The sequence below is a fragment of the Meles meles genome, chromosome X (assembly GCF_922984935.1).
Source record: "Meles meles chromosome X, mMelMel3.1 paternal haplotype, whole genome shotgun sequence".
Taxonomy (NCBI): domain Eukaryota; kingdom Metazoa; phylum Chordata; class Mammalia; order Carnivora; family Mustelidae; genus Meles; species Meles meles.
The window spans coordinates 103504698-103576786 of NC_060087.1; the positions used below are offsets into that span (position 1 = coordinate 103504698).

The 72089-nt window shown below is 37.5% G+C and overlaps 1 non-coding gene and 1 pseudogene across 1 annotated transcript; one reads left to right on the top strand and one right to left on the bottom strand.

The window, feature by feature from the left end:
* Nucleotides 1-13500: 13500 nt before the first annotated feature.
* LOC123935750 lies at nt 13501-13618 on the bottom strand (annotated as a pseudogene).
* A 14309-nt stretch (nt 13619-27927) lies between these two features.
* LOC123935691 lies at nt 27928-28033 on the top strand. Its single transcript, XR_006816971.1, has one exon. It is a non-coding gene; the product is annotated as a U6 spliceosomal RNA (small nuclear RNA).
* The last annotated feature ends 44056 nt before the right edge of the window (nt 28034-72089 follow it).

The following is a 72089-nucleotide window of genomic DNA, read 5'->3' on the forward strand; positions in this document are numbered from 1 at the left end:
AGCTCATGAGAACAACACAGAATCTTTTTTTTTTTAACTAACATTGTAGAGTGACAACAATCTCTCCTAAGCGTTCGCTCTTGAAACTCTGCTCCAGCTATTCTATGTTTAGTTACTGCCTCTAATTGAAAGACTTGCTCATTGTGTCTCACTGCTCTTTACGCTGGAAATACCAATCTCACTGCTTGAGGCGCTGTCCTGATTAGTGGGATACACGCAATTGCTATAGTCCAATTTTCTAATCTAATGTGATTCCCCTCATGGACGCAACCATAATCATTGTGGTGCTTTATGGTCAGTCAGATTTCAAAGTGTCCTGCTATAATGCTGACTCTCTGTGAGCCATCCTCTTCAAAGTTTGGAGACGCACTTGAATATGTACAAAATGTTCCTTTGTGCTAAGCATCCTTTGCGAGGAAGGGTTAGAGGAATGTGGGGGAATGTGAATATCATCCAGTCAAGGGTAGTTATGTGACTTATGTGGTTATGTGAGTGTTACGAGACTATCACCGATTCAATTTGTACTTGGGCAATGTATTTGTTTATTTATTTATTTATTTTCAAAGATTTTATTTATTTATTTGGCAGATAGAGATCACAAGTAGGGAGAGAGGCAGGCAGAGAGAGAGAGAGAAGGAAGCAGGCTCCCTGCCAAGCAGAGAGCCCGATGCGGGGCTCGATCCCAGGACCCTGGGATCATGACCTGAGCGAAAGGCAGAGGATTTAACCCACTGAGCCACCCAGGCGCCGCTGGGCAATGTATTTAAATGCATAATGGTATTTATAATAATTTTGTTAATCACTTACCATAGGCTAGACATCATGTTAGCATCTTACCTATAATATCGTATGTAATATTTTTCAGCCACCGTGTGAGTTAAGTGCAATTATTATGTCCACTGACAGTTGGAGAAACTGATACTCATAGACGTTTAATACGTTGTCCAATGCCACACAGCTAATAAGTGGCAGAACAAATATTTCCGTTTTAATCTGAAAAAACTTGTCTTAGTTTAGTTTCTCCTGAAAGGAAAGCCTTTGACAAAGATGTGGGTCAAGGTAGTATTTTGGGATCTGATCCCAGAAAGCATTTTTCCGTTACTAATGTCAGTAGCCCGAGCTCAGTCTTACTGGGACCTCCTGAAAATTATACAAAACACTCCTCAGAAGAATCTCTCCCTTCCAGGGCTAAGAGGTACTAGAGAAGTTCTTGGGTTAGAAAGCAGAACGTCTTCAAACTATGCAGGGTCAAGTTGGAGGAGCTGCCCAAAAGAATTTGTCAGCTCTCCTGGAACTGTTCATCACAAATACCATGGAAATCGAAGGTTTTCAAAGAGGCTATGACATGGGGCACCAGAGGCATTATGTTATAGATTCTAAATCTGGTACTCTAAACCATGATTCTATGTGGGTCAAACTGTTTCTCAGGAAAAATTTTCACTGTATGTGTTTTCTGATACTTTCCCAGTACATGCATGAGTGGTTTCTTTTGTTTTGTTTTGTTTTGTTTTTTTAAATATTTTATTTATTTATTTGACAAACAAAGATCACAAGTAGGTAGAGAGGCAGGCGGAGAGAGAGGAGGAACAGGCTCCCTGCCAAGCAGAGAGCCCGATGCGGGGCTCCATCCCAGAACCCTGAGATCATGACCTGAGCCGAAGGCAGAGGCTTTAACCCACTGAGCCACCCAGGCGCCCCTGCATGAGTGGTTTCTTTACCAGTATTGATTATGCTCTTATTATGTTCCAGATACCTTGTGGTATTATGACAATTTACATATAGGGAAGGAAAAGTCTTTTTTTCTTGGAAATGTTCATTCCTGTGATGATTTGGCAATCAGGGGGCCCTGATTTAATTAACTGTTACAGGACAGTGGAATGAAAATGATTATTCAGGCTTTGTTTGTGTGTGTCATGTATTTATGTGTGTACATCTCTCTCTCTCTTTTTTTTTTTTCAAGTTGCGGATGTGAAATCAGTTATGTTCTGAGGTAGAATGTGCTGGGATGCATGTTAAGATACTAATAACTAACTTGGCAGTAGAGAGGGGAAGTAGAGAGTGCCTGGCTCACTTAGTCACTTAGGCTTCTGCCTTCTGCTCAGGTCCTGATCCCAGGGTCATGGGGTTGATCCCCTCGTCAGGCTCCTTTCGCCCTCTCCCTCTGTCCCTGCACCCACTAGTGTGCGCACTCTCTCTCAAAGAAATAAACAAAATCTTTCTGTAAAAAAAAGGTGGAGCTAGAGGATTAGGTGTTAGGAAACCTGCCCGCATGCCAGCACCTCTTTTTCTGGCAGCTGATGCAGCACACACTTGGCTTCACTTCCACTAACCTTGAACTTCTGTTGACATACCAGTGAGAGCCAGACCTCTAAATAGCCTCCATTATCGCCATGAAACCCAATGTTTGATTTCTAGACAATTAACAGACCTTTGAAGTGTTTATTTTCATGGTTCATGTGTGTGTGTTTGCGTGTGCACACGTGCGTGCACATTTTTTGTGTCTCCATTTTAAAGGGTAAAAGACGGGCCTGAGCCAGATGTGCTTAAAATTCTCAAACTGTCATTCACACACATTTTATTATTCCACGTGCAATAAGGGTAAAAATATAAACTGTGTATCCTTGACTGTTGCTTTTTCAAAGCCTCAGCAAGACGTTTTATTTTTATTCATAATCAGTGTAATTGGTTGTGTGAGTTGAAGATCAGGTTTTCTGATTCGAAGAGCGGAAGAACATTCCCTCTTCCAAAGTTATCTATTCTACGAAATTATTATGGTACATCAGAATTCAATGTTGGCCATATTTTCTTTTCTCATCATTTTTCTTTCAAATTGTGGCACTTAAGTCCCTGACCTGACTTAACATGTCAGTGCCATTAAGAGACGCAACGTGGTAAAATGCCAGGAGGCAGGGAATGCAGTTCAGACTACTTGGGTTTCTTATACTAATAGTGCCACTTATTGCATAATTTTTGGTAATTTACGTATTGTGTCTGAGAAGTGTCCATTTTTCTATCCTTGAGATGTAAATTGACCATGCTTCCTACTTAGTTAATGTGAGAAAAATTGAAATGGTTTATTGAAGAGCCCCACAGAGGGAGTCTTTACTGAGTGCTCAATAAAAGCCAGTATTTTCTTTCATTTATTCTATGTGAAGAAGGCTGATGGAAGTGTGCCCTTCACTGATGGGGAGTAACAATCCCAGAAATAAGAGCTTGCTGTATTACTGAGGGCCCAACCTACCTCTTGGCTATTGGCAGTGGCCTGTGGGGCAAGGGGGAGAGGCCTTTACCAATGACTTTGGACCTTTTGCCTTTTTGTGCCTGTCCTCTTTTTCTTTGTGACCTCTGTACCTCAGTTTATATATCATCGAAATGTGGAACCAGTCACTTTTGACTTAGGTTCATAGAATATAGCAAGGATAGCAAGGATGGCAAGGATGTGGTGGCCAGCTGAAGCTAGGAAGACCTGTACACGCAGAAGGCATGGCGGATGCATGGATCTCTCTGCAGGGAGAACAGCCCGGTGGGGGGTTATTGCATTCCCTTCCCTCATCCTCTGCATTTCCTCCCTAGGCTGGAGATTTGTGTTCCTTTAAGGAAAGGTCAGACAAAAAAGCTTGAAAATTTAGGTCAGCCTGTACCAATTAACTCTCAAGAACCAGACACCCCACTCCTCATTATGCTGAGCAGTCGTCAGCATTCTCTCAGGTAAGGGCATACGAATACACATGACAGGATTCTCTGATTCAGTGCATGCTTGCAACAGAAAGCTAAGGGGAGCAGGAGAAAAGAAATCCCCCCAAACAGAATTAATTTTAGTCATGAAATGTGAGGAGTCTACATAAACAAAAGAAGTAACATTATTTAAAGTGGAGACTGGGATAATATGATGGCCTAAACTATTGAATTTTATTTACTATATTTAAGCAGATTGATAGGGAGGATAGTATTTACTGATTGGAAAGTCAGAGAGGGAGCAGGCTTCCTGACCGGGATTTTCTATTGAATTTTCTACATTATTTAGGATATGATAGAGTTGATAAAACAAATAGCGGGGGCAGGGGCACCTGGGTGGCTCAGTGGGTTAAGCCTCTGCCTTTAGCTGGGGTCATGATCTCAGGGTCCTGGGATGGAGCCCTGCTTTAGGCTCTCTGCTCAGTGGGGAGCCTGCTTCTCCCTCCCTCTCTGCCTGCCACTCTGCCTACTTGTGCTCTCTCTCTCTGTCAAATAAATAAATAAAATCTTAAAAAGAAGAAAAAAGAATACTGGATTAGAAATTGGGATTCAGGGGCATCTGGGTGCCTCAGTCATTAAGGGTCTGCCTTTGGCTCAGGTCATAATTCCAGGGGCGGGGTGGGGGGGGCATCCTTGCTCAGCAGGGAGCCTGCTTCTCCCTCTCCTTCTGTCTGATGCTCCCCCTACTTGGGCTCACTCTCTCTGTCAAATAAATAAACAAAATCTTTAAGAAAAAAGAATTTGAGATTCAGATTACCTTGTTGATAATCTCGGATTTGTTTATAACTAGATATATAAACTTGAGCAAATATTTTAATCTTGATTTGCAAAATAAAGGGATTTATCTGTCTTAGATGGCCTCTAAAGTCCCTTTTTTCCTATAGCATTTTGTGATTCCATTTTCATCTAAGTATCTATGGGTTTAAGTTAGGTTCTTTATGTATTTGTGATATATTACTGAGAATAACAGAGTTAGAAAGTACCCTGGAGTTCAACTTCGATAAATATATCATGTTTCATTTACTTTAAAAAATATTCAAAAAGAGACTTGTAAGATTATGATATCTTTAAATTAGGATAAATATCATTTTAAATACAAAAGTAGAAAGAGGGATACATGTTTCAGAATTCTTGGGTGAGTGAGTACTATAATATTTTTTCTTTTCCTTTTTGTTTAAATTTAATTTTATTTTTTCAGTGTTCCAAGATTCATTATTTATGCATCACTCCCAGTGCTCCATGCAATCCGTGCCCTCCTTAATACCCACCACCAGGCTCACCCATCCCCCTCCCCCCTCCCTTCAAAACCCTGTTTGTTTCTCACAGTCCACAGTCTCTCATGCTTCGTCTCCCCCTCTGAATATAAAATTGAATGTGAATATAAAATTTGGTTTATATATATATAAAATATAAAATTTGGAATCCTGGAAGCAATCGAGCAATGGAGAAATGTGAATTAAATTCGGTTATATTTTATCTCATTGCTACATAAAATGGTATAGAAAACGTTGTCTTGTGAAAGAAACTTTTCTAACCCTAAAATTACAATTCTACAAGGAACTGACTCCTTGGATTCTTCCAGATAGAGCCATTGGTAATACTCCTTAATGGAAAACTTCTTCAAAATTAGTTTGTAAAGAATACATAGATAAGGAATTTTCCCCATTTTAGTTTTCTCATCTGCAAATTGGGAATAATTATCGAATAATAGAACGATTTGAGGATCAATGTACATGTAATACTATTGTTTAAGATGTAGGCATATATCAATTTATATGAATTAAAAGTTTAGAAATGCATCCAGAGCTTCAGATAATATCCTCAGCTCTCCCCCTTTCTTTTTCCTTTTGAATTGGCTTCATTCCCTGGGAAAGGTCCCTCTCGCAAATCTAGGCTCACAATGATACCAGAAAAGATTACCTCATCCCCAAGGACCTAGTCAATACCCTGAACATTTTGATGTTGGACAAACTTCTATTACGTGCCAAACTCTGCATAAATTACTGTAGCTCAATTAAGGGAATGCTTTCATTAGGCAAGCATGAGTCAAGGGGTCTACCCACGGACTAAGGGCTACAAGAAATCTCTTCAGACTACATGTATTTAGAATGATAGTGGGGGTAATGTGGGGTGAGGTGAGGTGGAGATTATCCTTCATAAATGGTTGTGATGTCTGAGGAAATAAAAACGATACATCTCAATTTCGCTAAAGTCATAGGCCAACCCTTGCTTGGTCAGTATGGAATGATCATCAGGAAATTTTACTGAGCTGCAGCATTCAATGTATTAAGAAGGGGTAGATTATCGTATTCATTTTTTCATAGAAGTCCCCTTGCCATTTGGATGTGAGTGTTCATACTTCAATGACCTGAAAAGTTATTATTTCCTTCATTTATATCCACTAGGTATGTTAATTCTCAATGATTTATAAATTCATCTTGGCTTAGAAATCTTCTCTTTAGGAGATTGTGTATATTCTCTCCCATCCATTATGTATTTTTCTTTCCTTAATCTCAGAGGGCAATTTTATTTCATCCATGTCAGCTTGGGTGGCAGGAAGTCTCAATTCAGCATTGCCATACTCATATCAAACATATCTTTACTCAAAAGTTGCTGTGAGGACCAAATGAAATAATGTGAGGTATTTGTGTAGTGTTTACTTTGGCAAGAATGGGTACTTAATAAATAATCGGCACTCCATAAGTAAATAAACATATAGTTCATATAACAGTTAAAAAAAAAAACACAAAATAGTGAGAAGACAGATACTGATGGAGCCCCTTGTTTTCTTTACCAGACCTTTTTCTTGTTGGGAATGACTTATTTTTTAATGGTCCTAATATCTTCCCAGTCAATCAGACTTAAAGCTTTCATTATAATTAATTTTTCCTGTATCTGGTTTCTAATATTATCACCAGTGGACCAATCCCTTTTGTTGCCTCCCTGGAATATCTTATTTATCCTTATGTTTTTGCTATCCCTTTACCAGTAATCCGGTTCTGACCCTCCTTCCTCATTCCCATAGCAGCTTAACCTCTGGGGTGCCTGGGAGTAGGTTAAGCATCTGACTCTTGATTTCAGCTGAGGTCATGATCTCAGGGTTGTGAGAATGAGCCTCCTGTTGGCTCCACACTCTGCTTGGAGACTGCTTAAGATTTTCTTTCACTCCCTCGATTTGCCTCTTACCCCCTTACAAAAACTAAAGAAATAAAATACCAATTTACCCCTGAATGGCGATCTCCTCCTCCTGTCTGCACTATAGTCTGCTGATGGATTGTTCATGTGATCATCTTCCTTCATGGCTTAGAAATAGACAATGTCTCGGGGCGCCTGGGTGGCTCAGTGGATTAAGCCGCTGCCTTCGGCTCAGGTCATGATCTCAGGGTCCAGAGATCGAGCCCCGCATCGGGCTCTCTGCTCCGCAGGGAGCCTGCTTCCTCCTCTCTCTCTGCCTGCCTCTCTGCCTACTTGTGATCTCTCTCTCTGTCAAATAAATAAAATAAAATCTTTAAAAAAAAAAAAAGAAAGAAATAGACAATGTCTCCTTACCTTGTAAAGTCTATATTTCTGATCCTTATACCTTCAGATCACTTCAGGCAGGTTTGAATCAAGGTTTCCAGTCTCATGAGAATCTGCCCTAAGAAATCGCATGATTCACCAAAAGTGAGCTATTCACATTTTCCCATAAATTCCTTCTTATTTCCTGACTTAATACGTTGGGTCTTCTTTCCACTTGGAATGTTCTTATCTCCTTTCATAATGTATCTAAATTCTTTTTCTTATCTCCGATGCCTGGGTGGCTCAGTCAGTTAAGCCTCTCCCTTCAGCTCAGGTCATGATCTCAGGGTCCTGGGATTGAGCACCGCATCCAGCTCCCTGAGACTGCATATCCCTCTCCTTTGGCCCCCCCATCCCCCTGCTGTGCCCCCCCCATTGTCAAATAAATACAAATAAAAATAATCTCCCAAAATAATAAATTCCTCTTACTTGTCAAGATCCACATTAAATGTCACTTTCTATGTAGCCATTCTTAATTTTCACAACACAGAACAGTCTTTCCAGTCTCTCATTTCAATGACATTTCCTTATTTTACGTGGTATTTTCTTCCTGATTGTGCCATAAATATATGAAGGATCTCACTTATCCTCTCAATTCCTTAAGGTCAGTATCTGTGTCTGTTGAAGTTTTTCAATCCTCCAACACAGAACTCATAGTAGATAATAATTTGATGTTAATTATATGAATGAATTAAATTTTATCTCATGTAGGGGCACCTGGGTGGCTCAGTCTTGGGCTCAGGTCATGATCCCAGGATCCTGGGATGGAGCCCCGCATTGAGCTCTCTGCTCAGCAGGGAGCCTGCTTCCCTTCCTCTCTGTCTGCCTGCCTCTCTGCCTACTTGTTATCTCTGTCAAATAAAAATTAAAAAAAAAAAAAACCCTTTAAAAAATTTTATCTCACGTATGCCCTTATACCCTGATTTCTGTTATTCTAATATTAAATATTCATTAACATAGTATGGGAAAGCATATTGTTAGGATGTGGAATGTAGTTAATATCTTTCCCCCTTTTTTTTCAAAATTTTTCAATAAGCTTAAGGCAAAGACAAGGATGCACATAGTTCTTGATTTAACTCTCAGATGAATACTTGACAATCCAGAAATTTTGCTTTTGATTAAAAAAATCCACATGTCTTAAATAAAATACATTTGATGATAACGTTGACTTGACATGTGTTTATGTAGAAGAAAACCATGTTTATATTCCTCCCCCAAGGGTCATTCCACCCTTGCGTGGAAGTAGGCCACATTGGTACCTTGAGGCAGAGCAAAATATACTGAAAGTCTTTGAATTTATGAAAACTATTAGACAAAATTCTGACGTGAAATCAGAATTTTGTGATATAAGCAGTTGATGTGATCCTGTTGACAGGATATATGGATTTCTTTTGCAAATTGGTTTTCTTTGTCAAAAGCAAAAGTAACAACCATGACTTCTGTAGATCAACCAACTTACATTAAAACTGTGTAGGCCGATATCAAATATAATTTATCTGTATATGAAATGACAAGTTTTTTTTCCTGTGAGATCATTCTTATTCCCATACAGTGTGAGCACTAATCAGGAGAATGCACTGTGTTAGTTATATTTTCTGAATTACATCGTGCATTGAGCTAGTTCTATTTACCAAACTGTTTTGATGCTGCTGTGCAATGAAGAGATAGGTGTGATTTGATCCCACTCCTACAATCTACTGACGCAAGTGTCATCACAGGAAGTGTAATGGGATGGAGGCGAGGGAGGTGGATTTTTACATTGTCCTTATAGTATGCAAATGTTCTGATCTATGTATCAGTTGTAGGTTTGATTTTACCTTGTTTTATACAGGTATGAAGCCTGATGATCAAATACTTGTTTATGTTATGATTTTATCATTATAGATCTCCCAGATGTAAATTTTTCTATATCCCTAGGCGTTACCTTTTTCATAACTAGAAGTTTATACCTTTCGACTCCTTCAGCCATTTTACCCATCCCACGTATGACAACCACCAATCTGTTCTCTGTGAGCTTGTTTCTTATGGTTCTTATTGTTAACTATAGGTATGTGAGGTCATATGGTATCTTTCTTTTGCTATCTGGCTTCTTTTACTTGGTCAATGCCCTCAACTTCTATCCATTTTGACACAAATCATAGGATTTCATTCCTTTTTATGGTTGAGTGATTATACCATTATACATACTGCATACTCTATTCTCTTTATTCATTAATTTGTCCTTAGATACTTCGTTTGTTTTCATCTGTTATTATAATGTTGCAATGATCATGGTGGTGCAGATTGTAGAGGAAGATTGATAAAAGAATATGGTAAGTGCGGGGCGCCTGGGTGGCTCAGTGGGTTAAAGCCTCTGACTTCAAGACAGGTCATGATCACAGGGTCCTGGGATCGAACTCCACATCGGGCTTTCTACTCGGCAGGGATCCTGCTTCCCCCCTCTCTCTCTGCCTACCTTTCTGCCTACTTGTGATCTCTGTCTGTCAAATAAATAAATAAAATCTTTAAAAAAAATAAAAATAAAGAATCTTTATAATGTCTTATTTTAAAAGCCATGTAAAAGTATTATATCAAAAGGGCGCCTGGGTGGCTCAGTGGGTTAAAGCCTCTGCCTTCGTCTCAGGTCATGATCCCAGGGTCCTGGGATCGAGCCCTGCATTGGGCTCTCTGCTCTGCAGGGAGCCTGCTTCCTCCTCTCTCTCTCTGCCTGCTTCTCTGCCTAGTTGTGATTTCTCTCTGTCAAATAAATAAAATATTTTAAAAAAAGTATTATATCAGAATTAAGAGTCAAACTAAATAACCACTCCACCTCCAAGAATATCCATATCATTCATCTAACTTACAAAATGTATTATTTTAAATTCTTTAATTTTATCAAGGAACCTGTGTGTCTCAGTCGGTTAAATATCTGCTTTAGGTTTAGGTCATGATCCTAGAGTCCTGGGATCAAGCCCTGCATCAGGCTCCCACTTTTCTGTGTCCTTATGCTGCTCCCTCTGCTTGTGCCCTCTCTGTCAAATAAATTAATAATATCTTTTTTAAAATATTAATTTTATCAGGGTGTATGTTTGCATGTATATTTTCCTGTATTTCTGTATGTATATACATATGAAGAAATGATATCACAAGTTATGTGCTCTTTTTACCCTGATTGGTTTTTTTTTACCCTGATTTTTTTACTTAAAAATATGTAGTTTTTTTTTATTTTGGCCAACAGATTATTGATTTAGTATTCTTATTCCTCATTAGGAACATCTGATGCTAGATATGGAAATCTTTAGTCTTTTGTACAATGTTTAATTTTATTTTATTCAATATTCCTGTATTTTTGTGTGTGTATGCATGTAATTTTTAGATACTGCTTATGTTTTTATTTTTATCAATCACATGGTCATATCATCATTATTATCCTCTTTATCACTAATATTTATTGAATACATTTTACATGCCAGCTACTACCTAACGATTCTGGTGCATCCTCATTTAGTGTCTTCACGATAAACATAAATGTAGAAATGACTATCTTTTTTTTAAATATTTTTTTTATTTGACAGAGAGAAACCACAACTAGGCAGAGAGGCAGGCAGAGAGAGAGGAAGAACCAGGCTCCCTGCGGAGCAGAGAGCCCAATGCAGGGCTTGATCCCAGGACCCTGGGATCATGACCTGAGCCGAAGGCAGGGGCTTTAACCCACTGAGCCACCCAGGCACCCCTAGAAATGACTATCTTGTATACCTGTTGTAAAAGTAGAGGTACTTTCTAGTTTCTAGGTTCAGCCACTATTTATATGGCTTGTCGTGTTGCAAGAAGTAATGATTGTGGTCTTACTTCAGGACAAGTTGTTTTCAAAGTAAAAATATTAAATATGGGTAGAAAAGCCACTTTGAAATGAAGAAAGGTATATTCCATAATGATTATAAAGATCTTATGAAGTGGGCACCTGGGTGGGTGCCATTGATTAATTGTTCAACTCTGGGTTTCAGTTTTGGTCATCATCTCATGGTCTTGGGTTCCAGCTCTGTGTTGGGCTCTGTGCTCATCATGCAGTCTGCTTGAAATTCTCTCTCCCTCTCCCTCTATCTCTTCTATTCATGCTCTATTTCCCCCCAAAAAAAACTGGAAACCTTCATGATAATATAATATTTAGATATGAAATATATTAAATACAGGAACCACCATATACTTGCAAAGAGTGTCTTAGGTTTGAATCCTGGTTTTACTGTAAATTAGCTGTATGACCTTAAAGAAGTTACTTAACATCTGTATTGATGAATTTCCCCAGATGTAAAATGGGGAAGTCGAAATACCTACCTCGTGTTATTTTTATAAGTATTAAGTGAATTTAATCATGTAATGCCGTTTGAAAGTTACCTGAAATATCACAAGGTCTCAAAGCTGATTACAGTTTTATGCTGATGGAAATATGAGGTGAAATAAAAGTAGAAACACTTATCCCAATCAATCACAGCCTATGAGACAACAAGTAGATAATAAATAAGTGTGTGTATGTTCTGAATAACACAATAATTTTGATATTACACATGTATTCAGTTTCATATTTCACAAATCTAGTTTTATTTATTTATTTATTTAATTTTAATGTTAGTGCCTGAGGTATGCAGAATGGACTCCTAAAGATGTCCATACTCCATTTCTTGGAAAATTTATAGTGTGGTATATGGTAAAAGTGACTTCAGATGCAATTAAATTATGGACCTTGAAATAGGAAAATTTTCCTGGATTTTCTTGGTATGTGCAATCGGAGCACATGAGACCTTAAAGGAGGACTGTATTCTTTGGGTAGAATAAGAAAGATGTGGTAATAGAGCCAGAGAAATGTAGCAGAATTTAGGATAATTTTAAGTATGATATTGACTTGACAGTGCCTTTGCTGATTTTGAGACAGTTGTTTCCATAGGGCAAGGCTGACTGACGGTCAGCAGGACCTCAGGTCAAATGAGGACCTCAGTTTTACAAATGCCTACAACTGAAATGTTGGAGTCAACAATCCAAATGACGTTTAAAGCTAATTTTTTTCTGGTTCCTCCCAGTAGGAGCCAAACTGAATGCTTTGATTTGACACTGTGTGACCCTAAATGGAGAAGTAACTGAGTTATATTTTATTAGATCCTGACCCATGGAGACTGAGAGATAATAGATTGATGTTTTAAGGTGCTAAGCTTGTGAGATGTTTTTACACATCAAAAGAAAACTCATATGGTCCCTTGATGTTTTTATCAAAATTGAATAGATCACAAAGTAAATCTCAATGAACTCTCCAGAGTAAAAACATCCTAAATCAGCTTCTGTACCACAAATCAGTAAAACTAGAGATAATCTTAAATTAAGATAGAGAATACCCAATTCCTTGAAAGTGTTCATAATGATATACAAAACTCTGTCCGTAACGTTGTTCAAAGAGAGAAGCTAAACTTTGTTTAAGAATATTGAAGAAGGAGAGGCGCCTGGGTGGCTCATTGGGTTAAAGCCTCTGCCTTCTGCTCAGGTCATGATCCCAAGGTTCTGGGATCGAGCCCCGCGTCGGTCTCTCTGCTCGGCAGGGAGCCAGCTTCCTCCTCTCTCTCTGCCTGCTTCTCTGCCTACTTGTGATTTCTCTCTCTGTCAAATAAATAAATAAAATCTTTTAAAAAAAAAAGAATATTGAAGGAGATTTTTGGGTAATAAGAATGTTGCTTGCTAATAAATTTGGGATTGGAGTAATCCTTAATAAAATGCATATTAAAATCCCTAATCATCTTCATGAGGGATCAAAGAATGAATCAGTATCCTGACTCAAAGAAATTGGAAAAGCAATAAAAGAGGAATTAGATGTCAATAAAAGTGTATAAATAAATTTGAAGGGGATAAATGAACAGAAATGAAGAATTTGATTTTCAATAATTAGCAATATAAATATTAAATCTAAAATTTTGATAATAAATGAGGAAGGCTAAAAGTAAAGAAATATACATTAAGAATAAAAGAAGAGGAAATAACCAAAGGTAAGAGTTTTAATATTGTGTGGCACCTGGGTGGCTCAATAGGTTGAGTATCTGCCTTTGCCTCAAGTCATGATCCCGGGGTCTTGGGATCGAGTCCCACATTGTGCCCCTTGCTTAGCCAGGAGCCTGCTTCTCCTTCTGCCTGCTCTACCTGCCACTGAACCTGCTAGTGCTCTCTCTCTCTGAGAAATAAATAAATAAAATCTTTTAAAAAAAAGTTTTAAAATCATATATTTTCTGTTTTTTTCACATAAAATTTCAATTAGCAATAATCGCACCTCGGATAAACCTCATTGGCTACGATACTGCCACTGCGCAAAGCTTCACATAAAATTTCAAACCAGCATGAATATATGCAAATATTAAGTTCCAAATTGGTTCAATAAGAGATAAAAACTTATGAAAAACATTACCCATGGGCAGAAAATGTAGTGACAATTTTCAATTTGAATACAGGTGTGAACATCCGACATAGGTTCCTTATAAACAGAATTTAAGAGTATATAAATTAATTAAAGAACTTCAAGAAGTATACTATATATATATATATTATACAGTGTCATGATATTTGCAATTGTAATAACAGTTATAAAGAGTTATAAAGTTATAAAGAGAAAAATAAAGAATATAGTCATTTGGACAGATGTGAAAAATCATCAAATTCATTATCTGTTATATATGAGAATAACAAAATACTTATAGATTCCTCATTAAAGTAGAAACTAGCATCTTTTTTTTTAAAGATTTTATTTATTTATTTGACAGAGAGAGATCACAAGTAGGCAGAGAGGCAGGCAGAGAGAGAGAGAGAGGGAAGCAGACTCCCTGCTGAGCAGAGAGCCCGATTTGGAACCTGATCCCAGGACCCTGAGATCATGACCTGAGCCGAAGGCAGCGGCTTAACCCACTGAGCCACCCAGGTGCCCTAGCATCTTTTTTTGATTGAAGTATATTTAAAGTTTTTTTTTTTTAATTTTATTTATTTATTTGACAGAGATCACAGGTAGGCAGAGAGGCAGGCAGAGAGAGAGGAAGGGAAGCAGGCTCCCTGCTGAGCAGAGAGCCCCATGTGGGGCTCCATCCCAGGACCCTGAGATCATGACCTGAGCTGAAGGCAGAGGGTTTAACCCACTGAGCCACCCAGGCGCCCCTGATTGAAGTGTATTTAATATAAAGTATTCTAGTAGTTTCATTACCCATTGCTCATCTCATTGAGTGTACTCTTAATCCCCTTTATCTATTCTTTTTTTTCTGACTTTATTTGTTTTTTAAATTGCACATGTGAGTGATATCATATGGTATTTATCTTTATTTGTCTGACTTATTTCACATAGCATCATACCCTTCAGGTGTATCCATTTTCTTGTAAATGGATTTTTCTTTTTCTTGTAAATGTAAATTTTCTTGTAAAGAATCTCATTCCCTTTTAAGGCTGAGTAATATTCCATTCTGTGTGTGTGTGTGTGTGTGTGTGTGTGTGTGTGTGTGTGTGAGTGTATCACTTCTTTTTCCCTTCATTTGTAAATGTACACTTGAGTTACTTTCACATCACTGGCTTTTTAAATACTGAAATAAACATAGGAGTGTGTATGACTTTTCAAAGTCGTGTTATCTTCTTTGGATAGATTCTCAGTAGTGGCATTACTGGAGCACATCATAATTCAATTACTATTTTTTGAAGGAATCTCCATCCTGTTCTTTCTTTTTCTTTTTATTTTACTTCTGTTTAACTTCCAGTTAGTTTACATATAGTTTAATACTAGTTTCACATGTATAGTATAGTGATTTAACACTTCCCATATTACACTCTGTGCTGATCATTCCAATTGCACTCCTTACTACCCTTAAACTATTTTATCCTTCCCCACACTGACCTCCCCTATGGTAACCATCAAGTTGTTCTCCATAGTTATAGTCTGTTTCTTGGTTTGCTTCCCTGTCTCTTTTTTTTTCTCTTTGTTCTTTTGTTTGTTTCTTAAAATCCACAAAAGAGTGAAATCGTATCATACTGTCTTTCTTTGACTGACATATTTCGCTTAGCATAATACTCTAGTTCTATCCATGTCATTGCAAATGGCAAGATGTCATTCTTTTTGATGGCTTTGTAATATTCCATTGTATATATATACACCATATCGTTTTTATCCATTCATCAGTTGGTAAACATCTGGTTAACCATTGTAGATAATGCTGTTATAAATATCAGGGTGCCTATATATCATTTTGGATTTTTTTTTAAACTTTTATTTATGTAAGAGAGAGAAAGCATGGTGAGCAGGCAGAGGGAGAAGAGAGAGAGAATCTTAAGCAGATGTCATGCTGAGAGTGGAGCTTGATGTGATAATCCATCCCATGACCCTGAGATCAGGACCTGAGAAGAGACCTGGAGTCAGCTCTAGAAGGCACTGTGCCACTCAGGCATTCCCCTTCTAATCAGTAATTTTGTGTGTTTTGGGTAAATAACTAGTATTGCAATTGCTGGATCATAGAGTAGTTTTATTTTTTTCTTTTTTCAAATTTTTGTTTAACTTCTAGTTAGTTAACATAAAATGTAATATTGGTTTCAGGAGCAGAATTTAATGATTGATCACATATATAACATTTTAATGTTTATTTTAATTTTAATAAAGGCATTTTAATAAGGGCCCTCCTTATTCCCACCACCCACTTATTCCATCCCCCACCCACCTACCTCCATCTACTCTGTTTGTTCTCTATTGGTCACAGTCTCTTATGATTTCTTTCTCTCTCTTGTTTTTTGTTTTGCCTTCCCATATGTTCATCTGTTCTGTTTCTTAGATTACACGTAAGAATGAAATCATATGTTATTTGTCTTTCTTTGGCTGAATTATTTCACTTAGCATGATATACTCTAGGTCCACCCATGTCATTGCATACCTCAAGATTTCTTTCATTTTGAGGGCTGAGTGTTTTTACACTGAATGTATATGCTACATCTTCTTTATTCATCATTCGGTGAACATTTGGGCTCCTTTCGTAGTTTAGCTATTGTTGGTAATGCTTCTATAAACATTGAGGTACATGTACCCCTTTGAATCTGTATTTTTTATCATTCTGGTTAATAGCTAGTAGTGCAGGTGTTTGGTCATAGGGTAGCTCTATTTTTAGCTTTTTGAGGAGCCTCCATACTCTTTTCCAGAGTGGCTGCATCAATTTGCATTCCCACCAACAGTACAAAAGTGTTCACCTTTCTCCACAACCTCACCAACACTTGATTGATATTCCTAGTATTTTTTGATATTAGCTATTCTGATACATGTGAGGTGATATCTCAGAATGATTTTTATTTTTATTTTACTGATTATGAGTAATGTTCAGCATCTTTCATGTTTCTGTTAGCCACATTTATGTCTTCTTTGGAAAAATGTCTACCCATGTCTTCTCCCCGTTTTTAATTGGATTATTTGGTTTTTGCATGTTCAGTTTTATGAAGTGTTTATATATTTTGGATAATGAACTCTTCATCAGATATGTCACTAGCAAATACCTTCCCCCATTCTGAAGGTTGCCTTTTAGGTTTTTTGGTTCTTTCCTTTGCTGTGCAGAAGGTTTTTTTATCTTGATAACGTCCCAGTAGTTAATTTAATTTAATTAATTTATTTATTTTTAAAGATTTTATTTATTTGACAGAGAGAGATCACAAGTAGGCAGAGAGGCAGGCTGAGAGAGAGAGAGGAGGAAGCAGGCTCCCTCTGAGCAGAGAGCCCGATGCGGGGCTCGATCCCATTACCCTGGGATGAAGACCTGAACCGAAGGCAGAGGCTTTAACCCACTGAGCCACCCAGGTGCCCCTATTAACTTCTAGTAGAATCATAAATGGGATGGTTTTCTTAATTTCTCCTTCTGTTACTTTATTATTTGCGTATAGAAATTCAACCTATTTTTGTACATTAATTTTGTATCCTGTAACTTTACTAAATTTGTCTATCAGTTCTAGCAATTTTTTGAAGGAGTCCTTTGGGTTTGCTAAATTATCATGTCATCTGCAAATAGTGAAAGTTTTACTTCTTTCTTGCTGATTTGGATGCATTTGATTTATTTTTGTTGTCTCATTGGTGAGGCTAGGACATCCAGTGCTATGTTAAATAAAAGTGGTGAGAGTAGACATCACTGTCTTGCTTGTGACCAGTTTTTCCCCATTAAGTATTATATTAGCTGTGGGTTTTCATATTTGGCCTCTATTGTGTTGCGGTATGTTCCTTCTATCCCACCTTTGCTCTGGAGTTTTATAATTAATGGATGTTGTATTGTGTCAAATGCGTTTCCTGCAGCTGTTGAGAGGATCATATGATTCTTATGTTTTCTTTTGCTTATTTTTATATTTTATAAAGATTTTATTTATCTAACAGACAGAGAGAGCAAAAGAAGGGTTCGTGGCAGGCAGAGGGAGGGGGAGAAGCCAGCTCCCTGACAAGCAGGGAGCCCCATGTGGGACTCGATCCTTGGACTCCAGGATCATGGTTGAGATGAAGTCAGTCACTTAATCAACTGAGCTACCCAGGTACCCTAATCTTTTATTAATTTGCTGTGTCATGTTGATTGATTTGCAAATATAAACCACCCTTGCAGCCCAGGAATAAATCCCAGTTGATCCTGGTGAATGATTCTTTTAATGTCCCGTTGGATATGATTTGCTAGTACCTTTTTGAGAATATTTGCATCCATGTTCATTACAGATATTGCCCTGTCATTCTCTTTCTTAGTGGAGTCTTTATCCATTATTGTTATTAGTGTAATGTTGGCCTCCATTTCTGTTGTCTGGAATAGTTTAGAGAAGAATTAGTATTAAGTCTTCCTTAAAAGTTTGATAGAATATACCTGTTAAGCTGTCTGTCCCTTGACTTTTGTTTGTTGAACAATTTTTTGATTTCTAATTCAAGTTTTTTCCTTAACTCTTTCAATTTTAGTGCTAGTTATTAATCTGTTCAAGTTTTCTATTTTTTTCTGCTTCAGTTTTGGCAGTTTCTATGTTTCTAGGAAATTATCCATTTCTTCCGGGTTGTCCAGTGTGTTCTCATGTAGTGTTCCCTAATATTCTCTTATAATTGTTTGTATTTCTGTGGTGTTGGTTGTTATTTCTCCTTTCTCACTTGGGATTTCATTTATTTGCTTCCTTTCTCTTTTCTTTTTGATAAGTCTGGCTAGAGGCCTATCAATTTTATTAATTGATTTTTTTCAATGAATCAGCTCCTGATTTCATTGATCTGATCTACTATTTTTTAAATTTCTATATTATTTTTTTCATCTCTAATCTTTATTATTTCCTTTCTTCTACTGGCTTTATGTTTTGTTTCTTGTTCTTTTCTGGTTCCTTTTGGCATATCATTAGGTTGCTTATTTGAGATGTTTCCTGCTTCTTGAGGTCGGCCTCTACTGCTATGTGCTTCCCTCTTAGGGTTGCTTTTTCTGCATCCCAAAGGTTGTGTAGTGATATTTTTTCATTTGTTTCCATGTATTCTCATTTCTTTTTTGAGTTCCTGTTGACCCATTCATTGTTTAGTAACATGCTTTTTCACTTCCATGTTTTTGTGGTCTTTCCAGATTTTTTCTTGTGGTTGACTTCTAATTTCGTAGTGTTTGTGCTCAGAAAACATGCCTGGTATGATTTCAGTCTTTTTGTATTTCAAGGGCTGTTTTGTGGCCTGATGTGTGACTAATCTGGAGAATGTCCCCTGTGCACTTGAACGTATGTGTTTTGTGGTATTTTAGAATGAAATGTACTGAAATATCTGTTATGTCCATCTGCTACAGTGTGTCATTCAAAGACCTTATTTCTTTTTTTGTCCTTTTTAGATGATCTGTTCATTGATATAACTGGGTGTTCGTGTCCCCTTCTATTAATTGTGTTATTATCCCTTAGTTCCTTTATATTCATTATTCATTATATTCATTAAATTCATTATTGAATTTTCTGATGTCAGATGCATAAATATTTATAATAATAAATTTTCTTGTTGGATTATCCTCTTTATGACTATATAATGCCCTGTTTTGTCTGTTTTTTTGGTCATATTTTAAATCTCCATTTTGTTCAGTAACAGTAATGCTGTTTGTCTTTGACCTCCATTTGCATGATAAATATTTCTCCATCCCCTCACTTTTATTTATTTATTTATTTTAAAGATTTTATTTATTTATTTGACAGACAGAGATCACGAGTAGGCAGAGAGACCAGGGAAGCAGGCCCCCTCCTGAGCAGAGAGCCTGATGCTGGTCTTGATCCCAGGGGTCTGAGATATTAACCTGAGCCGAAGGCAGAGGCTTTTTTTTTTTTTTTTTTTTTTAAATTGAGGGAAAGTGAGTTTGAGCGTTTTGTTTTTTTTTTTTTCAATATTTCATTTATTTATTTGACACAGAGGTAACAAGTAGGCAGAGAAGCAGGCAGAGAGAGGGGGAAGCAGGCTCCCTACTAAGCAGAGAGCCCGATGTGGGGCTCGATCCCAGGATCCTGAGATATTGACCTGAGCTGAAGGCAGAGGCTTAACCCACTGAGCCACTCAGGCACCCCCATCCCTTCACTTTTAATAACTGGGTATTTTTAGGGTTAAAAGTAGCCTCTTGCAGGCATCATATAGATGGGGCCTGTTTATTTTGTTTTGTTTTGTTTTTTAAAGATTTTATTTATTTATTTGTCAGAGAGAGCACAAGCATAAGCAGGGGGGTTGGGTGGCAGAGGGAGAAGCACACTCCCTGCTGAGCAAGAAGCCCAGTGGGGAGCTGCTCCCAGGACCTTGGGATCATGACCTGAGCTGAAGGAAGATACTTAATCCACTGAGCCACCCAGGTGGCCCTTGTTGGTGGTTTTTTTTTTTTTTTTTAAATTCATTCTGGCATTCTGTTTTAATTGCAATATTTAGTCTATTTACATTCAATGTTATTATTGATAGATATGTATTTTTTGCCATCTTAATACTTTTTTGTCTTTTTTTTTGGAGACTTTCTCTGATCCTTTCTTTTCTTTTTCACTGTTGATCTCTCCTTTGCAGTTAAGAAGTCTGCTTTAACTTAGAGGGCTGGTTTAGTGGTCATGGACTCTTTTATTTTTTGTTTTGTGGGAATTTCCATGCTCTATAGTGTATTCTTGGCTGCAAATTTTTCCTATTGAGCACTTTCAATATAGCATGCCACTCTCTGTTGGCTTGCCATGTTTGTTTTGAGAAATCTCCACCTAGCTTTTGGGTTTGTCCCTCGGAAGTTAAGTACTTGTTTTGTCTTGATGCTTTTAAGGTTCTTTCTTCAGTAAAATTTGCAGATTTAATTATAAATGTATTGGTGTTGACTGGCTTTTGTTTATTTTGATGGCAGTTCTTGTTGCCTCCTCGATCTAGATGTCTGTTTCCCTCCCAAGATAAAGGAAGTTTTCTATTCTTATTTCTTAATATAAATTTTGTGCTCATTTTCTTTCTTTTGTTCTTCTGGGTCTCATATCATATGGATGTTATTTCATTTGATGGAATCATTGAGTTCCCTATGTTGTTTCTTGTGTTCTATAATTCTCCTTTTTGTCTTTTGTTCTGCTTCATTACTTTTTGTTATTTTGTCTTCTAGGTCACTAATTCATTTCTCTGCTTCTTCCAGCCTACTGTTCATTCTAAAAGCTTCTTTCATGTCTCAATTATAACATTATTTCTCACTGATTCATTTTTATTTCCTCTTTCTTTGTGGTAATGGTCTCCCTAATGACTCCTCTTCTCAAACACACTGAGTTTTCTTCTGATTGTGTCTTTAAATTCTCCATCAGGAATGTTACTTATATTTGTTTCACTTGGATCTGTGGCTATGGCTTTATCTTGGTCTTTCATTTTGGATAAATTCCTCCATTTTTACATTTTGTCTAAGTCCCATTCTTCTGTGTGTTAGAAAAGCCATCTATGTCTCCTATTCCTGAAAGTAATGACCTTATCAAGAAGAATTCATGAAAGCGTAGGAACTGGTGCCTTAGGGAGTGTCTCAGGTATGTGATGTGTGTGCTCTTATTTTGAGTTGTAGCGTTTCTAGCCTTGAGACAAGTTGTCCACAGTCTCTTTCCTTGCCTGCTCTGGGCAGTGGTTAATATTGTCCTGAATGTGCAGTTTTAACTAGGAATGTTGTGGTCTGCTTGTAAAATGAGATCTGACACCAACTCCAGCAGATCTGAAGCCCTTTGGAACTCAGGTGTGGGGCGGGGTTTCTGATTTTCTTCTGGGCGAGGGGGTTCACTTCATTGGGACTGAAGAAGCTTGACTTTGAAGGGCATTACTGCTGGTGCACAATGGGTTGGGGCAGGGTGTAAGTAGGTTTTAGGTATCCAGTGTCCATGATGAGCTGAGTCCCTCAGGAGGATTTGTATTTATGCTGAAGGATAGGGCTGTGAAATGGTACCAGTCAACTCTTTTGTTTTATGAGAGGCTTCATAGTGAGACTTGCCTTTCAAGAAAGTGATCCTAAAATAGGTATAATGACCCCTTTGTGTGCTCCTGGCCATATCCCAGCCAAGGTTGTTGACCTTTAAAACCCTAGGCTTTAGCCATGTGGGTAGGTAAGGGTTTTGCTCCTCTGTTGGAAGAAGGTCCTGTCCTGTAGGGACTTAGTCAAGCTTGCCAAAGGAGCCATTCCTTCGGGGGGGGGGGGGGGGGGTTGTTATAAGTTTGTTAGGCAAGCACTATCCTTGCTTCACTCCTTCCCCAGAAGTGGCTCTGTATTTTTGCTTCTTTGATATGGCCTCTTCTCTCCATTTAGTTGTGGAGTTTGTTCTGTCATTCTTCGGGTCCATTTCTGGGGTATTTAGAATGATTTGATAGTTTTGAAATTGTGTTCATGGGATAAAATGAGCCTAGGATCCTACTAGTCCACTGCTGTCTGTCCTATAGTCTCATCCTTTTTTCTGACTGTCTGTTCCAGTTTATATTCCCACCAACAGTTTAGGGGTTTTTCCTTTTTCTCCACATACTAGCTAACACCTGTTGTCTTCTTATCTTTTGGATATTAGCCATTTTGACAGGTTTGAGGTAAAACCTTATTGTAGTTTTGAATTGCATTTCCTTCATGATTAGGGATAATGATCATCTTTTCACTTGTCTATTTACCATTAATTTTCTTTGACAAAATGTCTATTCAGATACTCTGCCCATTTTAATTGGATTATCTAGCATTGTATTTAATGGTCAAACACTGGAAGTGTTTCTAAAACAATTTGGGAAAAGACCATGATCTTGGAACAAACTGGTATTGTCTAAACCACTAAAATAAGTTTATTTTTTTACATGTGGGAAAATTACCATTATTTTCAGGTGATTGTTATGTAGAACATCCAAGAGAGGCTAAAAAAATTAATATATGCAGTATGAAAATTCAGTAAAATATTTGTTTAGTGGTTTGAAGTATGAATTATAACTACCAAAAAAGAATATTTCAAAGGCTTAAACCCCTAATGTGACTGTATTTTGATTTAGGATTTAAAGATGTAATTAGAGTTATATAAGGTCATAATAGTAGGGCTCTGATGATAGGATTAATGTCCTTATTAGTAGAGACACTAAAGAGCTTGGATATGCTCTATTTCTGTTTCTGTCATGTGTACCAATAAGTGGTTATGGCAACAGACAGTGGGATGCTGATATCCAGGAAGCCATGAGTGGAGGTCTTAGAATGAGCCCTACTTTACTACCATCTTCATCTTGGACTTCCTAGTCTCCAGAACTTGTGAGAAATTAATTTCTGTCATTTTAGCCATCCAAGCTATAGTACTAAACACGACATTCTAAGCTAATATATAGCCACCGGTTTTAGTATTAGTCGGATTCTCATATTGTAAGTGTATGTTTGTGTGTTGTATGTTTCCTCACCCTTTATATATGTTACGTATATGACTTTATATCTCTGAAATAATTTATTACGTATTTCCTAAATGCGTAATGTGGAGTAATACTGATGAAACTATTGAATAAAATCAGATTTTAAATTATTATAATTTGTAATTATAATGATATAAGTATTATGTTAAATTAAAATCTAAAAGGATAGAGTTCCCCATTTACATACACACCTAATCAGATCTCATTCACAATAGCATCAAAAACATTAACAATACAGGAAGTACATAAAAATGAAAAGAACCTGTAGGAATAATCTGTAACATTTACCTAAATATATATCTGTTTCTCATATTTGAAATAGAAAACTCCTTAGAAGTTAACTACTACATAAATATAATCTCAATAAATATTGAAATAGTGTGGTTTTGTATCATGGAAAATGTTTGCATTAATGAATGCATATATTCTAATACCCAGAGAACTTCAGAAAGGAGGAACCAATGAAGTTCATTGCCTTATCAGATTTTGAAAGTTTCTGTAACGCTAAGGAGAAATTAAAACATTATGGTGTTATCTTAGAAATGGAGCAGAGACTTCATATATGCTGTTAGGTGTATAAAAAAATTAGGTAACCATTGAAATTTATCATTGCGGCTCCACCATTTGTAATAATGATTACACCCTTTGAGGACCATTAAGAAAGAAGAATTCAGTGTCCTATTCTTATTGAAATTAGGTTATCCTGCAGATGTCCACATTTGGAAATAATGCAGATTTCAGTTATTATAAAGGTTAATCATAAGGGGAAAAGAGGAGTAGTTGAACTGGAGTCCCAATTATGAGAGTATCTCAGAAAGATGACTTAATATTGAATCCACTGAATAAATAAGGGCTCCTTAAAGAAATAAGACATAAAATGAATATTTTCTGAGAGCTTAGAGAAAACTTAACCTTTATATTAAAACATCACTATTTATGGAAATTGTCGGATGCAGTGGAAAGGAGTAAGTTCGATAATTAAACCACATCTCTCAAAAACCATAAATTATTTGGTTTTTGTTAGTCTTTGGAATTTTTACTTTGTTGATTATTTGTTGAGTATACTCTATATCTCCAGTCTTGGTTTGAAAAAATATTTTTCTGCAAGTTTATATTATCAGTGAGTGGCCCTGTACTTTTAGAAGTCTTAAAGTGGAGCTCACACAATTCAAACATTGGTCTTGTTTGCTGGATGACATTTTTGTAGTTGCAGAGGGAGTGTGATATGTCTGTGTTTGTCTAATGTCTTCATTAATGACTTTGAAAAGAATATAAATGTATGTGAATTAATTTTGAAATGATTGTAAAGGAGAAAATTTTGTGAACATTATGAGATTCCAAACAATAACCTCTCCAGGAGAGGTTCAGGATGTATGCAGACAAGAAAGCCAGATTTAACCTATCATGTAGATGCAATCATGCAGAGAAAATGATCAAAAATAAGATATTTTAGTCTAGGGAGTGTACTAACTGGAAATCAGCCATGCTGTGAGCATTTGGCAGCAACCAGAATAGAATTAGGCTAAATAAAATTCTCAAGGAGGGAATGGAAAGAGTCACACTTTCCAACTTTTCACTAAAAAAATTTTTTTTAATCTTTGAAGTATTTTTGTAAGACTTGATGCAGGCCATGGTCAAAAGGTCACAGACTGTAGACGTACATCTGGGTGATGAGATAGCATTCCATATCTGTTACTGACTTGGAGAAAAATCACTATAGCATGAATGAAATTTATTCATTAAAAAAAATCTGACCAGTACTTCCACTTGTTTAGAGAGTACTTTGGAAAAGGGTAAATGATGAGCCTAATTTGTGTTTTAGTGGAGGTTTCTGAAATAACATTTGTTTTAGAACTATAAGAAATGCTTTATGAAATTCAGAATCCTGGGATCTATCCCTGACCTAATCAGAGTGCTTCCATATGGATATCAGGAATATGCATTTTAAAAGTGGTGGGTTCCCCCCCCCCATGTAATAACTTTTGGGAGCCACAGTTTTGTGTTACCAGCACTAAAATGTGATGAATAGATAGTACAAAATAGATGTACGAAATAGTAACTGTATTTTAATATGGAATGCCTTTTCTGATGACTTGGAATATAACAGCCCAGAGTATCAGGGGCAGTCATCTGCATGCCTAGAAAGACAGGCATAGCAATATTTGAGTTAATGAAGACAGCCTCACGAATTAGTTACTACAAAATTTCATGGGGTATCATTCACATGAATTACAATGTGAATGGAACCCCCAAGGATTTGTACGGTAAAGACATTAAGTAATTATATACAGATTTTCCCATTTACTTCTATCTTTTTTGGATTCTGGAGAAGAGAATTTCATTCATTTATATCTTACTCTAAATTCAAAGACTTATATTTACTTTGATCTACATTCACTAGAATTTACAAATCTGATATTAAAATCCCTTGATCCTGGAATAGGGATGTAATTGGAAGTATATACCCTATTTAAACATTATACAGTTACATCTTCATTCATATATCATTCTCCTCAATTTTGGCGAATCACAGTTTTATAACCTGTAGAGTTAAGGGCCATACCCTGGGGCAAGAAAGATGCAACTAAAGATATGTTGATCTCATGATAGCCACCCTGAAACTATCAGCTAGCTTTGTCCTTGTCATGAGTACAACTACGATCCTGTCATATTATGTATTTTAGTTTGTAAAGAAAAAAAAAAAAATCAGTGTTTTAGGATATAAGAAAAGTTGCAGACAGCTTGATGAGCCATAGATTACATTTAGAATATTTTCACTCAAATGCAATTTTTTTGCACCTGCAAGCAGATTGTAACCTTGAGAAGAATCTTATGCACAAAATTAGAGGCCACAGTGGAAAATTTACTTCTGAGAGTAGGTCATCAAAAAAAGCATGCTGAGTCCAGATGCAGAGGAAATTAGAACCTTTGTTTGTTCTCTCTTTGAGGACAATTGTGCCCTCTGTGAAAATTACATAGCCCCTCCTTACAGTGTTTGAGGGGGAGAGAAACCCATTAACAAAATAAGTATGGGAGGCATTGGAACACAAAATCAGGAGGAGGAGTTAGGAAAATAATTGAGTTTGAAAACTGCTGAGTCATTATGACTGATTGTATAACCCCAGGAAATAGAAGGAGCGACAAAATAAGTTACCTGAGTTAAGAGGGTACATGGAACTGGGTAAAGTAGTTAGTACCAGGTCATGGCGCCTTCCACAGGTTTCCCTTCTGGAAATCTTTACTTCACCCTACTGCCCTTTCTAGATTCCTCCTTATTTCCTCCTTTCTTTTCTTAACTAAAACTTCTCTTTATAATTTGACTTTCTATCCTCTCCATGCATCCCTTCTTAGCCCCAAACTTAAATACATTTAATCTGAAGTTTCTTCTCGCCATGGTAGTACATCTATAATCCTAACACTTATCAGTGCCATATCAAAGCTATATTTCCAGGTCCCAAATTCTTTCTCAATCTATTTCTGCTTTTCTGAATATCTGCTGGATTCTCCATCTAAAAGTAATAGCCACGACGAAAGCAAAAAGAGCAAAGGCATCACTTAGAATAGAATAGATTATATATTGAGCTCTGCCAGGCCCTGTTTCAAGTGCTTTACATGTACTAACTCATTTGATTCTCTGGAGACTATGAGGTAGGTGCTTCTATTAACCTCATTATAAAGATAAAGTAACAAGTTTGAAGAGGATTCATAACTTTCTCCAAGGTCACATAAACTATGGACTAGGAGAAGATATTTGCAAATGACTTATCTCATAAAAGTTTAGTATCCAAAATGTATGAAGAACTTATCAAGCTCAGTATCTTAAAAAGTAATCCAATTTAAAAATGGACAGATGGCATCAACAGACACAACAGACACATGAAAAATTGTTCAACATCACTAGTTATCAGGGAACTGTAAATCAAATCTATAAGGAGATACCACCTGACATCTGTCAGAATGGCTAAAATCAACAACATGAGAAAGAACAGGTGCTGATGAGGATGTGAAGAAAAGGGAATGCTCTTGTATTGTTGGTGGGAATGGTACAGCCACTCTGGATAACAGGATGGAATTTCCTCAAAAAGTTAAAAATAGTATACCCCATGATTCAGCTGTTGTACTACTAAGTATTTACACAAGGATTACAAAGATACTAATTTATATTAAGAAATCTACTGCACTGTTTATAGCAGCATGATCTGCAATAGCCACATTATGGGAACCACACAAGTGTCTATCGACCAATGAACAAATAGAGAAGACTTTACTCACACATATGCATCACACGCAGGAATATTACTCAGCCGTAACAAAGAATGAAATCTTGCCATTTGCAAAGATGTCGATAGAGCTATAGGATATTACGGCAAGTAAAATAAGTCAGTCAGAGAAAAACAAATAGCATACGATTTTAGTCATATGTGGAATTTAAGAAACAAAAGAACAAAGGGAGTGGAAAAAAAGAGAGAGAGGCAAACCAAGAAACAGACTCTTACCTACAGAGAACAAACTGATGGTTACCAGATGGGTGGTGTGTGAGGGGGTTATAGGTAATCATGATGGAGATTAAAAAAAAACAACACACCTTTTTATGCTGAATGTGGATAGTTTGATATAGTTTAACTTTTACGAACAGATTTCATAGCTTTTGAAGAGTATAGATTTATTTTTTAAGTAGCATTCATTTATATTAATGCTTTCCTCCAGTTAAATATGAGTTTCATCTATTCATTTTTTAAAGATGGTGGAGAGTTCCTTTTTTTAAATGGGTATAACTACTGCTTGCCTTGGCAGCACATATACTAAAATTGAAATTCTACAGAGAGATTAACATGGTCCCTGAGCAAGGGTAACATGCAAATTTCTGAAGTGTTCCCTGTTTAAAAAATAAGAAAATTAAATAGGTGTAACTAAATAGAATTATCTGGAGTTTCACTTATTAGCTGGGTGTGTGTTATTTGGCAAATAGGTCGTCAGCAATGCCGTTCTGTAGTGACGTCCGCCAGCTCCATCAGATATGTAAACACTGGATTAACATGTATGACGAACCAGGCCCAAACATCTTCTTACAGATCCAAACTTACGTGATCGGATAGTGCTTCCGGTTTTAATATCTCCAGGCTGAATTAGATATAGATAGCTGGTTGAATGTTGGGATGGGGAGTAGATATGGATAAGCAAATGATAATTTAGTCATTTATGTGGGAAATATTATTTTAATCATCTATTTATTTTCTTTTCACCATGCTTGGAAACACATGTGTCTTTGGCATGGTGTGGATCAACCATCTTTGTAGTTGGATGACGTTTTTCATTTTTGTGCAGACTGTTTGGTGTTAGACTTCGCCAATTTCTATTCTATTTTTTAATATTCTGTACAGAACAAGGCATCATACAGTGGGGTGTACAGGGCTGGTCTATTAAAAGATTGATTGAGTTCTACCCTCAAATAAAACTGAATTCCAAATTAGGGGTAATTTACATAATATTAGTAGTTTGACAATTACCACAAATTCTGGCAGTAGTCATTTTCTCTGGTAAAGGGAATTTTTTTTTTTAAATATTTTATGTATTTGACAGAGAGAAATCACAACTAGGCAGAGAGGCAGGCAGAGAGAGAGGAGGAAGCAGGCTCCCTGTGGAGCAGAGAGCCTGATGTGGGGCTCGATCCCACGACCCCGGGATCATGACCTGAGCCGAAGGCAGAGGCTTTAACCCACTGAGCCACGCAGGCACCCTGAAAGGGAATTTTTTTTTTTTTAAGATTTTATTTATTTCTTTAACAGAAAGATCACAAGTAGGCAGAGCGGAGGAAGAGAGAGAGAGAAGCAGGCTCCCCACTGAGCAAAGAGCATGATGTGGGCTCCATCCCAGGACCCTGTGACCATGATCTGAGCTGAAGGCAGCAGCTTAACCCACTGAGCCAACAGGCACCACTGGTAAAGGGAATTTAAATAATTTTGGTCAGTAGCTCAACACTACATACTCTTGCTGAGCCAGCCTTTCTAACTTTGTATAATAATTGAGCCCTTTTTTGCCTTTTTTTTTTAAGATTTTATTTATTTATTTGAAAGAGATCACAGGTAGGCAGAAAGGCAGGAAGAGAGAAAGGCTGAGCAGAGAGCCCAATGTTGGGCTCGATCCCAGGACCCTGGGATCATGACTTGAGCTGAAGGCAGAGGCCTCAACCCACTGACCCACCCAGGCATCCCTCTTTTCTTGCCTTCTTGTCAAAAACTGACCTAGGTGCTTCAGAGCCAAGACAACATGAAGACTGAGTTTGAGATAAAGAGGAGCAATAGCTTTATCGCTTTTCACAGCAAAGGAGTCTGTGGGAATCTATGTCTTTCAAGAACTGCAAACCCAACTGAAGGTGTTCGGGAGTTTTGTAGAGAAATAGAAGATCTAGTTGGTTATGCTAGGAAACCTGTGTATATACTACTCGTTTCCTTTGTCTTGTCTTTTGGGTGGTACAGGGTTCCTGAAACAAAAGGCTAACAATGGAGGAGGGGACATTTGAAAGAGAGGAAAAAGATTATTTTAAAATCTAGCCTCACTGAAATGTTAGTGCAGCCATTTTGATTTTTGTTTGACTTAATTCTTGGAAGCGTTTTTTCTCTTTTTTTCCTTTGCTAAGATCAGGGAGGTAGGTCCATGCCTCCTACAATAACCAGTATTTGAGTTCCTTTGTAATTATGTTCTTAAATTTTCTTTATCATTATATATTCCCATAGATTAGAATCCAGACTTAGAATTTAATTTCCCATGGCTTGAGCCTTGAAAAGTGCTCCCTGATTTCCCTGGCATTTCCTCTTTATCTGCCTAAACTCCATAGCTTTCACATATGACCATGAAGCTCACCACCTTTCAGCTGCTGGGGATGCCATTGTGAAGACTATGATGGGAACATTACCCCTGGCGTTCTGCAGTGAGGCTGTGCTAAGTAGATCTTTACTTATTTTGTGCTGATAGACTAATCTCCTTTTGTAACTGCCTTTTGTAACAACTTGTTCCGCCTATGTCATTTATATTTCTCCAGTATTTCTTACCAGGCCGCCTTGACCTCATTTTTCTGCCTTCTTGGAACACTTATTAATGCCTGCTATTTAAATACTACTATCAATTATAACAAATACAATTTTTTTAAAAACATCAAAATTGCACAGAAAGAATTTGTTAGAATGGCAAAATTCAAGGGTATGTGAATCGGCTAGTTGTCATGGTTCTGTTTTTTCTCTCTCCTCATTTGAGTGTATTTAGTTTATATATATACATATATGTGTACATATATATATACATATATGTATATATATATATATATATATATATATATACACATATATATATATATATAGCTTTGGTTGGTTAAAACGTTGTTTGCTTAAAACATTGGTGGCATAAAACTATTTTGTATTTATACCATCATAGCAGTAAAACAAATCTACACTAATTCTTTGATAATTCAAATATATATACATTATTGGGAGTGTTTCTATAAAGGGTCCAAGAATATAGCCTGAGAAGTAACTAGACTCTGTACAATTTCACTTAAACTTTTTGACAGAAAAGGGTGGACCACATCAATAACTTATTTTCTGTTTGGACCATGAATACGTTTTTCAGGCTTTGTCTGTATGGTTATTTTGAAAAATTATTTCAAAAGGATAACATGGAGAGGAATACTATAAGTTGCCATGATAAAGCACATTATTTATGCATTATATACACCAAATACCATTCTATTGCAACTGTTTTGTGAGAAATTTAGACATTTCCTAAAGGTGAGTAAATAACCTTTTGTTCACTTACATAAACTAAAATTTCCGAAGTATAGAGGTTATTTGAAAAACAACAACAACAACAACAACAGCAACAACGAATGGGTTAGTTTGGTGACATAGGCACCCTGCAGTTCTGTGAATTCTAGGAAGTTTCTAGCAAGCAGTGTATTGTGAACTTCTCACAGTGCCTTTTCATTTCATTATCAATTGTAAGTTCAAAATATACTTCAGGGTTCTAAATCCAAATCTCTTTTTCTCTCCATTAGTTTGAAAACTAGTTTTGTTTTCATTTTCATGAAATGTGGATATCAAGGGTTCCTGTGTGGCTCAGTTGTTAAGCATCTGCCTTTGGCTCAGGTCATGGTGCTGGTGTCCTGCGATCTGCCCTGCATCAGTCCCCTGCTCCATGGGAAGCCTGTTCTCCCTCTCCCACTGTGCTTGTTTGTGTTCCTTCTCTTGTTGTGTCTTTCTCTATCAACAAAAGAAATAAAATTTAAAAAATGAAAAGGAATATAGACATCAGACAGGAAGGAAATAGGACCATCCTCCATAACTATAAAGAACGCCACAGAGATGTTTTTTTTTTCCCACCTCATGCCAACAGCCTTATCGTTGGAGTGTTTTTGGTTTTCTTGTGTTTTTGCAAGCACTGCTGATCAATACTGGCTAAGAGCACAGATTCACAGCAATCACTGTGCTCCAAAGCATATAATTTGAACATGTAATTCTCTAGCATGCTTAATATAAATGATAACCAATACCATCATACCTTCATTTAACTGCAGTGGAAATCTCAAATATCTAAGATGTTTGCTGCTTCAAAGTCTAGACACTTTTTTCTCTCCAGCCTCTTTCCATCATTCCCTTAAGGTAGCTTTATTTATTAGCACATTCTAGTTAGCTTCCTTCATTGGGTTTTTTTTTTTTTTTTAAAGATTTTTTATTTGTTTGACAGATAGCACAAATAGGCAGAGAGGCAGGCAGGGAGAGAGGGAAGCAGACTCCCTGCTGAGCAGAGAGCCCTTGGGGGGGTTGATCCCAGGACCCTGAGATCATGACCTGAGCTGACTGCAGAGGTTTAACCCACTGAGCCACCCAGGTGCCCCTTCATTGGGGTTTATGATGTTAAGCTATTGCAATCTAAAGCAAATTTGGTAGTATTGAAGAGTTTAGCATGAAGCTCTTTCCTTTATTCCTTGGTAACATAACAAGCTAGATTTACCAGTTTTCCAGTTGAAGAAATTTTATTTGGGGTATACTCTTTTTATTTTAGTGAGCAAAATTACCAAACAATGGAATATTTAGTGCTGAAAGCTAGGATTCTCTATATTTTATCAAATACCCTTCAAAGGGGAGCACCCAAACTGGTGTCATATGCCCTAATGGAAATTTTCCTAGGTAGTTGGGTTAAGAAGTCTAGATTTAAATCTAGAATAGATTGTTCAAATCAGAGATTACTAATTTAAATGCCTTTAGGAACTAAGCAGGTAACCTAAATTTATAATTAGTCTGAATGTGGCATATATAAAAAAAGATTTTATTTATTTATTTAACAGATAGAGATCACAAGTAGGCAGAGAGGCAGGAAGAGAGAGAGGAGGAAGCAGGCTCCCTACTGAGCAGAGAGCCTGATGCTGGGCTGGATCCCAGGAACCTGAGATCGTGACCTGAGCCGAAGACAGAGGCTTTAACCCACTGAGGTACCCAGGTGCCCCTGAATGTGGAATTGTTAGATATGAACTATGTGAACAGTATGAACTAGAGTTTATATTCTACTTTTAGGTAATTTCAAGTGAACTTGTGACACCTTTTTTTTTTTTTTTATGACACTGTTTTAAAGGAGTTTACATTATATCTGTACTCAAATGGCAGCTTGTTACACTATGGTAGTAAAAATCCAAACGAGTAGGATATTAAAGCGTATTAAAGCCTTTGAGAAGTATTTTAGTCAATAAACTTGTTTAACTAGGATTTTCTCAAATGTGACAATGCAGCCCTCCTTTCTCAATATCACTGTTCCACCTCCTTTATGTCCTCCTTTATGTATGTGCTTCTTAATGGTTTAATTAATTTATTAATCAACTTATTAATTTATTTAGGAGATAGTGAGTGCATGGGCACATAGCAGTGAGGGGGAGAGGGGCAGAGGGATAAGCAGACTCCCTGCTGGGCAGGGAGCCAGACACAGGATTTGATCCCAGGACTCTGGGATTATGACCAGAGCCCAAGGCAGCCCATTCAAACAAAGAAACCCATGTAACCCCCAAGTGCTTTTTTTTTTTTTTTAAAGATTGTATTAATTTATTTGAGAGAAAGTAAGTGAGTATGAGCTTGGAGTGGGGGGCAGTGGGAGAGGGAGAAGCAGATTCTTCACTGAGCAGGAGCCTGATGTGTGGCTTAATCCCAGGGCTTTGTGATTGTGACCTTAGCCCAAGGCAGACAGTTAACCTATCGAGGCTCCCAGGCATCCCGGAGGAAGAAGATTTTTTGTTTTCTTTAGAAAACTTTTTTGTACTTGAGACAAAGAATGATTTTGAGGAGAAATTCTATGTATGTATTTCTTTAGTACACCAATTATTTAAATTCCTTTAGAGCAGAACTGTGTCTGCTCTCACCAATTTTATGAGCTTAAGGAAAATACTGAGCTATTTACAGAGTGTCAGGAAACCCTGAAATCAAAGATTAGAATTCAATTTAATGTTCAGAATCCACAATATTTGAATCTTTGTTAATAAATAAATTTCCATGTCATTTTCAGTATCATCTTCACTTAAATTTTATTCATTTGTCCTGTTTTTGTTTCCATAGTTTTCCCAGTTAGCTAAATAAAAGTATTGTTTTGACATACACAAACATTAACATACTGAAGTGCTCAGGATTGTTTCTTGTCCTTTTCAGAGTCATTGTTTTGTAAACTGTTGCAAAAACTATAAGACCTCCAAGTCTAGTTACTTTCATGGAGAGGAAAAAATAATTCCCAATGAACGCCATATATGGAAGTGAGAGTTTTTTTTTTTAAGTTCAGTTTTGTTTCCTTTTGCTTATGATTTCCCTAATAGGGGCCTTGCTTCATTTGTGGAGATTTATCATAGGATGTGAAGATTGAGATGGGGCTTCTAAGCAAACTTTTCCAAAATGGGATTATTTGCATTTTATAAAATGTAAGACAAATTGATCTCTAATAACACACAGTTCAAGGTTTTCTTGAGTAGGATGAAATTCTACAGGGAAGAATAGAAAGCAGAAAGGGATTGATTCCTTCCTGCCTCTTTCTGCTTTTTATTACTTGGCTTTTTTCCCCCCTTGTAGCATGGACTTTGCAAGCAAGCTGATTAGAGCAGGCATTCTGAGTCAGCTACTTCCTCACTATGACTGGGTAAAGTTATGCAACCTCTGTAGGCCTCAGTTTCCTCACAGTCATGTTGGGACAATAAAAGTGCTTATCTTGTAAGATTCTAATAACAATGAAATGGCATCATTCATGTTAAAAGCTGGATGCAATGTTTGCAATGTTTAAAGATGAGGGGCTAATATTATTAGTAAATATTACTGCCACTTCCTGGACTGATGAATATAAAATTAGATTTCAAACCATACCCTAAATTTAGGTCACAATTACCCGTGGGATTTTTCCGTTCTCTTTCTAAAGTTTCTACCTGGCATTTCCCTCCCTCACTTCACTTTTTCCCTGTCTTCCCTCATAGAGGCTCTTAAATCTTCTCTTCTGCCTGAGTAATTCAGTTCTTTCCAAAAGTACTTTTCCAATTAGCAAAATAAAGACATGATAGTCTCCTCATCTGGCTTTCTTAGAAAACAATTTCGCCCATACTCAGCAACATTTCAATCATTTCCCTTCTGGGGATTTGTGTTTTTTATTTTTTATAAATTTTTTAATTAATTTGCTTGACAGAGAGAGAGAGATCACAAGTAGGCATAGAGGGAGGGGGAAGCAGGCTTCCCGCTGATCAGAGAGCCCAATGCGGGGCTCGATCCCAGGACCCTGAGATCATGACCTGAGCCAGAGGCAGAGTCTTAACCCACTAAGCCACCCAGGAGCCTGGATTTGTGTTTTTTAAATGACCCTTCCATTCTGACCCTGCCCACTCTCCTTCCTTCCAACCCTCCCTTACTAAAGAAGGAATTCTGCTGGTATGATGAATAGGATTACTCTAGTGGTAGAATTACTATTTATAACAGGGAGATTTAGCTTTAGCATATGTATTCTTAAGACTTTTTTTTATTCATTTTAGAGAGAGAGGGAGAGCACAAGCTGGGTAGAAAGGCAGAAGAAAACTCCCCTCTGAAATGGGAGCCTGACTCTGGGCTCTGGGCTTAATCCCAGGATGAGGAGATCATGACCTGAGCTGAAGGCAGATGCTTAACCATCGGAGCCAGGCAGGCATCCCTAACTTTAGCATATGTATTCCATGTAATTGCATTGTTTGGTGGTGCCTTTAAGGTCTCAGATCACACACACACCAGAAGACCTATTACTTTTGGAGGAATGTGATGTAGTTCATAGTCATAGAAGATGGTGACTTTTGACCACTTACATATCTATTCTCTGAAGCTAAAATCTAAGCAACAGAAGTTGCTCTACCAATTATACTGGACTAGTATGCTTTAAGCTTTATGGCTTATTAGAAACAGCCGGGCCTCGATTCACATCCTGGCTCAGACACTTACTGTCTGTGTGAACTTGGTCAGGTGTTTAACTTCGCTAACCTTCCTTATCATTTTGAGCAATAAATATGATACAAATTTAACATCCCTGGCATATCATTAATAATAAATGTTTCTATAATTGCTTATATGTGTGTATGTATGTTAAATATTCTTGGTTGAAGGAAATACCTAGAACCATGGTCCATAGTAATATACAAATCCCATCTGAGTATACGTGCCAGTAGAAATTATAAACTCTTAAGAGTTTAGATGGCTGCCATTACTAGCTATTAGTAAATTAAGTCAATGTGAACATGTTTAGAAATGCTTTCTTGACCATTCTTTTTGTGTGGAATCACCACTGGCACTGAGACCACCTTATATTGCTGTCGTGAAACTGCAGTGTTGTGGAGACTGCTTTATAACAGGATCTTTTTAGTATTTCAACTTCTAAGTAATTTCTCTAATTCCTAAATTGGCCATAGATAATCCTGGATTCTTCTTTGTAACAAGCAAAATTGTTATCTTTACCAGAGAAAAATAAATCTCTTTGCTGCTTAAGGAGATGGAAAGTAAAAAAGAGTCACACCAAAATAAGAGTTTCTTTTGTCTTGAAAATGTAGCCACTTCACGCTTTCCAAAACAATCATTTGACAGAGAATGCTTGACAATTAAATGTTGATCCCCTCTTTTAGTGTTAGATCTTCAATACAAAACATTCTGTCAAGATGGTAAGTGAATCTAATAAGAGCTATAAAACACACACACACACACACACACAGATACAGACACACACACACACACACACACACACACACTCCAAGACCTATCTACTGACTTTTCTCATGTGAAGAACATGTTGTATTTTGGATTAGCTGGAGTTTAATCATATCTTTAAGTAGTCACTGAAAAGAAGGAGACTTCTCCTTTCAAAGCCATTGAAATGAACAATCTCTCAATTCTGGAGTTTGTTATTTTATTTTATTTATTTTGTTTTTGTTTTTCTTTGTTTTGTGTGTGTGTTTTTTTTTATTGTTTGTTTGTTTGTTTTTGAGTCCTCTTGTTTCCAGTATTACTTGCTGCTTAATACTGTGTATAGGTATTACACTGTTTTTTTTTGTTTTGTTTTTTAAGATTTTATTTGTTATTTGCCAGAGAGAGAGCACAAGTAGGCAGAGGGAGAAGGAGACGCAGGCTCTCTTCTGAGCAGGGAGTTCAATGCGGGGTTTGACTCCAGGACTCTGGATCATGACCTGATCCCAAGGCAGCTGCTTAATGGACTGAGTCACTCAGGCGCCCCTACACCTTGTTTTGAATGAATCAAGATTCTCATTCCTCTTGTTCTTTAGAGCCATTGCTGGCTATCATTTACTACCAGATGTTGTCCTGAGAGTACTTTAGCCTCTCAACCTGTCTTGTTGTTTTCTACAAGAAAAGAAAGAGAGCTGGGGAATGAGAGTTCTTCCTGTATCATGCTGACTTCACTTGGTCTTTAGTACTCACACCCCCCTCACTTCAGCTAGTTAAGGGCCATAATCAGATCTTAAACATCATAAACATCATTTTCTCAAGGAAACTTTCTCTGTCACTCAGAATAGAAAAGCTTCCCTTAGTATACACTGTAGCTGTCCCCCCATTTTCTATAACGTATGTTATCAGAATATGTCATTATGGGGCGGCTCGGTGGCTCAGTGGGTTAAAGCCTCTGCCTTTGGCTCAGGTCATGATCCCAGGGTCCTGGGATCCAGCCCTGCATCTTGTGCTCTGCTCAGCAGGGGGCCTGCTTCCTCCTCTCTCTCTGCCTGCCTCTCGGCCTACTTGTGATCTCTGTCTATTGGGTAAATAAATAAAATCTTTTAAAAAAAAAGAATATGTCATTATATTAAGTTGACCAATATTAAATTACTGTTCATTTTGGTTAAAACAGTTAAGTATTGGTAGTTTCATATGGTTCAACCTAAAATTCTTATTTGTAGAGTTATTTATTTTTGCTCTCCCTCAGTATACTGTAAGCTCTATGAAGTCAGACTTTGGTCTATTTGTTTACTTCTTTGCCCCCAGTATCTGGTAACATGCCTGCCATGTATCAGTTGTTCCGTATACATTTCTTGAATGAATGGTGTATGAATATGACCTAAATACCAATTTCAGGTATCTCTATAAACTCTGGAAACAATTATTCAAGGGATGCCTGGGTGGCTCAGTTGGCTAAGCATCTGCCTTTGGCTCAAATCATGATCCTAGGGTTCTGGGATCGATTCCCGCATCAGGCTTCGTGCTCAGCGGGGAGTCTGCTTCTCCCTCTGCTTACTGCACCTCCTGCTTGCAGGCTTTCTCTCCCTCTCTTTCTGACAAATAAATAAATAAAATCTTAAATAAAAAAAAGAGACAATTAGTCAAAATACTCTAGACTAGAACAATAATACTGTGTGTGTGTGTAGATTGTTATGCTTTATCACAGTCATGGGGATTTTCTTTCTTTTTTTTTTTTTTTAACTTTTTTCTTTTATGAGGTGCCAGGTAACTCAGTTGTTGAGCATTTGCCTTTGGCTCAGGTCACAATCCCAGCGTCCTGGGATTGAGTCCCACGTTGGGCTCCCAGCTCTGCCGGAAGTCTGCTTCACCTCTCCCATTCCCCCTGCTTGTGTTCCCTCTCTTGCTATGACTCTCTCTGTCAAATAAATAAATAAAATCTTTTTAAAAAATTATTCTACAGATTAAATATACAAAAATATATACTTTCCCATTCTTCCCCACTCCTCTGGCACTATTACTGTGGTATATTTCTGTGCTGGATGGATGTCTGTCATCTCCCTCAAAGACTGAGCAGGAATCTTAAACTTCTGACTACTACTTCCCTCATGAACATATGCTTTTAGATGAAACTTTTACTAAAACCAAATCTTTATGCTTGCTGTTCCCCATGTCTATTTTGGATTTCTTTCCATCTGCATCCTTCCTCATGCCCCTGTTCTGTATCTACTGATATTCCACCCATCTTTCAAAGCCCAATTCATATCCCTCCCTCTTCCTGCCCTATTCCTGAGTCCTTTCAGGATCAGTCAAGGTGAAGTTTTCCTTTTGAACTCCTAGAACACTTAATATGTGTGCCATACAATTCTCTTATCACTTAGTTATACCTAGTTTGACAGTAATTTGGTTTTGTGTGGTTCTGTTATTCTCTTTATACTTTGCCTTATTTTTATCCCTCACTGGCAGTCATTTGGGAGAAACATGCCTGCTTTAATGAAAATGTATCAATACCTTTATGTTTAAAAAACTTAAAATATACTTGTTTTATTATACTAGGTATATAAAGTTTATGAGTTTTTTATGTATAGCAAAAGGAAACACTTATTTGAAAAGTTGAGAAGTACTTCCAAAGGGAAAATAAGAAGCCACTTTAGGCATTACATAAGTAGGAGGCAAAAACATGCCTTCTTCTTCATCCCTCAGAATATCAAGACATCACAACAACATAGAGTGGAATCTTCCTTCATCATTTTTTTTTCCATTTTATTTATTTTTTCAGCGTAACAGTATTCATTGTTTTTGACAACACCCAGTGCTCCATGCAAAACGTGCCCTCCCCATTACCCACCACCTGTTCCCCCAACCTCCCACCCCTGACCCTTCAAAACCCTCAGGTTGTTTTTCAGAGTCCATAGTCTCTTATGGTTCACCTCCCCTTCCAAATTTTTTTTTTTTAATAAACATATAATGTATTTTTATCCCCAGGGGTACAGGTCTGTGAATCGCCAGGTTTACACACTTCACAGCACTCACGATAGCACATACCCTCCCCAATGTCCATAGCCCCCTCCCCATCTCACAACCCCACCTCCCCCCAGCAACCCCCAGTTTGTTTTGTCTTCATCATTTTTTTTAAAGATTTTATTTATTTATTTGACAGAGAGAGATCACAAGTAGATAGAGAGGCAGGCAGAGAGAGAGAGAGAGAGGGAAACAGGCTCCCTGCTGAGCAGAGAGCCCGATGCGGGACTTGATTCCAGAACCCGGAGATTATGACCTGAGCCGAAGGCAGCGTCTTAACCCACTGAGCCACCCAGGCGCCCTCTTCATCATTTTTCTATCCCTTCCTTTCCTAAGAGCAGCAGTTTGGGCCGTTAGATATATATGAGGAAACAGGGTAGGACTGAGTTGACTTTTGTTAGGAAGTTACGTTAGATGCAGAGGTTTTGTTTTTTAGTCCAACTTTGGCTATAGAACAAGGTGAATTATGTTGGGAGTTAGGTAGTTTCTCTCTAAATTATTAGCCTGACGTGTTCAATTAGGTGACAAGATGTGAGACAGGGCAGAAGTCCTGTCTTTCTAAAGAGACTCATTAAGGGGGTACCTGGGTGGCTCAGTCGTTATGTGTCTGCCTTCGGCTCAGGTCATGATCCTAGGGTCCTGGGATCGAGCCCCGCATTTGGCTCTCTGCTTTGCGGGAAGCCTGCTCTTCTCTATCCCACTCCCCCTCCTTGTGTTCCCTCTCTCGCTGTGTCTCTCTTTGTCAAATAAATAAAAAAATCTTAAAAAACAAAAAAAGAGACTGGTGAGGCTGGAGCTGTAGGCTATCCTTTCTAGATGAGATTTTATCATAGACATTTGAAAGCATTGTCAGTGAATGCTAGAGAACCACAAAGTCTTGTCTCTCCATGCACATTCTCAGGTGCTTCAGAATAATGGTAATGGCTTGTACTTTTAGCATATGAAACACAGTGCATTATACGTAGTGATTTTTAAATAAATATTTCAATGAATAGCTGAAATTAGGTACTGAAAATACCCTGGAATCATTAAATTCAATTTCTTCATTTTATAGTTAATGAATTCAATTTATCATCTGAATGTTCTGTACCAGGTACTCTGTCCACTGAAGACCCAATTACAAATAACACAGTAATTGTGTTCAGGGCATGTTGTAGAATGAGAAAATGGAAACTCAAAGTCACGGGCTCATGCACATGCTGGGAGGGGCAGAGGGAAACGGAGAGAGACATAGTCTCAAGCCAACTCTCCACTGAGCATGGAGCCCAACTCCGGGCTCAATTCCAGGACTGTGAGATCATGACCTGAGCCCAAACCAAGAGCTGGAGGCTTAACTGATTGAGCCACCCAGGTGCCCCCTTTTATTTTTCTAATCAGGTTTCTCTTCATGTAAGCTTTTCCTCATTTTTAAACTGCCTCTGGAGAGTACCCTCTTTTGATGATATCAGAATATTTTTATTTATAACTAAAGTTTTCCAGAATTATTGTAAATTTTAAAGATACAGAATATGTACGGAAGAAAATAAGTATCATCCAAAATGGTATATAACCAGAAATAGCTACCTGACTTTTTGGCATGTTACTTAATTCTTGAAGTGGAGTCATGACAGTTTAATTCTATAAACTTTAATTCTGTGAATTGCTTTTTTTCCATCAATAATATTCTTTCTATCATGTTACTGTTATGTGCAAGACATTGTGCTTTAATGCATAGGCATTTTGCCTGAAAATTATTCTAGTGATAGATTTAGACACAGTCTATACTTAGATAGCTAACTGCAGATTCCCCTTATGGAAACATATATATTTTTTTTTTTTTTTTGCAGAAATTCCTTGATAAACATCTTGGGAGTAGAGTGTTGAATCTTGTGTGAGTGCAGTTTGGGACCAAATCTGGCATTTATTGATTACTAAACTCCTTTGTGTAAGAAAATGTAGCAGGAATATATGGTAGAAGGTGGATTGCAGTAGAAATGACAGGATGTTAGGACAGGAGACAGTTGGGCAGCATGGGAGGAATCCATGGCCATGAGAATGATGTCTGCAGTGACATGAGAGCAATGATAGGATAATTGTTAGGTTGAGAAAATCATTTTCCCTTCTCAAACTTCCAATAATGACTGATATACCTATATAATTTTGTGCATTCCAGTTACAAAGGAAGGGCTTCGTGCAAATCTAAGGGAAAGGTTTTTGGTTTTGTTTTTATTTTGTTTGTTTTGTTTTGTTTTTTCTTTGGTTTGGTTTGGTTTGGTTTGGTATTTTCCTATACAAACTCCAATGATGTTTTTCTGCAGTCTGGGGAATTGAATCAGGTGATTGGTCGAGGAGCTCCAAGAAGTGACCACAAGAAGTTCGGAGTAAGATGATAACTGGGTAATGCATTAAAAAAACAGCTTTAGGGACACCTGGGTGGCTCAGTTGTTAAGCATCTGCCTTTGGCTCAGGTCATGATCCCAGTGTCCTGGGATAGAGCCCTGCATGAGGCTCTCTGCTCAGCAGGGAGCTTGCTTCCTGCTCTCTCTCTACCTGCCTCTCTGCCTACTTGTGATCTCTGTCTGTCAAATAAATAAATAAATCTAAAAAATAACCCCCCCCAAAAACACAAAAAAACAGTTTTAACTTGTTTAGATTGAGTAGCCATTTTATGAAATCCTTTCTTCTGGTAGAAATAAAGTAAAGAATTCATCTTTGAACCCTGGAAGATTTGGGAAGCTGATGTCAGTTTACATCATATGAGATAATACATTGTATAATATGGGCATGATCAATATCTTTCTTGGTTCTAATGTGAATTGACATTTACATGTAAACATTCTCCATAGCAACCCTCAATTAAACTTTGATTAGGAACTAGGGGTTTGGAAAATCATGACGGTATTAGACACATTTTTCTACTAAAACACCTCTTATCTTCCTTAGAACAACTTTGTCAATAATCTTCCTACAGAACTTAAAACATTTCGAAAAAGATGACAAGATTCATCAATACAGTGTCAACTTTGTAGCTTTTTCTGCCTATTTCTGAAAGACACAGCTTTCTGCTTCTCTGGTGTGGGATTTTCCTGACACGCGTATGAATCATGACTATCTTTATTCGGGCCACAGTGGTAGTGCACCCTGCATTCTAGTAACATAATGAAGACTTTTTTTTAAAACTTGTCATTACAGAACAATAGGTGTATTATAGGTCAAGACTTATTTCCATGTACCATGATTTTGTGTAGTAAAAGCTGGCTATAATATGGTTAACTTGCCAAGTGATACGTATTACGCCTGTATCCCTATGCTAACATCATAAAGGAGTTCTGCTATATTGGTTTGATTGATTTATTATGCTGATTAAATGTACGGGCCTTAATTGTTGTTCTGTCTTTTTCCTGTCCACGCCAATGAAGTGCAACTTCCTGAGTTCCTAGGAGATGTTGGTTGTATGTAATGTTTTTCTAGCTTGCAGATGATATTCCATACTCTGCTGTTGATTGCAGTTTGGGCAGGGATAGCCTATCTGGAGGCCTGGAATATAGAAGCAGAATATCTCTGTCCTGAGATTGAAATCAAGAATACAAGGACTAGGTATCAGGAAAACAAAACGAAACAAAGCAAAACAGAGCAAAAAACAAAACCAAAACAAACGCAACCCAAAAAACCACATTGTAAGTATATTCCCTACCAAAAGAAGCAGTTGGAAATTAGGTCCCAAATCTGAGTAGAGTTATAACAATGGAGTCCTGAAGGGTAAAGTTAAATAAGAAAAGAAGTAAGTGGAGTGGAAAAGCGAGGGTGTAGAAAGCAGTGAAAGGCAGTTGAACGTGGAGTAATTTGTGATATGAAACCTCGAGTGGTACAGAAGTTCTTTCCTTTGTTCTCAAGTGTATTGGCACAGTCATGTTGAGTTTAATTCAAAGCAGTAGTTGTGAACCTCAGCACTGTTTTCATTTGGGACCAGATAATTCTTTGTCTTGTGATGTTTCCTGTGAGCTGTTTGATGTTTATCAGCATATGTGGCCACTAGGCACCAGATGCCAATAACAGCATAGTGGTGTGCCCCGCCCAACTGTGAGTTCCTCTGGTCCAGAAATTTCTCCAGTCATTAACACATGTCTCTTTGGGGAGTGAGGGTGACATTGCCCAGTTGAGAATCAGTGATTGAAGGTTTAACAGAAAGAAAATAGTCAAGAGTTTTACAATATGTGCTATACCCAGTTTGTATTTCCCAGATGGAGATAAACTCCTCATACTGTGTTACTGTCTTCTTCTATATCTAGTATTTCCAAAGTTGGATCTCTTACAAAAATTAAGACTATTGACCATACTTTTACTGTCATCATAGTAGTTCAGATGATTATAATTACGATAAATTTTATATGCTCCTTAGGTTTTGATATGTATTCAGCATCTGCCTTCAAATGAAGAATGGTATTATCAGGCAAAGAAATCCTTGGAGGAATTTCTGACTTTTAGGCATTCTCAGACATGTGTTGGAAAAGTTCTTAGATATAAAGAAGGTAGGTATTCAAATACATTTTTTGATGGATTTTCTGTTTATGTGGTGTCCTAGCTTAGCTGTCCAATATAACCTTTGTGCATGTGTGTGTGGGTCTTTGTGCATGTGTGTTGATTTTCTGAGTTTTGTTAGAATTTATTTCTCTTTGCTCTTTCAGAGAATAAAAATGGAAAATAAAACAAGACGGCTGCCCCGAGTGACACTATTATCCTAGTGTTATTTTGGGCTTGAAGCTATCTAGTTCTTGAGGTTTCTTTTCTGTCTGTAACTTTTCAACCATTTCATCCAAGGGAGCTGAAAATATTTTATAAAATGTTTTCCTTATTTCTTTATTTGCTCTGTTTTTAGAATTCAAGCAATGATCCCAAACTGTCCTCTTCTATTATTTCTGCAATTACTAATTTTAATAGCTTCTCTTGGACAGCAGGAGATCATCCCTAGTGTTGTAAAGCGACATTACCTTTCCTTACTCAAGAACAATTTTAGTGATGAAGATTTATTGGTCTAAACTACTTATAACCTTTTGTTCTGTTTGTTCTACACATTAGCTGAGCTACATATTAGCATTCTTATTTCAGAACACATAAATTACTATTAGTCACTTTTCCTTTGTTGACAGAACAATTGAAACTCATTTTTAACTCAACATTATTACTTTTCATAATATTTTATTTCTTACATGCAAGAATTTGAAGAACTTTAATAAGACCAAATTTGTCCTTAAGTTTAAGATTTTGACTTCTGGATTAATCTGCCATCTTGAAATATCACATTAAACTTCCCAAATCTATAATTTTGAATGATTGATATGAAATCTGATAGTAGCATTTAAACAAAACTGCCTTGTGCAGAGAAAAAACCAGTATATAAAAATCCAGTAAATGAAAAGGTACTTTTACAATCAGTTTAAATCAATTAAATAACACTTTGATACAGTTCTATTTATGTTTTCATTTTAAAATTTTGTTTAGGGGTGCCTGGGTGGCTTAGTCGATTAAGCATCTGCCTTTGGCTCTGGTCATGATCCCAGGATCCTGGGATAGAGTCCTGTGTCAGGCTCTCTGCTTAGCAGGGGTCTGCTTCTCCTTCTCCCTCTGCGCTCTCTCTCTTTCTCTCAAGTAAATAAAGTCTTTAAAAGAATAAAAGTAAAATTTTGTTCATTGTAAATATTTAAATGCAGATACATATGGATATGAAAAGTGAAAGGCTCTTATTTATTGCCTATCTTCTGCCCAGTCCCACTCTCCTGAAATTCCAGCTGAGCACAGTTTGGTTTATAACTTTTAGAATTTTGTTTTAGTTATAGAGAAATATTGTATCATAAACTATTATCATGATATATACACATCTACTCACCTATCTGCTCAAGACTCGTGATTTTTTTAAAAAACTTCTTGAATACTACTTTGTATGGGTTTTTCACAATTTTGTAATGTGTTCCTTAATGATGGAGATTTATTTTAACCATTTTTTAATTTTTGCAAATGATAGTTCTGTATATATCTCTGTTCTCTCAAAAGATTGAGCCAGAGATGAGTAGTGAAAAGTAAAATTCCTAGGATATGCAGACATTGTTACAGAAGTATATTAGACTTACATTGCAAATGATATTTTAAGCCAAATTTACCTGGACCATAAGTGAAAGGTACTTGCAGTCGAAATCTTGATATTAATGAGAGCTAACTGACATGATTTAAAACTTGAATGTGACCTATGATAAATATAAAAAGGAACCAAAGAAGCTGGTCTACAGTTTACATGAGAAAATGGGTCATATATGGTTCACAACTGTAACTTTAATATATTAAGCTTATGGAAGAAAAGAAAAAGTAAAAAGGAAAGGGACCGTCAGAAGGAAGGGAAAGAAAGAAGGAAAGAAGGAAGGTGGGAGGGAATGAAGGGAACTTGTGACTAACAACTCTATAATAAGTGCTTCGGTTTATGGGTGCCTGGGTGTCTCAGTTGATTGTCTGCCTTTTGCTCAGGTCATGATCTCAGGGTCGTGGGACTGAGTCTTGCACTTGCTCATAGTTAACCTGTTTCTCCCTCTCCTCCATGTTCTTGATCTCTGTTGCTATCTCTTTCTCAAATATATAAAAAAAATCTTTAAGGAAATAAATTAAAGTGCTTCAGTTTAACATCACATCAGGTCTAAGTACAAGATATATTTAGGTATTTGGGAAAAGGGATGAAGTTTTAGATGCATCCCTAATTTATGAGTATGTGATTATATTTTTTTATATCCTCAGTGGTCCTGTAAAACATTAAACATGAAGCTATATCCATTTATTTTTGCATTTAGTTAATATTTATTCAATAGTCATTCTGTTTGTACAGTTCTCTGTTGTCAGATATATCTATTCATTCCCTTTAAATTGTGTTTAATCTAGGCTTATCTTGCAGATGCACATAATGCAATTGATTTAATAGGACAAAAAGTTGTAATGGGCCAAAGGAGAAAACGCATGAGATTTTGAGTAAGATAGTTATAAGTTCAGATACCGACTAGCCATGTAATCTTGGCATGCTACATACTACTATAAATCCTAGTTTTCTCATCTACAAAATGAGGAAATATTATCTACCTCTTAGGGCTATAAATGAAAAATAATAATTTAGTTTAATACTTAGCATATTGTTTCAAATACTGAAAATACATAATGATGACATGATTTATTATTTTTCAATAACAGTAAACATAAGATATGTCTCTAGATAGTATCTTATTAAGTGACTAATTAGGAATATAGATCAGTAGTCAGCAAAGTTTTTGTATAAGGGAATACATAGTAAATATTTTAGATTTTGTAGACCATTTATGATCGATCGCTCTATAAATACATTATTCTTATTTACAACTCTTTAAAAATATATAAACTACTCTTAACTCATAACGTGTACAAAAATCGGCCTATAGCTGGATTTAGTTAGAAACTGTGGTTTCCAATACCTGTGATAGATGTTCTGTTTGATCTCAAAAAGGACACTAGCTGGCATGTTGAGCGTCTTGTACGTTGTGGTGTTTGATTTGGCTCATAGAGAATGAATGGACCATAACTATAATTTGGAATGGTAATTCTCATATTCTTAGAGAAACTGATAAAAATATTGCTCATAGTATCACTCTTAAAAATGTATGACGTAGATATTAGAAGTAACTGAAAACAGAATTTAGAAATGGGCTTTTAAATGTTTGGCCACGCACAGAGTTTCTTGGACCTACCTTCCTTGAATGTCTCCCCTTCTATGAAATTTCAACAGTTATTTTTCTGTATAAACTAACCTTTTTATTTTTAAAGATTTTTTTATTAATTTGAGAGAGAGAACACAAGCAAGGGGAATGGCAGAGGGTGAGAGACAACCCGGCTCCCCACTGAGGATGGAGCCATATTCGGTACTTAATCCCAGGACCCCAGGATTATGACCTGAGTCAAAGGGAGATGCTTAACTGACTAAGCCACCTAGGTGCCCACCAAGGCTCTTTTTTTTTTTTTTTAATTTCATAAGAATATAAAATTTAGAATTCAGTTATTTGAAAGAGTGACACAAATATAGCAATAATTGATTTGTGCCATGTGATGTTCCAAATGACTCACATTCACTAACTCATTTATTTCCTTCCTGCCATAAGTGCGTGATGTACCTATCGTTATTACCATCCCCATTTTACAGATGAGGGAACCAAGTCTGAAAGAATTTAGGCAAATTATCGTATGTCTTACACATAGTGTGTAGCAGAAGTGAGATTTAAATCTAGGTAGCTTGGCTCTTGCAACAAGACTCTGAACTTATCTTCTGGGGAGCTCTGATTCATCAGTGGTCTTAGGGCCCATGAAATGGAAACTCTATTTTATGCAATTTAAAAATATATATTAACCTATTTCATAGAATATAAATTTTTCTATCAATGTATTTTAAAGGATACACTGAAAGAAGAAAATTTATATGTTGTCCACAAATTTCTATAATGTCTACATAACTAACTGATAAATACTGTGGATAGAGGGTTATCATAGCCTTTAAAAAAGTAGGCACTCATCTCATCCTCATTTCACAAATGAGGACACTGAGATTTGAAGAGGTGAAGCAACTAGTCTATGGTCACATATCTCATCAAATGGCAGACCCAGGATTTAATCTCAACCCTGTGTGGTTAAGCTTTAATCATCTTAAGCTTTAATCATCTTACTTACTGTCCCCAAATAATTAACCATCTGTTTGGGATAGTAAGGGAAGTATATATGAAATTATGACTAATAACACCCAGTGGTATTTGTGAAATGAATTGTATTGACAATAAGTATTGTTACAATTTTAGAGGAAGGCATGGGCATTTTGGGCTATGGTGGACAGAAGAAGTGACAAAGATGTTAATTCTTATATTAGTCAATCCAAAATTACCAAAGCACAAATGCAAGGTGGTAGTGGGATAGCATTGGCGAAAATAGTGGCATTGGCAAAAATAGTGGCCACATGGTAGGGGATTTAAAGCAATAGCAAATTGGAAAACATTGCATCTGCTGTAATTTGTTGTTATAGAAGCAATATACACTAACAGTAAATGTTAAAAAACAAAGAACCAAAGACTGAAGGAAAGTGGGAAGTGATATGTGAAATTTATCTTTAAAATATTAAATAATGAATCATATTAAAAACATTTTACAAGAGGGGCGCCTGGGTAGCTCAGTGGGTTAAAGCCTCTGCCTTCGGCTCAGGTCATGATCTCAGGGTCCTGGGATCGAGCCCTGCATTGGGCTCTCTGCTCAGCAGGGAGCCTGCTTCCCTCTCTCTCTCTCTGCCTGCCTCTCTGCCTACTTGTGATCTCTGTCTGTCAAATAGATAAATAGAATCTTTAAAAAAAAAAAACATTTTACAAGAGATTAAATATGATACAGTTTCGCTACTATACTATCTTTTCAAAGCATAACAAACGATGAGAATTTTGAATGCTGTATTTTTTTTTTTTTTTTTAAAGAAACAATTGCTTTGTGCTTACTGTCAACATCTAATAATATGCCAATGACTTAACTGTTTTAATGTTATGGAACAGGTTTTGATTATCAGACAATTTTTTTTTACATCTTGAAAAAGTGGCCACATTTTAAACATAAACCTCCTTATGATCTGTATCTGTCTCTGATTATATTTGGATTTTTTAGCCTCATAAGTGGATTTAATAATGTTTCTAAAATATACCATTGTCATCTAACAGGAAGTAAGATACATTTTCATGTTCATTTCTCTGGTATTCTATTGGAAAATATGTGTGATTTCTTTTGCAATTGCCGATAAGGTGGGTATTTTTCTGTAGATTATTAGGTCATTATGAATCTCTGAGTAGATTGATGAAACTGTTAATTTACCTGTCAAGAGAGGCCACAGATGTATCTGAAAGAGGTATTCTAATGGCATGGCACTAATGCAATTTCACAAACGACTTAATGGAGCACATAAAGCATATTTCCTCTATTAAATACACATAGCATAGAGTCATATCTTGCTTTACGGGCTGTGAAAAATATTTTTAATCAGCTAAAGGATGAAGAGACTCTTCAAGGTTATGCAGATTAAGTTATAAAAAGCCCTTAAACCCATAAACCTCAATGAGTGTTCAGGAAGGAAAATTTCAATCAGGGATGTTTTTTTCAGATTGACAACATTTGTGAGTTTCTTAAGTTTCCAAGAGGATTTTAAAAAGAAAATTGATATGTGATTGTCATTTAAAAAAATAGGGAAAAATACAAAGGTATTCATGGCTTATCTTCATTAAAAATATCTACTGCTCTGTGATGCTAGATTGTTAACCACTCTTCTAGTCCTGATCAGAACACACTTATAGCTATAGTTTTGTTTGATTTCAATTACCTGATTGACCCACAGATGTCACTCACTGTCCTTCATACCATGGCCACCTCTTCCTTCTCCTTAGCAGCAGTAATTATCAAAACATCTTTAAGTACCAGCTTGCTGCCCTATGCGATAAAGATCCCTCTATACTTCATTTATTTATTCATTGATTCATTTACCTATTTGCTCAAGATATCCGTATATAACTTGTGTGATAGTCTCAGCACTCTAATAAGCCCTTAAGACATAATGGGGTTCCATATACTTCTATATGTCAATTAGACCTCAATAGCTTTTAATGTGTGTGACACTGCTCGTACTATGAACAGGGCTGTGTATTAGATTGAGAGGGTAACAGGTAGGGGTTCTAGCCCCTTAATAAACAATTGAGCGGTAGCTGCTGCTACCTTAATATGAGTATTATGCAAGGAGTGGGAAAATGGCATGGAAGGTTGACTTCAGGGAATCAGGCATGCCTGGAATTTATCACTAGCTTGAGGCAAACGTCAAGGAGCCTTCGATCGCCTTGGTAAGGGTCAAGTAGGTGGTTTCCCAGCCAGCGAAATCAGTCTCTATGATCTGTGTTTTAACTTCCAACTTGGATCTTTCCCCAGACAATCAATAATTATTGATATCATCATGAGACCTGTTAGAGTATTGAAGAGCTTGAATCATTAAGGTCTTTAATCGTCCAGGAATGATGAAAATTGTTTTCAATAAGTTATTCTTCCCTTATTAAGATGAGCGACGCCTTCAAGAAGAATCAAATCCAAAAATGATTTCTTCTTTATATAAATAAATCATTCTGAGAACTCCATTAGGGTCCCACAAACTGAAAGTCGGTCCTGGCTGGATTACTTCTGAATTGTGTGATTTTTGTCCATATCATGTAACTTCCTGGACCTGCAGTTTCCGTCTATAGAAAGAGGATGCTAAATCTGTCTCTGCTTAACATTTGTGGTTATGTTAGTAGTTCCAGTGATAGTGAATATATGAGCATTTTAGGGGTGCCTGGGTGGCTCAGTTGGCTAAATGTATGAGCATTTTCAAATTTGTTCAGCAATATACCAATGTAAGGAATTTTTACTTGAGAGTATCTTAGTCTCTGAAAAAGCCTGCCTTACTCCTTGAGCAGCAAGCTTATTAAGAGTCTCATCTGAAATTTATTGCAACAGTGGAAAGATTTTAAGAGTTTGTATAATTAAAGTAGAAATGATAGATATTTTCATTTTATTATGAAGGAAATGGAATTGCCAATCCACAGGTGAGTTTAAGACTGACTCTTTTATTCTCAATAAATAAATTCTGTATTGTCTCTTTATAATACCTATTTACAAAGCTGTTCTAGACTGCTTTGTCCGACTTGACAGAATGTGTTTTTTCTCCTAGGTTGAGCTCAAGACCATTGTTCTGTATCAGATTTGGAAGTGCATTATCTACTCAGTGCAGGAGTGCTGATAGAAAGGCCAGATCCTTAGTCTATGATGTCCTAGTTAATGATCAATTAATGATCAAGAGAAATAATGTTTTGCAGCATGGGAAGTTTAGCAGTATACCCAGAATGAAAATAAAAGCAAAAAAAAAAAAAAGCAAACCATCTTATTATATTTGATCAAAAGTTGTGGAAAAGTGTTCTGCAATGTAAATCTGAACACGATTATGATCCCCTCTTTTGTTCCATCCAATTTTCAAGCAATATTTTTCAAGAAAATATTTTTGCACTAAAATTACATATATGCTTTATGATGCACAGTTTAGTTTTCACAAATGCATAAAGACATGTAACCATTGCCAGGATCAACATACAGAATACTCCTTACACTGTATGAAGACCTCCTGTTGCCCCTTTGTAATCAAACCCTACTTCCTTTCATAACTCCTGTCAATCCATTCTCTGTAGTTCTGCCTTTCTAGTATGCTTTTTCTATTTATTTTTAATTAATTAATGAATTATTTTAAAAGATTTTTATTTATTTCTTTGACAGAGAACACAAGCCGGGGTGGTGGCAGACAGAGGGAGAAGGAGGAGCAGACTGCCCCTTCCCTCCCAACCTCCCCAGCAAGGAGTGGGGCTCTTTCCCAGTTCCCTGGGATCCTGATCTGTGCCCAAGACAGGTGCTTAACTGGCTGAGCCACCAAGACACCCCAACATTTCCATTTATGAGCAAATTATTCCTATTTATTGCTGACTAGTATTCCATTGTATGAATTTACTAGTTTGTTCATACATTCACTTCTTGATGAACATTTGTGTTGATTCCCATTTTTGGTGGTTATGAATAAAGCTGCTATAAACATTCTCATAGTGGTTTTTATGTGAACATAAGATTTCATTTCTCTTGCTATGAATGCCTGAGAGTAGGATTGTTAGTTCAAATGAGAAGTATATATTTAATATTATCAGAAAGTACCTAATTGTTTTCTAAAGTGCCTATACCATTTTCTCTTTTCGTTTGCAATTCAAAAGTTTTCCAGTTGCTCTGCATCCTCTCCAGGGTTTAGCATTTTCATTGTAATAGGTGTGTAGTGGAATCACATTGGGACCTTAATTAGTCTTTTTTTTTTTTTAAATATTGAAGTAAACAAGTAAGCAGAGAGGCAGTCAGAGAGGAAGCAGGCTCCCTGCTGAGCCGAGAGCCTGATGCGGGACTCGATCCCAGGACCCTGAGCCAAAGGCAGAGGCTTTAAACCACTGAGCCACCCAGGCGCCCTGGGATCTTAATTAGTCTTTATTTCCCTAAGGATTAATGAGACTGAACAACTTTTTGTGTGCTTATTTGCCATTTTTGGTGAAATGTCCCTTCGTGTGGTTTACCCATTTTTAAAATTAGATTTTGTTTTCTTATTCTTGTTTTGTTTTTTTTTTTTTTGACATTTATATATTGTAGATATATCCTTTGTTAGATATATGATTTGGAAGTATGTTTTTTCTAGAATGTAGCTTGTCCATTCATCCTAGTAATGGAGTTGTTTTGGAGCGAACATTTTTAATTTTGATGAAGTCTAAATTATCATTATTTTAAATTGGTTGTGTTGGGGTGCCTGGGTGGCTCAGTGGGTTAAAGCCTCTGCTTTCGGCTCAGGTCATGATCCCAGGGTTCTGGGATCGAGCCCCGCATCGGGCTCTCTGCTCCGCGGAGAGCCTGCTTTCTCCTCTCTCTCTTACTGTCTCCCTGCCTACTTGTGATTTCTGTCTGTCAAATAAATAAATAAAATCTTTAAATTGGTTGTGTTTTTGGTTTTATATCCAGGAATTTTTCCATATCTACGCCCAGAAAAATTTTGCTCCTATGTTTTCTTCTATTTGTTTTATACTCTCTCATTTTACATTTGGGTGTATGATCCATAATGAGTTAATTTTTTGAATAAGATATAATCAATAGATTGAGGTTTTAACTTTTTCACATGACTGTTTAATTATTACAGATTCAAGCTGTGTTTTTAGGTGCATGCACATTGAGGATTACTATTTCTTTACAATGATGTGACCCTATTATCATTATGTAACAGATGTCCCTCCTTATTCCTGGTAATTTTCCTCATATATATGTTGGTTTTGTCTCATATCAATATAGTTGCTCCTACTTTCTTTGAATTTGTGTTTGCCAAGTGTTTCTTCTTTTTAGACTTTTATTTTTAACCTATGTATATCTACTTAACATACGTGTCTTATAGACAGCATATAATTGGGTCTTAAACAGGGCATTTAATTTGTTTTAATTTTTTTTTAAAGATTTTATTTATTTATTTGACAGAGAGAGATCACAAGTAGGCAGAGAGGCAGGCAGAGAGAGAGAGAGGAGGAAGCAGGCTCCCTGCTGAGCAGAGAGCCCGATCTGGGGCTCGATCCCAGGACCCTGAGATCATGACCTGAGCCGAAGGTAGCGGCTTAACCAACTGAGCCACCCAGGTGCCCCTTAAATTTTTCTTTTTTTAATGCAGTCTGACAACATCTGTTTTCATCATTTACATTTTACTTTAATAATTTTTCTTAAATTGGGTCTGTAATTTTTTTTTCTTTTCTGTTTGTCTTTTTTTTTATTTGCGGTTCATATCTTGCCTTCTTTTTTATTATTTGAATAGGTTTTATTTTTTATTTTTCTTTTTTTTTAAAGATTTATTCATCCACTTTTGAGTGGGGGGATGGGCAGAGAGAGAGTCTTTCACGCGTTCACCATGCTGAGCTGGATACAGGGCCAATCCCAAGGTCCATGAGATCATGACCTGAGTCTAAATCATGATCAACTGCTCAACCAACTGACCCACCTAGGTACCCCTGAATAGCTTTTAGTATTTTATTTTAATTAATCCATTTAATTTTTTTCCTATATATAATCATTTTTGTAGATGTTGCTCAAATTACAATATTCATATCTGTAGTTTTACCGTCAATTTACAGTATAGGTAATATTTTACCACTTCAAGTAAAATGTGGTAGCCTTACAAACAAATAGAGTTCTTTATCTTTTCTCTTTTTATGTTAATATTTTTTTAATTAATTAATTTATTTATTTGATAGACAGAGATTGCAACTAGTCAGAGAGGTAGGCAGGGAGAGAGAGGAGGAAGCAGGCTCCCTGCTGAGCAGAGAGCCTGATGTGGGGCTTGATCCCAGGACCCTGGGATCATGACCTGAGCCGAAGGCAGAGGCTTTAACACACTGATCCACCCAGGCGCCCCTTATGTTAATATTTTTTTTTTTTAAAGATTTTATTTATTTATTTGACAGAAAGAGATCACAAGTAGGCAGAGAGGCAGGCAGAGAGAGAGGGAAGCAGGCTCGCTGCTGAGCAGAGAGCCTGATGCGGGACTCGATCCCAGGACCCTGAGATCATGACCTGAGCCGAAGGCAGTGGCCTAACCCACTGAGCCACCCAGGCGCCCTGTTAATATTTTTTTATCCTGTGACCAATCCACCAATCAAGCAGATTCTCTAATATGCATTCTCTGGATTTTTTTTGAATATTTTTCTTTATTTTTGATTTTTACCTATTTGGTTATCATGTATCTGGGTATGGTTTTCTGTTGCTTTATCCTTTTTTAGTACACTATATTTCTTTTTGTGTAAATTTCTCTTTCTTTCTTTCTTTCCTTCCTTCCTTCCTTTAAAGATTCCACTTATTCACTTGACAGAGAAAGAGACAGTGAGAGAGGAAACATAAGCAGGGGGAGTGGGACAGGGAGAAGCAGGCTTCCCACTGAGCAGGGAGCCTTATGTGGGGCTTGATCGCAGGACCCTGGGATCATGAACTGAGCCAAAGGCACATGCTTAATGACTGAGCCACCCAGGCACCTTGTAAATTTATTTCTTTCAGCAAATTTGAGAAGGTCATAGCTATTATTTTATAAAAATATATTTTATCTTCCAGTCTTTTTCTCCTTGGGATACCCTTGACGCAATGGCCTTTTCATATTTTCCCACATGTCCTTTGTGCTCTGTTCATTTTGTTAAAATTTGATTCTCTCTGTTATTCTGATCATATAATTTATCTTAATCTATGCTTACATCCATCTACTATTTCCTCTGTCATCTCAATTAGGCTGTTGAACCCAACTCATTGAAATTTTTATTTTTGGATTCTGTGTTTTTCAATTTTAAAGTTGTATTTGGATCTTTATTGTAATATATACCTTTGTTTGCTTAAAATTTTTAGTTGTATTTTGGGAGTTATGATTTTTATGTTAGGAGAGAACGGGTTCTCTTAGGATCCATTGGAGGTAGTTGATATTGTTATTTTAGTACCTGATCAGTATAGTTACATTCAGACTAAGTTCTAACTTGCTTTCTGTCTGATGTTCGTTGAAGTGATGTGGTTCAGAGCCAACAGCCAAGAAGGAATTCTTGAGACGTCTGAGATGCAAAAATGTGATTTTATTAATACACGAGTACAGGACCCTTGGGCAGAAAAGAGCTGCACTGGGGTTGTGTCCTGTACTGGTTATATACTTCAGGGTAGGAGGGGTTTAGGGAGAGCACAAGTCTCAAGCTATTTTTGGAAACAAAGTTTCCAAGATCCTGAGTGTTCTCACTACTGTTAGGAAAAGGTCATTTATTATCGTTTAATGAAAACTCAGTCATGAGACAGTTTCGATGTATATTAGTGGTGATAAGCTTTTGTGAAAACTTGGTCATGAGAAACTTTCGATGTATATTAGTGGGCGATAAGCTTGCAGGATTATTGCTAACATGTATCTTGGGAGGTAGAGATAAAGGATGTTTCCAGCAGACTTTGTATGCATTAAAGAACACTTACAGGATCCTTGGGTGGTATTGGTAGTCAGGCTAAGATTGCCTTTTGCTCTTAGCCAAGTGTCCACATTTAGGCAGCTGAAGTTCCAGGGGAAGGCCAGTCTACCTTTACAAGGACTTGTGAATGGGCTGTAGGCAGTAAGGAAATTTAATTTTTTATTTTGCCTTTGTTACCCACATCATTTGTATAGTAGTTTCAATGTCAATTTATTTGTCCAAATGTTTACTATGCTGTTTGAGTTGAACATCACCTGTACCACTTAGCAGTTACTCTAGGAACTGACTGGTGGTTTTTATCATATTTCATCTCTCATGTCCTTTCCTGTCTTTCTTTATGTCTGTTCTTTGTATGCACAGACTGGAGTGAGCCTGCTATGTTTTTGTCCTAAACATATTTAAGGTGTCAGAGAAGACCTTCTGCCCTATGGTCCTGATGTAGGAAAGGTGTTAGGGTTCAAAACTGACGGCCAAGTTAGAATTCTTGAGATGTCTTTGGTGCAAAAAGGTGGTTTTATTAAAGCACCTGGACAGGACCCATGGGCAGAAAGAACTACACTGGTGTCATGAGGCCTGGCCCGTTATATGCTTATAAGTTAGGGGTTAGCTATTGTTGGGAAAAGGTCATTTACTACCATCTAATAATACCTCAGTCATGAGACCCTTCAAATGTGTACCAGTGAGCCATATGCTTAGGGGATGACTGCCAAGATGAATCTTGGGGAGTTTAGAGATAAAGGAAATATTTAAAGGAATTTTTATATATTTAAATTAGACTTACAGGATGGTCGTGCTAGGATTGCCTTTTGCCCTTAGCTAAGTGTCAACATCGAGGCAGTTGAGTCCCTACAGGAATGTCACTCTGTCTGTTTTAAGGACTTCTCATAGACTGGCTGTACGTAGTACGGAAATTTAATAATTTCTCTCTGCCTTTGTTTCCCACATCAGTCCTTCTACATAGACTTTGACTGAAATTGTCATGAGGCAGGCTGACATCAGAAAATCAATTATATGTGTATGTACTACAAGTCTACACAGACATGGAGAGTCCAAAGGCAATAATGCGACATGAAGCTCTTGTGACCTAAGAAGGGGGTAGAGTCTTGGGCTACAAAGGGGAGGTAGCCATTAGGAGGAAGGTGAAAGGATATGTTAAGAAAAACAAGGTTGTTCTGTTATATAGATAAGTTTCTTAGGTAATGGGCTTTCCTTTCCAATCTAAATTGAGGCAGTTGAGGGGGAATTCGAGAGCTTCTCCAAAATCTGCTAGGTTTTGATTACTTTAACCTCAAAATAATCTTTTTTGGGGGGGGGCAGAGAGAGAGAGAGAGAGAGAGAGGAGGAAGCAGGCTCCCCGCTGAGCAGAGAGCCCGATGTGGTTAATGATTAGGTCAAAATAGAAATCAATTTCTGATTTCTGAAAATGCCTGTGGAGAAGATTTCTGGATTTCAAGATTGAAGTGCTTTCAGAGAGCCGGAGAGCAGGCAGTGTTACTCTGACAGATTTTCCGTTTGTAGTTCAGATGTCTCTGGTGATCTCTCAATGGCCCCCATAGCAACAGGCATGAAGAGTGTCTCTCCATGAGCTGTTGTAGTGATTTCTCTGAAGTTTACATCAAATTATTCATATTTATTTTACAGCGCTTTAGGAAAAAGGGCAGTTTTAGTTCTCACATGAGTCCAACTCAGAAAGGTAGGAGAAAAGTAAATAAACGTTGTTTGGAGCGTGACAGGCACTAGTGGGAAACAGGATGTTGTCTAATTTATCATAAAGTGTATTATAATCTAATATTCACTCAGGTGTGTTGTTCAAATTTTGCTCTGTATAATCACCGTCATTTTTATCAAAGGTTGCCAAATGATTGTTTGTTTGCAAAACAAGTTTAATCTTTACAGCTGGTTCTAATTATTTACATAAGCACAACAAGAATAGTGATTGGCCAAGTAGGTTCTTTTAAATCTGTTTTGCTGGAACCTCTTTTAAGGGATTTCTAAATTGAACTTTTGATAGCCTCTCCAAGCCGTAATCCAAATCAAAGTTCCCACCAAATTCTTGCCAGACTTTGCCTGTAGTACTTCTAGATTTGGGTGATTTCCTTTCTTCTTCAGATCCCCCAAATATTCTAAGGTTCTGGAACCTGCCAGAAGTATCCTTCTTTTCTCACTAGGGAAGGCTACTGTAAACTCTGTAAGCAAGGTTTGAGGGGAACATCTCAAATGGGCTCTGTTGGCTCCATAAAGTCTAACTTAGTTCCTTAAGGAACTTAGTTCCTTAAATCTGGGGATTGACTCATATCTGAGTCAATGCATATTTCAAAGATAACATTCCAGTCCAAGCGTGAATAATATAACCAGCGATTCCAATTGTATCCTGTTGAAAGAAAACAAATTCTTATTGATCTTATGTAAATAAATATTTGGCCTTAAAAATATAACAATATTTACTGAGGTTTATAATACTGGAGGGTTCATATAAGTGTTCCAATTCTCTTTGTAATGGTATGCTTTATCAAAATCGCAATTGCTTAGGTACCTTAAGAGAAAAGATATCTTTATATCTGAAGAAACAAACATTTTATTTTTTTAATGATTTTTTTATTTATTGGAGAGAAATAACAAAAGCAGGGGGAGGGATAGGGGGATGGGGGAGAAGGAGAGGGAGAAGCAGGCCCCCTGCTTAGCAGAGAACCTGATGCAGGGCTCAGTCCCTGGACCCTGAGGTCATGACCTGAGCTCAAGGGTGTCCCTTAACCAACTGAGGCATCCAGAACCCCTTAAAAAACAAAGCATTTTAAAAACCCAGCAATGTTCAAAGAAGGTCATAAAAATATTATTTTCCTCAGTTCATTCAGTCTTGTGTTACTAACATTTAGTTTACTTCAATCCAGTTTTTTTCTACTGGTTTTTGAAATTTTTACCTAATTAAGTTTGCCAATCCTATGGTCACCAGAAATCTGTACTCAAGATTTCCCTTAAAAAAAAAAAATTACTTCTGTGAGTCTCACTGAAGAGTAAACACATTTGCAATAGCATTAGTGCAAAACTGTAGCTGTAAATGACAAGACTTAAAAATGGCCATTGTTAACGTTTTGGTTATAGGTCACTATGCTGAAATTGGCAAGGTAATTTGGTTATTTCTGTGACATATACTACCTTAAGATAACAACATACCAGGACATCAGATTTCTAGGTGTATTATACAATTTTAGAACACTTAATTAAATCTATATAAATATGATCTAATGAGGTTTAGTATCATTTATTTCCTTTTTTTTTCTTTTTTAACAGATTTTTTCACGCCTAGGTGGCTCAGTGGGTTAAGCATCTGCCTTTGGCTCAGGTCCTGATCCCAGGGTCTTGGGATTGAGCCCAGCATGTGGCTCCTTGCTCAGTGGGGAGTCTGCTTCCTCCCCTGCATCCCTCACCCTGCTTGTGTTTCCTCTCATTGTTTCTCTCTCTCTCTTTCAAATACATAAAATCTTTTAGTTTTGGGGGGCAAGGGTCAATGGAGGAGGAAAAGCAGGCTTCCTGCTGATCAGGGGAGTGCAATTGCTGGGTCCTAGGATAGCTCTATTCTTAACTTTTTGAGTAACCTCCATGCTCTCTGTCCTGTTTTCTAGAGTGGCGGTATCAGTTTGCATTCCCACCAATAGTGTAAGAGGGTTCCCCTTCCTTCACAGCCTCACCAACACCTGTTGTTTCCTGAGTTGTTGATTTTAGCCATTCTGACCTGTGTGAGGTGGTATCTCACTGTGGTTTTGATTTGTATTTCCCTGATAGTGATGTTCAGCATTTTTTCATGTGTCTGTTAGCCATTTGTATGTCTTCTTTAGAAAGATGTCTGTTCATGAGCAAAAATGAACTGTTGGGAGTTATTCAGGATCAAAATCTTCTGCACAACAAAGGAAACAATCCAACAAAACTAAAAGGCACCCTATGGAATGGGAGAAGATATTTGCAAATGACTTATGTGAAGAAGGTCTGGTATCCAAACTCTATAAAAAACTTACCAAACTCAACACCCTGATGTGGTTTTGGAAGGTAGGTGGGGTTAGGTCTGTTGCCGATGGCCAAGAACGAATTCTTGAGATGTCTTTGGTGCAAAAAGGTGGTTATATTAAAGCATGGGGATAGGCTCCGTGGACACGAAGAAGTGCTCTGGGGTTGTGACAGGTGGCTGATGATATGCTTGGGAACTGGGGAAGGTAAGGAAAAGGGAGGTTTTCTAAAGAAGTTTACTATGCTGAAGAGGGCTAAAGGCCTTGCCATTGTCAAGGTAAGGTAGTTTTTCCCTGTAGCAAGGCATTAACCTTAAGAGAGTTGGGAGCTTCCTGGAGAAATGTCACACATGTCCCACCCAGGAGTGGGAGTGTGGGTGTGTGTGCATGGTGTCAGCTTGGCTTTGTCTTCAGCTAGACTTCTGCTCCCTCGTTAACTCAAATACCCCAAAATGCAGTCAAGAAATGGGCAGATTTTGGTTACTTTTTATCTTTTTTTGAAAATAGGTTTTATATTTTTATTTTTCAAAGATCGTTTATTTATTTGTCAGTGAGAGAGAGAGCACAAGCAGGGGGAGCAGCAGGCAAAAGGAGAAGCAGGTTCTGCTGCTGAGCATGGAGCCCAATGTGGGGCTCGATCCCAGGTCCCTGGGATCATGACCTGAGTCGAAGGCGGACACTTCACTGACTGAGCCACCCAGGCATCCCTAGTTTTTATCTTTTAGAGCTTGTGAATGCTGAGTTCTTACAAGCACTTACTTGCCTTCAAACCAAGTAAACAGAGCTCTTTCACAAATGAATTTTAGCGATACCATCTGGAGTAGAAAAAATTTCTCCTGTTTGTAACAGAGATAAACACATATACACAGACAAGATGCATGACACACATTCATAGACAAGATGCAAACAATCTTCTAGCCCTAGTTCTTACTAGTATGTGTCGTAAAGACATTAAAACTCCCTTTCCAAATACTTTCCCTCCTTTTTTCTTATTTTTGAATAAACTTTTCTGTAGGTTCTCCCTCTTTTTTTTTTTTTTTAAATATTTTCTTCATTTATTTGAGGAGAGTGAGAGAGAGTACAAGCAGGCGGACAGCAGAGGGAGAGGGAGAAGCAGACTCCCTGCTGAACAGTGAGCCTGTGGAGGTTGATCCTGCGACCCTGAAATCATGACCTGAGCAGAAGGCAGACATTTTGATGAAGTTTTAGACTATAAGTGAGGTTCAGTGGGATAAAGTGTGGAGCCGAAGACCATGAGATAATTCTTGAGACATTGTTGGTACAAAATGGTGGTTTATCAAGGCACCGGGACAAGATCTGTAGGCAGAAAGAGCTGCTGCACTGGCGTTGTGAGGAGTGGCCCATTATATACTTGCAAGTTGGGAGGGGGATCAGGGATAGCCTGTCTCTAAGGAATTTTGGAAGCAAGGTTTCCAGGACCTTGAGGGGCTAGCTGTTGTTGGCAAAAGGTCATTTATTACCATCTAGTAAAATCTTGGTCATGAGACCCTTCCGATGTATAATGGTGGGCCCTATGCTTGGGGAATGATTGCCAGCACGTAATTTGGAGGACTTAGAAATGAAGTTTCCAAAGGAATTTGTATATGTTAAAGTAGGCTTTCAGGATCCTGGTTGGGGGTCAGGGGGCTGGTGAGGCTAGGATTGCCTTTTGCCCATAGCAAAGTATTAACATTGAGGCAGTTGAGTCCCTAGAGAAATACCACTCTGCTTGTTTCAAGGACTTGTCAGTGGGTTCTAAGTAGTAAGGAAATTTAATAACTTTTCACCTGTCTTTGGTTTCCCACATTAATTTAACCCACTGAGCCAGCCAAGCACCCCTCCCAATTTTTTTAATATATTTTTAAAGATTTTATTTATTTATTTGAGAGAGAGAGAGAGTACAAGCAGAGAGAGGATCAGAGGGAGAAGGGAAGCCAGCTCCCTGCTCAGCAGGGAGCCCAATGTAGGGCTCTATCCCAAGACCCTCAGATCATGACCTTAGTGGAAGAGAAGGGTTTAAAGGACTGAGCCATGTAGGGGCCCCTAATTCTTGACACTTATAAGAATGATTCTTATGTCTTAGAGAAGATGGGATTGGTAGAAAAATTACATCACAAAGGCAGAGCAACTACGCACTTCTCCAAAGTACATGTTTGGTTCATATCTGTCTGTCCTGAAAGGTGCTTGAGTCTGGACTCAACAGCCCTACATATATATATACATATATATGTATATATATGTATATGTGTATATATATATGTATATATATACACATACATATATATAAATAAATATAATCTTAAATATGTATATTTATTTGTCAGTGAGAGAGAAAATATGTATATATTTAAGATTTTATTTTATTTGACAGAGAGTGAGAGACCACAAGTAGGCAGAGAGGCAGGCAGAGAGAAGGGAAACAGGCTCCCCACTGAGTAGAGAGAAGGATGCAGGGCTGGATCCCAGGACCCTGAGATCATGACCTGAGCCGAAGGCAGAGGCATAACCCGTTGAGCCACCCAGGTGTCCCAGCATTTTATATTTTTAAAAAAGAATACCTCTTTTTCCTTTATATTTTTTTGTTTTAGGAAATTGTGATTTGTGTTTTCATTTTAAAGACATAAGATTCATAATTTCAAGGGAAAGAAAGAATGCACAATGATTTTTTTCCAAGTTTCAAGATTGTTGTAATTTAAAATTCAACCATCCTTTCTCCTAAGTACAGGACAATTATGTTCCAATAATTTGATCCCTTGCGCTATCCAGAAACAATTTCAGTGACTGTTTTTGCCTGGTTTCTAGAGTTGCATTTCTGCTTTTGCAGAGACTTTCAAAGAGTTGTTTTTAATTCCCCACAGAACTAGATTACAGCATAAATATTAAGCAAGTAGCTGCCTTTTTAAGTAAATTAGCTTCTTTATATTATGGTGAACTTTAACTGAAATGGTAATTCAAAAGGTTTTTATCTGTATAAAGCATTTTAATAAAAACCTCCCTATTCAGTCTTGGATTCCCTTAGTAGAATGGACTAGGAGAAATTTTGGTTTCCCTTTCCTCTGTATAGGGGAGGTAGTGAATAAGTTCTAAATTTTTTGAATTTCTGTCTATATTTTCGAGGGATTTTAAAATTTTTAAATGTGAAAGTGAAAGGGCTTTTTTAAGGATTTTGCTATTATCTGGGAGACATGAATTCTTTTCTAGTAGGGGGTCAGACACTACAAAAGACACTACAGGAGAATGCCTGACACTGACTCAGCTTGATTATTAATCCCTAGAAGTAGGAGAATAGCAAGCTTTTGTTTCCAGTTTCAGTTGCTTTATTAACTGCATGTTACCTGTATGTATGTTAACTGTATGTATCCTGTCTTTTAGCACTTAACATGAGCAATATATACACTTTGAACTTGGAGATTAGACCTGAGTGCTCTTTGTAATTCTTATAAGAAAGGTAAGTTATAATAGGCCGATGAGGCCAGATTTTAAGGGAAGTTTATATTTTTGTTGATATTTGTTTCTAGGTCTTAAGTCAAAGTTCTGTGATTTCTTGTCAACGATGTCTCTAGGGTAGCCATTATAATAATAAGACAATTGAGAGTTCTCTGTAAAGATTACTTTTCTTTTCAATATAGCCAGTTTGAAGGATCCATCATCTGGCTATCGATGAGTAGGATCTAATAGCAACTCAGATCAGGTAACCTTAATGGGTTACCCCAAAATGTAAGAGGCACCCAAAGAGTACATAGGTGATACTTCCTTATGATCCAAAAATTTATTTCCATAATTCGTCCAAGAAAGCATAGACCTTCATTTCACTAGTTGTAAAAGGATGGTGTCATGAAATCACTTTTTCAGACTCTGACAAAATTGTGAGATGCTGTTCTGAAGCAAATATTCACTACAGCTCTGTTTTCAGTTTCAAAGCCAAGAAAACACTTTATTGATATTATAAAAATCTGATAGAAACAGAAAGAAGAAAAGGGAAAAGTATACATAGCTGAGGGCAATATTAAGTGGTAAGGGAAAATGAGACAGAGTTCCATGAAATCAGGTCCTTACTTAATCCAGCCTTAGGAGCTGGGCAAGCCCCATGGAGACAGCCAGGCTGGGGTCCTGAGATTCCTGGGCAGAATATGCTCTCCTCAGCTGAGACTGTCATCTGATCATCACCATAAGGGTCCTATTTATAGGGCAAAGGATGGGCTCTGAAGTTAAACATTTGTTTGCCTATGTGTAGTTAGGAGTGAACTACATTTCCAAGTTATAATGTCTTTACATCTTCAAAGAGCCTGGGCCATCTGTGCTTTCCTCCCCTCCTGGATTCTATTCTGGGGGGCCAGCCCAGCCTGGAGCAGGAGGGGATGTAAGGCAAAATGTTCAGGTCTTGGCCTTCAGATCAGAAAAGCCAATTCTGACCTGGAGGTCAGCTCACGCCAACTAACCAGGCTTTTGAGGTCATCCATACCCCTCGAGTCTTACAAAGAACATTCTTTAGCCTGCCTGTGTACCTTGAGGTTCAGGTGGTGGGTATGGGTTATGCAGGACAAATCCTAGAAACCTCTGTCCACACAATGCAGACACTTCCAGGCACAGACCTGCTGATCCTTTTATCTTGGGTGGGGGATTACTGGAATGGGATTTTACAGCAGTAACAGGCAGCAAAGGGTAAGAGGTTTCTATGGGCTAGAAACTTTATGACACCCCTTGACAGCTGACATAGAGAGAGATAGAGGATCAAGAGTCAGATCCCTTGTCCATTTGGCCACGAAAGTGAATCCTGGTAAGTGTGATGTGGTTCTGGAATATAGGTGATGTTCTGCGGGGTGAGCTGATGACCAAGAAAGCATTCTTGAGACATGTTTGGTGCAAAATGGTGGTTTTATTAAAACAGGGGGACAGGACTGGTGGGCAGAAAGAGCTGCACTGGGCTTATGAGGAACAATTGATTATATACTATTTGTTTGGGGGAGGTAAGTTAAAAAAGGTTTTCAAGAGAACTTTCATATCCTAAAGAGGACCTCAGAGATACCAGAGGCCTAGCCATTGTTAAGTTAGAATTGTTTTTCTTTCTGGCAACATTAAGATAGTTGGGAACTTTCTGGAATAATGTCACACATATCCTACCCAGGATGGAGAGGAGGTGGTGGGTTGCAGTGTGTAGAGAATCTTTCTGATGGTAGAGACCAAAGAGAATTGTCTCACTGATCATAAAGCCATGCACTTAGGTCATAGAACAGCATGAAGGGAAAAATGTATACACATCAATAGTCTTGGCTAATCTTTGGATATCTTGGAGCCATTGGCACCTAAGAGCCATATGCTGTGGGGTTCTTGATTATGTTAGTTTTTTTTTTTTTTTTTAAGATTTTATTTATTTATTTGACAGACAGAGATGACAAGCAGGCAGAGAGAGAGGAGGAAGCAGGCTCCCCACCGAGCAGAGAGCCCTATTCGGGGCTCGATCCGAGGACCCTGGGATCAGGCCATGAGCCGAAGACAGAGGCTTTAACCCACCGAGCCACCCAGGGGCCCCGATTATGTTAGTTTTTTGTGTGCATTGATGAATGGAAGTTTTATGAGGATGACAGATGACCTTGTGTCAATCTAAACATCACCTTGTCCAACTTACCATATCATAGTCGTCTTTTAGGTGTGGTAAGTGTTCTACCATATTGTAAGTTCTCTACCACTGCCTGTCATTTCGTGGCTTTGGCTTCTGAGAGGTTACTTAGCAATAGTTTTTACCTCTTGGGCACAAGAAAAGATACAGGGAAAGCATCACAAAGACCATATCTAAGATGAGATGGATCGGTAACCTGAGTACTTCACCAAATTTAACCTAAACTTTGCTAGGCCCCCGTGAGTAGTTTTATAGATAAATTTTTCCTGCTAATCTGTGTAGAAAGGGAGAGAAAAGGACTATCAACTTTCTTGCTCCACTGGACCCTCTAGATAGAGACTCTGTTAAGGCTGACATGGTAATTAACCTCACCTTTTGCTGAGTGCCTGTTAGATACCCCAAAGATCTCTTAGGTTTAGCATTGTTTGGAATATGTGGTGTCCAGTATATTAAAGTGTATTACTGATTATGCCAACTGTTGGAGAGGAAAAACTTCTTCTGCCCTATCATTCTTATAGCTTGACTAAGAATCAAATTGTTATGAGACAGAATTATAGAAGGAGATAAAGTTTATTAGGCTTACCTACAGGATATCCACAGGGACCTAGAATTTCTAAAGACAACGAGGCTACCTGAAACTTATATGAACTAATGAGAGGGGTAGGGTCTAAGGATTCAAAAGGGAGAAAGCCATTAACAGGATGTTTTGAAAAACAAGGTTGTCCTATTATTCAGATGAGTCTCTTCAGTAAACAGGAACTCTGTTAATATCTGTCTTCCTGGTTGAGAGGACAGAGCGCTTTCCCTGCTTCTGCTGGACTTTGCTTACTTTTAACTAAAAAAATCTGTATTACAAAGTGGCTCTCCTTTGGCCCCTACAGGGTGTCTCTTGTAAGAATTATTACCATATTTTCAAGCACCTGGGGGACCATTACCCTTGATTCCTCTGGCCAGAAAGACGGGGTTCTTTTCAGATTTTAGACGTTCTCATAAGATTTTAAATGGCGGGACTGCTTCTACCACAGCAGTGCAACAAAAGGCTTAAGGATGTCCCCAAAGTCATGGCAAGATGGAAAAGAGAGATAAAATGTAGCAAAATAATGGGGATGAACACAATAAGGAAATACCATCACACACCTACTAGAATAAGTATAATCCACAGAGTTGACAGTACCAACTGCTGATGAGAAGGCAGAGCAAGAACTGTCATTATGTCTTGTGGGAGTGCAAAATGACAATAATGTGGAGGATAGGTCGACAGTTTCTCTCAAACTGTACTTAGCCTTACTGTGTAATCCAGCAGTCATGCTCCTTGGCATTTTCCCAAATTAGCTGAAAGCTTATGTCTGTAACAAAACAGCACGTGAATGTTACAGCAGCCTTATTCTTAATTGCCAAAATGTGGAAGCCACCAAAATGCCCTTCAATAGGTGGGAGGATAAATGAACTGTGGCCCATCAGTACAATGTCATATTATTCAGTGACGAAAAAATGAGCAATTAAACAAAAGGTATGGAGGAACCTTAAATGCATATTGTTATGTCAGTGAATCCAATTTGAAAAGATTACATACGGGGCGCCTGGGTCGCTCAGTGGGTTGAGGCCTCTGTCTTGGGCTTGGGTCGTGATCCCAGGGTCCTGGGATCAGGCCCCGCATCGGGCTCTCTGCTCCACAGGGAGCCTGCTTCCTCCTCTCTCTGCCTGCCACTCTGCCTACTTGTGATCTCTCTCTGTCGAATGAGTGAATAAAATCTGTAAGAAAAAAAGAAAAGAAAAGATTACATACTGCTTGATTCCAATTGTACGATTTTTATGGAAAAGTCAAAAGCATCAAATCAGTAAAAGATAAAGTTTGCTGGAGGATTGTAGGAAGGGTTGAAGGGTTAAAACACTAGATTTGTTTATGGGAGGGGAAGTTTTCAATATGATGCTGTAGTGGTGCCTAAACGACAGTTTGCATCCATCAAAACCCAGAGAACTTCACAGTAAAGAGCAAATCTTAGTGTACAGAAATTTAAAAATGATTCAGGGGCTTGGTTGATCTCAGGAAGCACTGAAGAATATGACAAAAGAATCTGAATATCACAAATGTATGAAACTAGTGAACAGAGTGGGGGAACAATGTGTTCACCTAGTAATTTTCAAAATGTTTGGAGACTGGGGCGCCTGGGTGGCTCAGTGGGTTAAGCCGCTGCCTTCAGCTCGGGTCATGGTCTCAGGGTCCTGGGATCGAGTCCCGCATCTGGCTCTCTGCTCAGCGGATAGCCTGCTTCCCTTCCTCTCTCTCTGCCTGCCTCTCTTGTGATTTCTCTCTGTCAAATAAATAAATAAAATCTCTTTAAAAAAATGGTTGGAGACTAAGACTAAAGTCACACAGAGCTGTGTATAAGCCTTGTACTCTAGTTGATCAAATTGTTTTCTGTGGCATGTGGGTTTACCATTTTGAAACCACAATACATGTATATTGGAACGAAACAGTAAGTAGGTTGATTGCAGATGGTAGAAGCCAGTTTTCTTTATGTTGCCATGGAAGGTTACAGAGAAGTTAAGGGGGCTGGCCTGGATTAATTAATGTTTTAATGGTTTATAGTTGGAGACATTAGTTGGGACTCTTATTTTGCTTTAATATAGATATAAATGGATCTCTATATCTCTAGAGAGACATACTTATATACATCTATTAGTATATACACATGTATTTTTCTTTTCCTCTTTCAGTGGAGAAAGCAAAGAAGTAAGAATAATCAAGTATCATTGACATTGCCTAGCATCAGATCTTGGTTTCTAATACCATTCTGTAATAAAAGAAACCCATGATCAATTTAGAAAAGACTGATTGTAGTAGTGGGGCAGAATATAAATAAAATGAGCTTGGACCATCTGGTAACTCCTGAAATAAGAAAGTGCTCCTCCCCCCGTAATTAAAGATCCAAAATGCAATGTTGGGTTACGTCAAAGGATACTGGGAGTTTTGTGAAAGGGTGGCTTGTAGCGAAAGTTGAAAAAACTTTTGGTACAATACCTAAAATATCATTACATTATATCGTAAAAAATAAAATAAATATTTATGAGTAAAACTGATATAAATAAAGGATTGAGGAAAGAAAGAAATGAGCAAGAACAGAATAATGTCCCATGGAGAAAAATCCCAAATAATTTATTTAGATATTCTGTCCTTGAAGAGGTATAGGCAATCCTTAAATAGGTGGAGAATAACTCTTCCTTTGTCAAGTTTGGGCTGCACTTAATGACTATTTTCTGAAGAGTACTTTATGGAAAGGGAGGAAAACATTAATTAGTGTACCACTGAGAAAGCTGACAAAAACGTCTCAAGCCAAGTGATGGTTGTTAATATCAACAGTGATATCTGTATGAAATGTAGTGCCATGTGTGAGATCCTTGATAAGAAATAGTCTTTGAGGAAAAAGCGAGGAAAGCTAAATAGTATGGACTTTAATTTATAAAAATGTACCAATATTGGTTAATTCTTATGGCAAGTGTTATGTAGTAATGTTGTTATGGAACCTGGACTGGATCCTGGGAGAAAAACCAAGCAGAACTTGGAGACCTTGGTGGATTTGAGGTTCATTTAACACCAGTGGGCCCAGAGGAGGGTGATCTCCAAAGGTCTGAGACTGGAGCACAAGCAGGGAGGGTGATTTATACACTTCTACTTCAGCATACTTGGTACTTTCGGCATGTGTGGGGAGACGGGTTAAGGAAGAAGACCCGGAAGGGCTTTGAGACAGGAACTGGAATTCCCTTGCTGGTTTGGTCGGCCATCTTACAGTACGGTTTTCCCCTTATCGATGTAAGTTGTTAATAATTGTGTGGGTGTCAGTAGAAGGGTATTCTTTTAATCTTCGGATGAATTCTGTTATCCAAATAATTCTATAATAGACAGTTTGTTTAAAATGTTTTTTAGATACGAATGTGATTATTCCACATTCTTAACCTTTCTCTGGGTTGCCAAACATGTCCTCTGATTATAAATAAAGAGTTACTCTTGGACTTTTTTGTACATTTGTAACTATGGTATGTTTATATATTCCTTCAATTAAAATGCAGGATGAAAAGGAGGGGAGGAGAATCTATGAAGCTTGCTGTTAATTAAGTTGTGACTATAGTCTCTGATCTGCCTCCTACTGTTTACTTTCTAGAGCCCTTAGGTGGAGACTTTTGTATTTTGTTCAAAGATCAGAGGTGTAGTCAGTGGGAGAGATAAGGTGTAGGTTATGACACCATCATTGTCAGGATTGGCATTCCCAACACCCGTTTCATTAGGCTGAAAAAAGAGCATGTATATCTTTGGATAATCTATTTTTCTTGAAAAATCTATATTGTAATCAATTTATTTCCCCATTGAACGTTTACTTTAGCTTCAGAGCATCACCATGTGACTGCATAAATTTATGTGCTAACCCATGAGTTTATCTGCCCTTGATTGCAGGTCTACATTTAAAGATAGAGAGCTGGATGGTATAAATGTTTATAAAATGCATCTGTTTATGTTGTATCCACCTACCTATCTTTCTGTTTGTCTAGCTTTACTTGAGAGATAACCTTACTAATGCACATTCACAAATAGGATCATATGTTGTATTTCTTTTAGCTTGGTTTTTCAACAATATATATTGAATATTTTATTATGTGCACACATCCAGATCAATCTCATTCTTTTTAAAATGGTTGCATGTGTATTTAGGAGGTTAGATTTAACTTATGGCTAATGGGGAAGAATTTCAACAAGGTTACATTTGCAAGTTGCATAGGTCATTTTGGCCTAATATAGAAGGGAAGAAGATGAGAGGCAGGGAAGCTAATGAATAAGTTAAAGGTGGGGTCCTCTAGGAAACCAGGATGAGGACCTGGAATAAAGTATTTGGGGAGAAGTGTTGGGATACATTTGACAAGTTTTTGAGAATTTAACGAAAAAATGTTGTGAGGGTTGAGTAGGATTTCAGCTAGTGCTTAATTATATACTATAGAAATGCCTTTAATGAGCTCCTTTAGCATTGGGGTGTTTTAAGTTCCTCAGGCTATGGGTTCAATGTAGAATTTAGGTTAGCATTTCAGTGTGGATTAACTTCAAATGTTCATGGCACAGGTATATTTAGATAGCATTTATTATCTCTTTTGTTACATTCTGTCAGTCTATGGTTTGCTTTATGATTATGAGGAAATGAAATTTGGTTGAATAAATTGAGCTTGCTTATAGGAAACACTATACCATGTGACTAGCCGTGACTAAACCTTTTGTTTACTTGATCACAGTGTATTCATCTGTTCCAGCAGCCATAACAAAATAACATAGACTGGATTGGGTAAACAACAGAAATTTCTTTTCTTACACTTCTGAAGGCTAGAAGTCCCAGATGCTGTTTTTGTGGCTTATAGACACTTGCTTTTTTACTATGTTCTCACGTGGCCTTTACTCTGTATGCAACTAGAGAGAGATGGGAAGAGGGGGAGAGAGCGGGACAGAGCTCTTTCTCTCCTTAAAAGGCCACAACCCTATCAGATAGGGTCCCTCTTTTATGACCTCCTTTAACCTTATTTACCTCCTGAAGTGTATCTCAAGGTAAAAAAAAGTTACATTGGTTATTATGACTTTAATTCATTAATTTTGAGGTGACACAGTTCAGATCGTTGCCATCATGATTAACTCTCATGAAAACCCTACAGAATATTACTAACCATATTTTATATGTGATGAAATTAAATCTGAAAGATGTTAAGTAAATGGCCTAGGGTCACTGGTGTAATAAATGATATAACTGCTCTTTGAGCCCCCATCTCTCAGAATCATTCCAGTACACCCGGGGTTAGAAACCTGTAGTCCATGAACCAAAACTGAGCCATCACCTGTTTTGTTGAAACACAGCCATGCTCATTTCATTGTAAATTCCCTAACTGCCTATGGCTGATTTCATGCCACAATGGCAATTTTAGTAGTGGTGACAGAATCCATATGGCCCACAAAACCTAACATTTATTACCTGGAACTTTGCAAATCAGGTGCCAGTCGCTGTCCTCCATCAAACTGCTATCAAACAGGGGCGCCTGGGTGGCTCAGTGGATTAAGCCGCTGCCTTCGGCTCAGGTCATGATCTCAGGGTCCTGGGATCGAGCCCCGCATCGGGCTCTCTGCTCTGCAGGGAGCCTGCTTCCTCCTCTCTCTCTGCCTGCCTCTTTGCCTACTTGTGATCTCTCTCTGTCAAATAAATAAATAAAATCTTAAAAAAAAAAAAAACTGCTGTCAAACAAAGTTGAATCTTTGAAAATGTCCTCATGTGTTTATCAAATTACCACCTCTTTTAATCTGTCAGTTTGTGCTATCCTTTTTTTTTTTTTTTTTCCTTTTCTGTTGGCCCTATGTTTTGTTTACAGATGATGGCTAGGTAAGGCTATTAATTGATTAATGGAAGAGGCTAAACCTCTGGCTTTCATTGCTCTGCTAGGAAACAGAGGAATGAACCAGAAAACTTGGTTTGGGGACATGGA